The 70663-nt window shown below is 45.2% G+C and overlaps 3 protein-coding genes across 12 annotated transcripts in view; 1 reads left to right on the top strand and 2 right to left on the bottom strand.

Moving 5' to 3' along the window:
* The window catches only part of LOC111142441 (G protein subunit alpha L), a 136716-nt gene extending 126951 nt beyond the window's left edge, over positions 1-9765 (top strand). For both annotated transcript variants that reach the window (XM_022495576.1, XM_022495577.1), the window contains exons 9-12: positions 163-283; positions 2552-2682; positions 4941-5008; positions 8809-9765. In XM_022495576.1, the coding sequence (XP_022351284.1) occupies positions 163-283; positions 2552-2682; positions 4941-5008; positions 8809-8955 (467 nt within the window). In that variant the 3' untranslated portion in view covers positions 8956-9765. The remainder of the gene's footprint in view (positions 1-162; positions 284-2551; positions 2683-4940; positions 5009-8808) is intronic.
* Positions 9766-11135: 1370 nt separating this feature from the next.
* On the bottom strand, positions 11136-16885 carry LOC111142442 (metallophosphoesterase 1-like). 3 transcript variants are annotated; one of them, XM_022495578.1, is made up of 7 exons: positions 16778-16885; positions 15561-15635; positions 14003-14111; positions 13777-13845; positions 13560-13682; positions 12754-12894; positions 11136-11787 (listed from the first exon to the last, which is right to left on the bottom strand). In XM_022495578.1, exons 2-7 carry the CDS (start codon positions 15632-15634, stop codon positions 11605-11607), a joined length of 699 nt encoding a protein of 232 aa, XP_022351286.1. In that variant the 5' UTR covers position 15635; positions 16778-16885; the 3' UTR covers positions 11136-11604. The 3 variants fall into 3 exon arrangements, with proteins under 3 accessions (XP_022351286.1, XP_022351287.1, XP_022351289.1); XM_022495579.1 differs by having other exon boundaries at positions 13777-13842; XM_022495581.1 differs by lacking the exon at positions 12754-12894.
* A 10102-nt stretch (positions 16886-26987) lies between these two features.
* On the bottom strand, positions 26988-46197 carry LOC111142458 (metallophosphoesterase 1). Of its 7 annotated transcripts, none has more exons than XM_022495621.1 (12): positions 45934-46197; positions 44723-44943; positions 43263-43360; positions 39497-39880; positions 36747-36855; positions 32630-32733; positions 31413-31487; positions 29855-29963; positions 29629-29697; positions 29412-29534; positions 28606-28746; positions 26988-27639 (listed from the first exon to the last, which is right to left on the bottom strand). In XM_022495621.1, the coding sequence occupies exons 4-12, from the start codon at positions 39763-39765 to the stop codon at positions 27457-27459; spliced, it is 1182 nt and encodes a 393-aa protein (XP_022351329.1). In that variant the 5' UTR covers positions 39766-39880; positions 43263-43360; positions 44723-44943; positions 45934-46197; the 3' UTR covers positions 26988-27456. The 7 variants fall into 7 exon arrangements, with proteins under 7 accessions (XP_022351329.1, XP_022351330.1, XP_022351331.1 ...); XM_022495622.1 differs by having other exon boundaries at positions 44894-44943; XM_022495623.1 differs by lacking the exons at positions 44723-44943; positions 45934-46197 and adding an exon at positions 43446-44413.
* Positions 46198-70663: the final 24466 nt, after the last annotated feature.

Below are 70663 nucleotides of genomic sequence, written 5' to 3'. Positions count from 1 at the left end.
TGTGTCACGGAAACCACCAGTTGGACACACGGTGCTTCTTTAAGTCTTTCTCATAATCACGGGGTGAAAACGAGGAGCGGTTGGACTCGGGCTTTGTCATGACCACACAGTGGCTCTCTGTCTAACGGAGGCTCTTCCCTTTCTCTCTCTTCTCCCACGAAGACGTCACGGCTATCATTTACGTGGCGGCCTGCAGCAGCTACAACATGGTTATTCGGGAAGATAACAACACCAACAGGCTCCGAGAGTCCCTGGACCTCTTTGAAAGCATCTGGAACAACAGGTGATAAAAATCAGAAATTCAGTTGCGCCTCTGGAAATGGCAAATGTTCCTTTATGAAAAAGATGCCACTCAGCCCACTGTCATTCTTATAACCCAGATATATTCATTCTTTCCGTACTGATAAATCCAGAACTGTTAGCAGGACCTCTTTGTGTCCATCTCAGATATAGACACACTTAATAAGAGGAGTGTTCTTTGAGGACACTCCGATTTGTCAAGAAAATTTTAATATCTGCTTTGAAAGCTCAAGATCATATCTAGAGTTCAAAACTGGTTTTGTTTGGTTTTTGAAGTTTAGAAAGTACCACCCACACATCACTAGATCATCTCTAGAAGATCCCCTACAGTCAGAAGCACAGCATAATCATGTTTGAAACTGCTACTGTTGGAAAGGGTCATTATTTTAGAAGGGAATACCCACCAAATGCATACACACACACAATACACACAAAAATATTAAAAATCAAAGTATCAAAAAAATTTCAAAGTATCTTCTGAACTATTTAAGAAGAAATATCGCCAAGGACGACAGGAAACATTAAGCTGAACTTGCAAAACATTTGGTTTATCAGAGAAGTATTTCTATCAAAAGTGTTCAACAACTGTTCTCAGTGGTATAGTATTAAGACAATGAGAAAGAAAGTGTCAGGAAATACTGGGTATATGGAAGAATACTTTGGAGTCATTAAAAATTTATATATATATCAATATATATGTATATATATAATATATTATATTAATTAAATATATATTTATATATGTCACTTGCTGACATATATAATATATACATATATACATATATAATATATAAATATATAAGTATAATATGTGAATGTAATGTATATGTGAATATATTATATATATTTATATATACATAAATACACACATGAGAAAATGAGCACAATATTGTTAAGTGAAAAAGCAGGTTTTTAAAATACCATGATCTTTTTTTTTTGTTTTTTTGTTTTTTTATTTATTTGACAGACAGAGATGACAAGTAGGCAGAGAGGCAGGAAGAGGGGTGGGGAAGCAGGCTCCCTGCTGAGCAGAGAGCCCGATGTGGGGCTCGATCCCAGGACCCTGGGATCATGACCTGAGCCGAAGGCAGAGGCTTTAACCCACTGAGCCACCCAGGTGCCCCCATGATCTTGTTTTTATAAATATGTCTGAGGGTAGGAAAAAACCTGGAAGTAAAAACATAGCAGTTCTAATAGTTGCCTCTAATAATAATTATGTTTTATTTTTCCCTACATATTAATTTTTCTATAACTAAAAATTCATTTTTACCTGGATTCTTTATAACAAGGAACAGTAAAGCTATTTCCATTTGGAGGAAAAATGGGTTGTGTTTCTACTTCATAATAAGATTCCTGTGCACAAGGAATCAGCTTGATTCCTTGGAAATAATAGAATTTACAAAGGCTTTGCTGATGCACGTACTGAGTTCATCTTGAGCCTGTTCTGTCTGTTTAATAAAAGAGAACCTTCCCATCCTTCACTGTCCCTGTACCTGAGACCCTCCTCCCCTTAGCTCGTCCACTGCCGAGGTCTTGACTGAAGTCTAACGTCCTGCTCCACCTTTGGAGAACCTCAGCCTGCTCAGACTCAGCACAGGAAGAACTGAGCCAGCTACAAATTACATTCTGTGTGATTAGCTAATGACTCATGTATTTCCTTGTTGTTAGTAATGCTCCAACGGCTCATTTTCCCACCCTTTATTAGTAAACTGCACTCTAAAATCGAGGTGTATTTATTCCATAAATAAATCTTAGCTTTGGTAACAGTAAATTTACATTCCCAGTAAAGATGAATTCAAAAATACTGAACTATGGGGCACCTGGGTGGCTCAGTGGATTAAAGCTTCTGCCTTCAGGTCATGGTCTCAGGGTCCTGGGATGGACCCTGCTTCGGGCTCCCTGCTCAGCAGGGAGCCTGCTTCCCCCCACCCCCCCCCGCCTGCCTCTCTGCCTACTTGCAATCTCTCTCTCTCTCTGTCAAATAAATAAATAAAATCTTTAAAAAAAAAAAAGAAAGAAAGTACTGAACTACTACATCAACTATCAGTATTTATTTATAATAAGGTTTACTTATTATAAGAATGTGTTGCTTGCAGCTGGAGTGGGGGTCCATGAGGTTGGTATATCAATTCTAATTCCTATACATATCAGGAAGATGACAATGTGGTTCTTTTCAGCAAGTGACCCCTGTGTTACAGGTACTTTCACATACTAGCGGATGTGGACTTTGTATGTTTATTTCTCTCTTCAGGTGGTTACGGACCATTTCTATCATCTTGTTCTTGAACAAACAGGATATGCTGGCAGAAAAAGTCTTGGCAGGGAAATCAAAAATTGAAGATTATTTCCCAGAGTATGCAAATTATACTGTTCCTGAAGATGGTAAGATTTCAAAACTAGTTTTCCTAAGGAAAAGGATTGATTGATCAGTTGTTGTTGTGTTTTTTTTAATACCCCTATTACTATAGTTCAAACAGTTTCAATGATTTTAGGGAATTTCAGTTAATTTGAATCAATCCTCTGGACTACTGCCTTACCTTAAAGTACTAGTATATTAAAATGTCCCATTTAGGATTCCATGTGTAAAAATGTCAAGGTTTGACTTTCCATTCAAACTGTGCAGTAGGGGGCGCCTGGGTGGCTCAGTGGGTTAAGCCGCTGCCTTCGGCTCAGGTCATGATCTCAGGGTCCTGGGATCGAGTCCCGCATCGGGCTCTCTGCTCAGCGGGGAGCCTGCTTCCCTCTCTCTCTCTCTCTCTCTCTCTCTCTCTCTCTCTCTCTGCCTGCCTCTCTACTTGTGATCTCTCTGTGTTAAATGAAAAAAAAAAAAATCTTAAAAAAAAAAAAAAAACAACTGTGCAGTAGGAAACAGGACGCTTTGGAACGTCTGTCATAGGCTGAATTAAGTTCTGTCTCCTGGTGTTTTGGTTGGGTCTGTCGTGAATTGGGCAGTGTGTCAGCCCTTTACATCGACCTTGACCCTCACTGTAACCCTAGAATAACCCTTTCTGTTATTGGCATGCTTTCCTGTGGAAGTGAGCTAAGAGAGGGTGTCACTTGTTCAAGGTCAGTCAGGTAGAGCCTGCCAGGACAGGCAGCCTCTGAACCTTCATGTCCAAGACCACGCTTTCAGCCACCATGTCTAACTCTCTTGTCCCCAGAGATGACTTTGGCCACCACCACCAGGGCGGTCAACCACCCGCCGCGTTCAGGGACTGGGTGGGAGCCTATCAGTGCTAAATCCCACAAGGCCCTGAACCGGGCAGACCCCTTTCCCACTGCTGCTCCTCAGTTCATTTTGCTGCAAATAAATCCCTCTGGGCCACCTTGTAGGAGGGATTTATTTGTGGCAAAATGATACCACTTCTTAAAAATTTGAAACCCCAACTAGATAAAGCAGAACGAAAGGGACTGTCCTAGAAACTCAGGGAAACTCAGGTAAGATGTGAAGAAGATCCATGGTGATCCTTGCGCTAACCTCGGCCAGCGGGGGGGCCAGTCCCCTAAGAGAAGTCAGCAGAGCTGGGTGGACGTTGCCCTCTCAACCTTGGACTATGGCCTCCAGTGAGCCGGGCCTTCTTTCTTCTCCAGGTAGTGAGGCCCCCATGCCCCACACCCTGGACAGTCAACACTCAGGCATCCACTGTGATGTGTTCTTCCTTCTTTCCCTCCTCTCCATCTTGGTCCTGGCCCTCGTTCGCCTCTTCCCAGCTCTGGATCTGGTCAAGACAATGTCCTGCCTAGGCTCCCTTACACTGCTCACTCAACTTGCCAGAACATTCTCTGAATTTCTGCCAAAATATTTCTGAAACACAACCACAGCCCTACTTCTGATCCCTACCAACATGGATTTAATCTCACCACAAGCTGAGGCCAAACCTGGCCTGGCCAGGAAATATTACAAGCTGGGTTCCCCACCACAACCCTCCATGGCTCCTGTGCTCCTCTCCCTGCCCGCTCCCTCCCCTCAGGGGGGCCCAAGCCCTGACCCAAGGCACCTGCCTGGGCCAAGCATGGCAGGTCTGCAGGTCAAGCCTGATTCCACACCTGTAGCCCTCCCCATCACCTGCTCATGTGAGTAATGATATAATCACAGTAGTTGCAACAGAGAAGAGAGTAATGCAAACATGCAGTGAAGCCTAGATTCTAAGGAAAGTAGATTTCAGGGGTCACAGCAAATATCGAATGATCCCATGAGTTCCAAATCTGCATGGGCGAATCAGGTCACTACAGCTGATTTCGTAGAAGGTAGGAACAGCGAATGGGAGGTCTTCCCTAAAACAAGGCTAAAGAAACAGAATGCAGACCAGATGAGCACAACCACTGCTAAAACCACAGGCTCTGGAACCTTCTTTCTCACCAGAGCTCTGAAGGGAATGACAGCTGTGGCATTGGTCAGTGCCCAGTGGCGTGCTTTCATTTTACTTGAGTGGGAGTCCTCCCCTACCACCAAAAACAAAACTTTTGTCAGAGCTAAAGGAGAGGAATAAAGTTACATTTTAGCTTTTTGCCTTCCTGCAGGCGCCTTTTAGTGCTATGAGTCTGCTGCAGCCCAACTTTGTGGTTCCTCCTCTATTTTCCCTAGAGTTGGATCTTTGTTTCATGCTATTTAAACTGAATTCCACTTGTCATTTTCACAGCAACACCAGATGCAGGAGAAGATCCCAAGGTGACCCGGGCTAAGTTCTTTATCCGAGACCTGTTTTTGGTAAGCTCTTTCGTTCTTTGTCTTCCTACCACCTTATTTATAGTGTTCTTTGCAATTTACATATTACCTACCCTTTCATGATCTCACTTAATCTCCCCCCCAAATTATGAGAGATGAGGGGAGGTGTTGCTTCCTCTCACCACTGAGCATACCGAGGTTCAGAGAGTTTGGACTTCTCACCTCGGGTCACACAGCTTCCAAGCAACAACAGGGAGCACTTCTCCCACTGTGCCCAAGGTCCCAGAGAATGACACGGAGACGAGCCATACTGTGTTCCTTTGCATTTTCTAAAATGAAAGAGACCTTTGACAGACCTCTCCCTTCATTCACCACTAGGAGGCTAATTCAGACATGCAGACAAATTCCAGTATCTCTCTCTTTTTTCAAACTTTTTATTTTGAGATGATTTCAAACTAACCTAAAAGACTTCCCACAGTGGTACCCCGAAACAAACAATACATTATATGTTAATAAAATTAAAAAAAAAAAAAGAAGTAAAAGACTTATACAATTAACCTCTGGATACTCTTCACCCAAAGTGACCAATTGGTAAAATTTTGCTGCATTTGCTTTATTCATCTATCCATCCATCCATCCATCCATCCGTCCATCCATCCACAGTCTCTTGAATAACGTGCAGCATGTAACTGCTGGGAGTTTTTACTAGACTGAAAGTAGTAGATGCCACAACACCAAGGACATTTTCCCAGCAGTGCCCGACAGTACTGGACACAGGGACTACGTGCTTCCAGAGAGGCGGAAGTCCTCCCAGTCTGCAGGGGGTGGGGGTGGGGTGCTCCACATCGGGCCCCGCCTGACCCAGGGGAACCTCTTTCTCTATCCTCTTCCCACCACGGCCCCTTTGGGTGGCCTCCTGCCTCACATACTGAGTGTGAAAGTAAAAAGGAGAAGGAAATCCAGGCCCCAAAGTGAGTTCTGACGCACAGTGTTTCCCCCGGAGGTTAACAGGTAACACCGGGAAGGGTCCTGCGGTGAGGGAGTCGGGGAGATGCCGTGTAAATCAAGTGAGACCGGTCTCTCCATTGTCAGAGCCTTTGCTGTGCCCGTGTGCATGGCGAATCTCTTCAAGAAGGTGAATTTGTTTGTAGGGTATCACAGACTCCCTTTTTGAGGAACATCTTGCAAGACCATAGAATAGAAAAGCACATACAGAGTGTCCCATAAAATGCTGTTCTGATGAGAACTGGAAGGTAACCAAGTGTGCACAATAGCCATGTAAAGATTAGAAACAGGGGTCCCCCCTCCCAAAATGAATGGCCGTGCCACTACCATGGGGAGGTCGCGAAGAAATCTTTTCTTCTCTAACGATGGACGTAGTCTGGCTCGTGTACAGTTTGCAAGCCAGGGAAATAAAAGCCTAGGGGGTTAATGACTTTTTTTTTTTTTTTTTAATGGTGGAATTTGCCTGGGTCAGTGAGTCATCTGAAGAGTTTTGAGTTGGGAGCCCTGACCCCAGACTTTGAAGGAAGCAGGGTGGGCTGCAGACACGGTTGTTGATCTGTATTGAATCTGGACAGAGCAGGTGTAGGCAAAACAGTAACTTTGGCCATAAAACGCCCTGAGATGGGATGGGGAATAAGGGCTGTACATGGAGAGGGAGAGGTAGATGGGGGGACCTGGCCTTGAGGAGGGAAAGGTGGGCTTGGGCAGAGAGGGGAAGGCATGATGAGAAGAGCCCCTCGGTGAGACAGGGCCACACGCTGTCTGAGCAGCCTCCTTACATGTCCTCCCGTGAGTAAGGCGCTGGCCACCAGGAGGCTTGTCCCAGTCAGGGTCACTTCCTCCCACAACGGAAAGGCCCAAATCATCTCCCCGTGGGAGGAACTCAGAATGGAGAGAGCCAGGAGCCAGGAGGGAGGGAGGACTGGGTGGTCAGTCCCCAGTGTTCCCCTTATCATCTTCAGGTGGTCCTGTCCCTCAGACTGGAAACCACCCACAAGCCCACCATGCCCAGACTTGGGCCGGAGGGGCCCTCAGGGCAGGCAGCACCAAACCTTTTAGAGCAGAAGGTTTCAAAGGTAGAGCATGAGGTTGGTATCCTGTACCCTGTGTCTTGATGTTCTGGCATCTGGTAGAAGCCTGTGTGTTTTAACTGGGCTTCTCATCCTGGTATTTTATGAGCTCCCCTCCGTTTTACCTTGAACATCATCTCCCGCCAGTCAGGCAGAGTCTGTAATGGCCCAGCTTTCCTTGACAAGCTCATTTCTGTCATTTAAAATGAAAAAGTTTAGAAATGCTAGGAAACAGTTAGAGATAAGCCGACTGCAGCACGCTCTGGAGTGGCTCTGGCTTACGTTCTGTTGCCCAAGGCAGGGACAAGCCATCCCATTAGTACAGAAGGAAGCCTGTTTCTTACCCACTGCGTGCTTCCTCCCCAGGTGCCCGTCCCTCCCCGAGAGCTGCAGGGCTCCCTCTACCTAACCCACACATTTCAGGGTCCATCGGTCTTGTAAAAGTTGTAATTGCTCAAGAGAAGCCTGACTATTGCTAAAAATAAGTCCTCCCAGAAGGACTTTCATAACCTGAGGAACATCGTTAGACAGCCCAGCTGGGGGTCTCAGCATCTCTCCAACAGCTGATTCCCAAGATGCTTTGCAGGAAGAGGGGTTGGGTTGGTGGGGAGGGACAAGGAGGATGTGCAGGGATCCCTGTGGGCACCTATGAAGAGAGCTCCACATGACCTCTGCGTTCCCCAGATGGGGCGGCCATAACAAAGCACCACAGACTGGGGGCTTACCCAACATTTATTTTCTGACACTTCTGGAGGTTAGAAGTCGAGATCAGAGGGTCAACAGGATTGGTTTCTCCTGAGGCCTCGCTCCTTGGCTTGTAGATGTTCACCTTCTCGTTGTATCTTCACCTGGCGTCTCCACATGGCCTTTCCTCGTGTGTGAGTGTCCCAATCTCCTCTCTTCCTATGAGGATACCCGTTTTATGGGATTAGGGCCCACCCACATGACCACTGTTTAACTTAAATTACTTCTTTAAAAAGAGATCCTGTCTCCAAATAGTCACACTCAGAGGTGCTGGGGGTTAGGATGTCAGCATATGAATTGGTGTGGGGAGGACACAGTTCAGCCCATGACAGGCTCTCTCCACATGTGCCCACTTAGTTTCTCAGTGCACTGGGCATGTCACCCCACGATGTCCTTGTGAATCATGACCAGCCATGCTTTTTCTCCTCTGGGAGAAAAGCCATGAACCTCCCACAGAACCTCCCACTGCTCACTAGGGGACACCGCCAGGAAACACTCAAGTTCTAGGTGAAGGAGGAGGCAGCGTGACCAATGTGCAATCCGCCTGGAACCACTAGTCATATGTGGATATTTAAACTTAATCAAATTTAATGAAAAAATCCATCTCTGTTGCATCAGCTAGTAATAGTGGCTCCCGTACTGACAAGGCGAATAGAGAATATTTCCATTATGCACAAAGTTCTGTTTGATAGCGCTAGTTTAGGACTGACCTTCATTTCTGGAAAATTCTACCCTGATTTCTCTCAGTGGCCATCTTTTGAAGGTGTCTCCTATCCCAACTGAACCCTAAGTTTCTGTAGGCAGAGGTAAGTGTGAGTTTCTTTGAGTTTCCAGCAGTGCCTACAGCTAAATGTTCCTGTGTCAAACACACCACAACCCCAGATCCTCTTAACTTTGGTCAAAGAGTTGCCTAAATCCTTCTCCAAGAACTAATGGGGTGGTGGTGCCAGTGTTCCCACGTACTCCATGGGTGTGGTAGCCAGGGCCCCACCGCACAGACAGCTTTTCTTTCTTTTTTTGCAGAGGATCAGCACAGCCACAGGGGATGGCAAACATTACTGCTACCCACACTTCACCTGCGCCGTGGACACCGAGAACATTCGCAGGGTGTTCAACGACTGCCGTGACATTATCCAGAGAATGCACCTCAAACAGTACGAACTCTTGTGAGGCAGCCCTGGCGGGGAGGAGGGAGGGGGCGCGTCTTCTCGCACCTTCTCTCTGCCCTCCCCGCCTCCCCTGGCCACCCTGCCAGGTGGAGCATTTACTCCAGCACTGTCACCCCCAAGCCGTGGTCAAAAGTAGGCAGTTCCCAGTCTCATCCAGCTGCCGCCTGTCCTGTTCTGTGTTCGCTCCTGTGTGACCACCAAGCCTCTGGCTACCTCTGTTCCCCTCGGGTTTGGTTTGTAGCTTTCCTCTTCACTGAGCACAACCTTCCCCAGCGTCCCCACTTGTACCCATCTGTGTCACTGCAGACCACCGCTGTCACGCAGTGGGGTGCTGCAGTGAAGTCTGTCCGGGCGAGGGCCCCTCTTATTCATCCACTCAGTGCTTTATTGATTCAGTGGGAGCTTTATAAATGGGGGAGCAATGGCCATTTTTCCGAATTATCAAGCAAGGTTTGTAGAAGCAGGGGAACGATGCGGTCAGGTGGATAAGTGGCCTCCCTTTCGGAGCTGAGTCGGCCCAAGAGCGAGGCCAGACCTCAAGTCACAGAGTGGAGGGAAACCCTCTTTTCAGTCCTCTTTGAGTCGCTGCCGACCTCAGGCATTACATTGGACCTACTTGGAGCCTTTTACATTTAGGCAGAAAACCTACCACATCCACCGCTGTCCTGTCTCCAAATGATTCTCTAGACTTTGATTATGCTTGGACAAGAGTCTCCTTCCATACCTTGTTGTTGTTGTTTTATGGCTGGTTTATTATAACTGTACAGACCACCAAATGTAATATTATTTTATATAACTCCTTCAAAAGTCCTTGTAGGTCCTTGTGCCTTGATTACGGCTCTATCTGTAAAGAAACCGTGTTTTTATCGTGAAGAGCTAAATGTCAGCATTACCTGCTGCTTGCTCTAAAAAAGAGAATGGTATCTGTAGGATTTAGACTATTTTATCAGGTTAGTACTTTTAAAAATATCCTTGATTAAATATATACACACACACACACATATAAATTATACACATGAATTAGTCACATCTTACCATTTTGTACCCACATCACAAGCTTCTTACAGAAACCAAGGATTTTTTTTTCCTCCAAACAATGCCTTTTGAATTTTTGCAATTTAAAGACTTTTACAAGCCCTCTGAGTAGAAATAGGCCAAGCATTCCCTTAGTCGAAGCTTTTGAACCACCCACTTGACCACAGTTTCTATTGTAAGCAAATAGCAAGAAGGAAACAGAGGGCGTCAGTGTCTGTGTCCAGTCTGAGAGTCAAAGGATGGCATCTCCATTTGCCCCTTGAAGAAGAAAGATTACGAAACCTTTATTTGAAATGCAGAATCAAAAACCTATGGCTGTTTCTCACACAGGCAAGATTTGCAAATGCAGCCTTATAAGTTATAGTATGGTACAAGATCTAGAAAGCAAGAATTACTAGAGCAGTGATGCTTTACATGTTCTGTCCACAGCCACGCTTGGAGGGCAGTTTTCTTGGGTCCAATATAACCTGCAGAGATGTCCAAAGTTATATTTCAACAATACAGCCTCACTGACGTCACTTCATTTCCTTTTAGTCTTTAATATCTTAAAGTTTACTCTGGAAGGCAGCATTTTATAATCCTTTATAAATGCATCCAGATTTAAATTCGACTTTTCCAAGAAAGAGAGGATGACAACTTTCCAGATGATCGATCAGGGTAATAAACACATAATTTACGTCAGCGTCACTCAATTCTGCACCTCTCATCCTTGTTGCGTAAAACCCTGATCTGAAATGAGACACATAAAGTGGCAATTATTTTCTTTCCATTGCACTTTCAACGTAGAACATGGAAGAACGCCAGAGCCACGCACCCCCCACGTGTGCCCAAAAAGCAAAGTTGTGTGCTCTTACGTACATTATCCCTCAGCAGTACCCCTGGGACTAAGCTTCCTATTCAGAGACAGAGCCAGGCTCACAGAAGACACACAGAAAGAACACATTTTATCTGGTGGAAAATTATCAAAACATATTTATTTTTAAATACCAAAAGCCACTTCCCAGTCCTTTTTTTCAAGTCCCTTTGGATCATGGACGGGCATTACATTCAGATTTTAACAGCCTGGTCTGCTGGAGAGAAAATTAACGTTCTCTAAAAATCCAATTCCATGATTAGCACAGAAGTACAAAAGTCTACAAAAACATATTCCTGCTTGTGACATCTGTACTTTTATTATTTTAAGTGTACAGCTTTATCATATATAATAGGAGTTTGTGGACCACTTCGTAAGGGGACAGAAGCAAACCCAGTGTTTGTGCACACACAACCCCGAGTGTGTTCCCGGGCCGCCGGCTCCATCCTGGGGAAGGTAGGACAGCCTCGTGCATGCAAGTGATGACTTTAATAGCTTTTACATATTGTACAGACACGATCTTTGATGATACATATATTTGATAAAATGAGACAAGACTTGTTGTAGAGTACACGTTCCATTTTTATAGCATGAGAACAGTACCATCAACTATTTATTCTGCAGGAATTTGCATCAGTGATTAACAGTTTCCGTGATGTGTATAAAGACCGCCTCCTTTGACCTCATCTCCCGTGAGCCCTGCCCAAGGTCCAGTTTCTTTGGCTTTGTTACTTATGACGAAATACACAAGTCTCCTGCTCTTTACGTTGTCTTAAATTTCCTGAGCAGGTTCCAGCCCAAAAGAAAAGGTGAGGGTAGAAGTCTGGAGTGGACTAACAGGAGGACCGCCAGGAGCCCAGCTGCTACACAGTATGTGGCCAGAACGGTAGCCTCGTGAGGCAGGTAGCACTTGGCAAGGGCGTACTCTGTGGGCGTCATACTGCCCTGGAAAGGAAATGAGGAGGTTAATGCTGCAGCGAGAGCCCTCCCACATTGCCACACAACAGACTTAGACACAGTTGAGGCAAAGCAGCCATCTTGGTTGAGTCAGGTGAGGCCAGGAAGTAGCTCTCCTCCTGAGAGGAAGGGGCACAGCCTTGGGCCTCCACAAGCCACCACCCACCAACCAGAAGCACTGGTGGAGACATGAAGGCAAGGATCCCAGTGTGCTGAGTAGAGCTGAACCCTCCACTGAAACTAGCCCCTGGCACAGCAGGTCCCCCGCTATAATGCACTGGGCAACATGACAGAGATGCAAGACGCATGGAGATTTTACATCAGTGGGCACTGAGAAACAAGGACTACAAGGCCATTTCTCATGCCACTTCTGCTAAATTAAGCAACCTGTTACCCAGAAATGCATGGGCTGGGGGCACCTCAGTGGGCTTTTCTTTTAAGCGTTTTTGCGGTGTGGACTGACACTGAGGAGTGGTCTCATTCACTTTGAACTTGAAAACATGAGGGTTTCCCCATCTTTTCATGAAGTAAAAGTAGCCACTAATTGAAATGACATGTCAAGTGCACTAGCCAGAGCTATAGCATTCTCCTGACTTAAGACAAGATGATGGCGTCTGGCCAATGAAGACAGGCTCCGGTTTCCTTTGAAAATTAGACACACAGAGCCTCTTATCTGAGGACCATACCAGGTCCATGGGGTTGACGCGTTCTGAAGGATGCCCAGCCCCCACCCCACCCCCTCCAGGGCCATGCAGCGCTCACGTGTCCCCAGAGAGGCACGAGGCACGGGGAAAGGGGTCTGTGAATCAAACCAAGTGCACATGGGGAGGAAGGCAAGTTTGTATTCACAGCGTTTGTACGTTTTTACAGATTGCAGCAATTAAATAGTTGATTACTGTGTTGATTTCAGTACTTCTATGCGAGCGTTCAGATGAAAATAAATGTTCACATTACCATGATGAAGCTGGGGTTGTTTCTGTTCCTCCAACTGAAAGAGGGCACGCTGATCTCGGGGATTCCCGCCCCGTGGAGCACCTCGCAGGCACTGTGCGTGTGGCCACTCAGGATGAGACGTGGCCGCAGCCACCAAAGTAGCTACCACACCCGGTGGGGCAGGGGAACACAGCCAACAGGTGGTCAGTGCCTGCACAGAGTCCCCTCAGGGCCCAGCGACTGGCCACCCACTTATTTCATGAAGCTAAATATAAAATCCCTACTTGGTCGGGGGCTTTATCTTTTCCTTAACATCCTTTGGTTGGCTGAGACCCTATCAAAAAGTAAGCTCAGGCTTTTAGGGAGACTCTGTCCTCCTTCTCTCAGATTTTATATTTTTACAAATATTTTTATAAATTTATTTTATATTTCTATTGTATGATATAGTATGTCATCCACTATACAAATATGTGTTTCTATAATATAAATATAGTTATAAACATATAAGTAAGCTCATCTGAATGAAGTGCCCCAAAATTAGCTCTTAAATTCCATTCACATTTTCAGACACATTTAAGTTGATGAACAAAAACTCGGACTAAAGAATAGCTGAGGATATTATTACTCACTTGCTATTAGGAAACAGAATTACTGGGGGCAGGGGAGGAACCAAAGGAGGACATGAAAACCTGAGCCCGCATCCCTTTAACCCCCCCCTCCCACCCCCCCATGGCCCACCCCCCCCCCCCGCCTCCAAGTGTGCCAATGGCTGTCCATGGCGGTCCGTCAGTCCCGTGGGTGGGTGGGCATCCCACTCCCCCGCAAACCTGCTGAGAGGCCTCCCGGGAAAGCACGTCGTACCGCTCCTTAAAGGGGATGCCCCGCTCTTCCAGAGGCGCAGCGTCCTCCCCAGAACAATTAGCATCGCTCCTCCGGTAAAGCGGGAAATGCTGCCCAGATATTAGAGAGTCAGATGTGAGCAGGGGGGGCCCCGGCCGTTTTGGGCCAGATCCGGGGAGACAGAGCCGCGCGGTCCCCGCTCACCTGCAGGAGCACCGGGGCGGACGCGGGCAGCAGCGGCACATCTCGGCAGGGGCCGGAGCCACGTTCCTGCTGGTGAGAAATTGGTTACCCTGGCAGAGCTGGTGTCCCCGAGCCCCGAGCGGTAAGAAAGGAAGAGGGAGCTGAGCGACGCAGGAAATACCAGGTGCAGCGACCGCCGGGTAGAAGATGCCAGAACAGAAGCCCCTGTGCCTTCGGGTGCTCCTACCTCACGGGAGCAATTCAGTTGGTGAGAAATTTCCAGGAGTTCAGCTTCCGCTTTGGAGCAGATGTGGCAGCCGTCCCCTTCCAGGGCAACGCTGTTGACCATCACGAAACTGAGGAAGAGGGAGCAAGCGGACGGTCAGAGCCCCTGGGCTTCCCGTGTCCGGACTCTGGCAGTTCTGCTCCCATGACACAAAAGGTGAGGGGCCACAGTGTGAAGAAACCCATCCCAGAGCGGCCTGAAGCCTCAACTCGACTAACCTGTTTTAGGTTCGAGTTGATACTAAGAAGGCACCAGAGCGTTATACTGGGAGGGGAGCCTAAGACACAGTCAAAGGAGTTTGAACCTTGAATGCGTGAGAAATCCCTGAACAGTGAAGCACAGGCAATCTTCACTGACATCTGTACACGCAGCAGACAGGGCGAGGCGGGGCAGGGAGGGGTGCCGGCCAGAGCTAACGGGTGCAGATGACCCCAAACCAGGAAGCTGGTAAAGCCAGGGACGGCTGCCCTCTACAGACCACTTTACCTAGATCTGTACAGACTACCGTTAAACAGGCTTTTGTTTCCGACACACATATCAGCTGGGCCTGAAGAAGGCACCTGTCAGTAAACACTGCTTGAAATTTAAAGAATCTTAGCAATGGGGAGCTAACTAAATGATCTGAAATACGATCAGTGGGTTTCAAGTTTCTTAAACTCTATGCCTAAGGAAAAAGAACTGAAACTGTGCCCGGTCTTCATAGGACTCAGGAAAGGAAGCTGCTAGAGACTCAGTACTACAGGTTAAGGAGAGGGAAGGAGTGAGCATTGGTGGAGAACCCTTGACCTGGTTTCCGGGAGTGTCACAGGTCATCTCTTGTGACGGACCCAGTGAGCTGCCATGGCCAAAGCCATGAGCGCTGGACACCCAAAGGGCCATGATCGAAAGAGGAAGAGTCTTCCTCTCCCATCTCTTCTCCCTCCAGTAGGTCTGCAACCAGAACAACATGTTCAGTCTTATCTACCACCCTGGGAATACACACCCAGACATGACAGGGCCCGGGGATGGCATAAGAATGGCCACACAGAGGGGGAGCTCACTGTCTAAGGAAAGGGTGGGGAGGATTTGGTCTACAAATCAAGGCTGATGGGACGGGAGTTGGGGTGGCACACAGCTAAAGGACAGTGAACATACCCACCCCCAAACCCTGGGACAGCATACCCACGAGGGCATCCTTTATAAAGGAAAAGAAGTACATTTTGAACAAATAAAAATAAGATCCTTTACAGAGTGGGTTGATGAATGTTCTAGCACCCAGAGACATGGCAGGCAGGAAGGGAATGCCCTCAGTGGCCAGGCAAAGTCATCAACTGGCCAGTCCACTTGCAGCTTGTTAAGGAACACCAGGTTGGTGACCCCGATGGTGACCATCAGGGAGGGAGGAGGCCTGGGGTGCCTTCATCTGAAATGGTACAGCAGGCCACACAGAGCCCAACTCCAACCCAGGACAATGGCTCCCTTAGAAAAAGAAGTCCAAAGGAAGGAAAGGGCTTCCTAAGAATTCACAAATAATACTCACTTCATTCCCTTCCAAGAAAACAGCCTTTTGGGGTTGAAAACTTTCTCAAATCGTTTTATTTTGTATGTGCTCATCCTAGATTCAATTGTAAAAAAAAACATTTTTCAGAGCAAGCCATTTTAGGACCTCTTAAGAGTTAGCATAAACACAGGAAATAACTCGGGATCTGAGTGTTGGACTAGCCTTGGGAGGTGAGGGCTCCAGCTGGCCCAGGCTGTCAGAGGCAAACCCTCCACCACTGAGTGACCACAAGCACTGGGGCAAGTGACTTAGTCCCCAGAGTCTCAGTTTCCTCACTGGCACAATGGTTAAAATAACAGGACCATCAGAAAGATTAAATGAGTTGATTTATGGAAGTAAAGTGCTTAGCCCTGATGTTTATAGCAAGATTATCCACAACAGCTAGACTACGGAAAGAGTCCATCGACTAACGAATAGATAAGAGGTGGTCTATAGCCATGGAATATTACTCAGCCATCAAAAAATATGAACTCTTGCCATCTGCAATGACGCAGATGAAGCTAGCAAAATAAGAGAAAGACAAATACCATATGATTTTACTCATATGTGGAATTTAGGAAACAAAACAGATGAACATAGAGGAAAGGAGAAAGGAGAGAGAGAGGGACACAAACCCTAAGAGACTCTTCAATAGAGAACAAACTGAGGGTTGCTGGAGGGAGGTGGGAGGGGGGATTGGCTAGATGGAGGATGGGGATTAAGGAAGACCCTTGTGATGATAAGCATTGGCGATATACGTAAGTGATGAATCACTAAATTCTATTCCTGAAACCAGTATTACACCATAGGTTAACTAACTAGAATTTAAATAAAAATTTGGAGGAAAAAATAATACAATACTTAAAACTGACTGACACATTGTAAGCACTATGTAAAATACTATTTACAAAAGTCGAAATGGTCTTGTTTTCTGAGTCCCAAAGAAAATAATTGGTCATTAATTGTAAGCTTCAAGTTCGTCACCCAAGTGCACAGACAAATCATTTATTCAACAGAGATTCATTAAAGGTGTACATTGTGCCAAGACAAAAATCTTCACCCTGTGGAGTTCATGCTCCTAGGGCTTCCATCTTTCAAGAACAACAAATGTCTGCCGCCTCCCCCAGCACAAATAAGGCTCTCACCTGAATGGTGGCAGGTTTAAAGCTCTAGTTAACGAAGCTCTCGGGGGGGCAATGCTTCACTGAACAACTTACTCATAGTGGAAGCCAATGTCATGGTTGCCAGCAACCACCTTCAGCTGCACGTGACGTGGGTGTCTGAATATTTTCCGAAATCGCTGCACATCATCTGCCCAGGCCTATGGGGAAAACAGATCACTGCTGAGACCCAGAGAACCTCTCTTCCCTGTGGCAAAAAAAAAAAAAAATGTTCCCTATTCTGATGATGAGACATTAAATTCCCCCTCCAAATCAGATGCCCAGAGAGTTAATGTAGAACTTAGAATGTCTTTTTTTTTTTAACTTTTTAAAATAGATTTTATTTATTTATTTGAAAGAGAGAATGAGAGAGAGAGACCACAAGATGAGGGAGGACAGTCAGAGGGAGAAGCAGACTCCCTGCTGAGCAGGGAGCCCAACGGGACTCCATCCTGAGTCTCTAGGATTATGACCTGAGGCGAAGGTAGTCACTTAACCAACTGAGACACCCAGATGCCCTAGAACTTAATTTCTAATTCTATGTCACACTGCATTTTCTAAGACTTAATATTTCAATGATTTAATTTGATGCCAGCTTTTAATTAAATGGTATTCCCCCATATTAAAACATTAGATGGCAATTATATACCCATTATTTTAAGATCCCCTAAAAAGATCCCCTGAAGCCCATGCATGGACCCCAGGTTAATAATCACTCCAGACTGGGACACACTGTGAAAACAGGCTTGTAGAAAATGTCCAGTAAATTCACGTGTCTCAACCAAAACAAAGATGAGCACATCCCTCATTTTATCATTTCCCTGTGGCTACCACTGTGGGAATGAGAACAGATAGAATGTAGAGGAAAGAAAGACAAAATCCAACAAATATTTCAACATTATTCGGACATTTACTTTAACTATTAAAGCTTGAGAATTATGTTTGTATCATTCTGGCTCTTATTAAGTCGAAAAACATCAACTGGACAGACACAGGAAAGACAATACGGAGTTGGAGAGTAATCAACTTTATCCTAAGAGTTTTAAGTAAGGCCCAAACCAGAGAAACATGCTGGAGAAAAAGTTCTTCAATACATTTACAAAGACTTCACTTTAACAGATAATATTTAAAGTTAAGATAAGATAAAAGCAGAATAACATAAAATTAGAAAAACAAAAACAGGAGTGCTGGGTGGCTCAGTCAGTTAAGATCTGCCTTCCGCCCAGGTCAGGATCTCAGGCTCCTGGGATTGAGCCCCATGTCAGGCTTCCTGCTCAGTGCAGAGCCTACTTCTCCTTTTCCCTCTGCCCCTCCACCCCAACTTGTGATTTCTCTCTCTCGCTCTCTTTCTCTCTCTCTCTCAAATAAATAAATAAAAACTTAAAAAAAAAGAAAAACATAAAAACATAAAATGCTACCCTCAATTTGTAAAAGCAACATATACATCCAACTTCATTTTATAACTAGTTGCTTGTTACATATACTATTTCCATTATCTCATATTTAATTATGAGACCCTATAAACAGTGGCTTGTCTTTTTTTTTAAGATTTTATTTATTTATCTGACACAGAGGGAGCAGAAGCAGGGGGAGTGGTACGCAGAGGGAAAGAAAGAAACAGGCTCCCGGCTAAGCAGAGAGCCTGGTGAGGCACTCAATCCCAGGACCCTGGGATCATGACCTGCGCTAAAAAAAGACACTTAACTGACTAAGTCACCCAGGCACTCCGAACAGTGGGTTTCTAATCAGATCTGGACCAAGACTTTCTTTGTAAAGCTTTTGGATTATCCTGGGAAATGATAATGGCTTTTTTTTTTTTTAAAGATTTTATTTATTTATTTGACAGAGAGAGATCACAAGTAGACAGAGAGGCAGGCAGAGAGAAGGAGGGAAGCAGGCTCCCTGATGCGGAACTCGATCCCAGGACCCTGAGATCATGACCTGAGCCGAAGGCAGCGGCTTAACCCACTGAGCCACCCAGGCGCCCCTGATAATGGCTTTTTAAAAAATCTCCATCCCCAGTGCAAACTGGTGCAGCCACTCTGGGAAACAGTATGGAGGTTCAGTTAAAAACAGAGCTACCCTACCACCGAGCAACTGCATTACTAGGTATTTACCCAGAGGATACAGACACAGTGATTCGACTCTCTGCTCAGCGGGGAGCCTGCTTCCCTCTCTCTCTCTCTCTCTCTCTCTCTCTCTCTCTCTCTCTCTGCCTGCCTCTCTACTTGTGATCTCTCTGTGTCAAATGAATGAATAAAATCTTAAAAAAAAAAAAAAAAACAACTGTGCAGTAGGAAACAGGACGCTTTGGAACGTCTGTCATAGGCTGAATTAAGTTCTGTCTCCTGGTGTTTTGGTTGGGTCTGTCGTGAATTGGGCAGTGTGTCAGCCCTTTACATCGACCTTGACCCTCACTGTAACCCTAGAATAACCCTTTCTGTTATTGGCATGCTTTCCTGTGGAAGTGAGCTAAGAGAGGGTGTCACTTGTTCAAGGTCAGTCAGGTAGAGCCTGCCAGGACAGGCAGCCTCTGAACCTTCATGTCCAAGACCACGCTTTCAGCCACCATGTCTAACTCTCTTGTCCCCAGAGATGACTTTGGCCACCACCACCAGGGCGGTCAACCACCCGCCGCGTTCAGGGACTGGGTGGGAGCCTATCAGTGCTAAATCCCACAAGGCCCTGAACCGGGCAGACCCCTTTCCCACTGCTGCTCCTCAGTTCATTTTGCTGCAAATAAATCCCTCTGGGCCACCTTGTAGGAGGGATTTATTTGTGGCAAAATGATACCACTTCTTAAAAATTTGAAACCCCAACTAGATAAAGCAGAACGAAAGGGACTGTCCTAGAAACTCAGGGAAACTCAGGTAAGATGTGAAGAAGATCCATGGTGATCCTTGCGCTAACCTCGGCCAGCGGGGGGGCCAGTCCCCTAAGAGAAGTCAGCAGAGCTGGGTGGACGTTGCCCTCTCAACCTTGGACTATGGCCTCCAGTGAGCCGGGCCTTCTTTCTTCTCCAGGTAGTGAGGCCCCCATGCCCCACACCCTGGACAGTCAACACTCAGGCATCCACTGTGATGTGTTCTTCCTTCTTTCCCTCCTCTCCATCTTGGTCCTGGCCCTCGTTCGCCTCTTCCCAGCTCTGGATCTGGTCAAGACAATGTCCTGCCTAGGCTCCCTTACACTGCTCACTCAACTTGCCAGAACATTCTCTGAATTTCTGCCAAAATATTTCTGAAACACAACCACAGCCCTACTTCTGATCCCTACCAACATGGATTTAATCTCACCACAAGCTGAGGCCAAACCTGGCCTGGCCAGGAAATATTACAAGCTGGGTTCCCCACCACAACCCTCCATGGCTCCTGTGCTCCTCTCCCTGCCCGCTCCCTCCCCTCAGGGGGGCCCAAGCCCTGACCCAAGGCACCTGCCTGGGCCAAGCATGGCAGGTCTGCAGGTCAAGCCTGATTCCACACCTGTAGCCCTCCCCATCACCTGCTCATGTGAGTAATGATATAATCACAGTAGTTGCAACAGAGAAGAGAGTAATGCAAACATGCAGTGAAGCCTAGATTCTAAGGAAAGTAGATTTCAGGGGTCACAGCAAATATCGAATGATCCCATGAGTTCCAAATCTGCATGGGCGAATCAGGTCACTACAGCTGATTTCGTAGAAGGTAGGAACAGCGAATGGGAGGTCTTCCCTAAAACAAGGCTAAAGAAACAGAATGCAGACCAGATGAGCACAACCACTGCTAAAACCACAGGCTCTGGAACCTTCTTTCTCACCAGAGCTCTGAAGGGAATGACAGCTGTGGCATTGGTCAGTGCCCAGTGGCGTGCTTTCATTTTACTTGAGTGGGAGTCCTCCCCTACCACCAAAAACAAAACTTTTGTCAGAGCTAAAGGAGAGGAATAAAGTTACATTTTAGCTTTTTGCCTTCCTGCAGGCGCCTTTTAGTGCTATGAGTCTGCTGCAGCCCAACTTTGTGGTTCCTCCTCTATTTTCCCTAGAGTTGGATCTTTGTTTCATGCTATTTAAACTGAATTCCACTTGTCATTTTCACAGCAACACCAGATGCAGGAGAAGATCCCAAGGTGACCCGGGCTAAGTTCTTTATCCGAGACCTGTTTTTGGTAAGCTCTTTCGTTCTTTGTCTTCCTACCACCTTATTTATAGTGTTCTTTGCAATTTACATATTACCTACCCTTTCATGATCTCACTTAATCTCCCCCCCAAATTATGAGAGATGAGGGGAGGTGTTGCTTCCTCTCACCACTGAGCATACCGAGGTTCAGAGAGTTTGGACTTCTCACCTCGGGTCACACAGCTTCCAAGCAACAACAGGGAGCACTTCTCCCACTGTGCCCAAGGTCCCAGAGAATGACACGGAGACGAGCCATACTGTGTTCCTTTGCATTTTCTAAAATGAAAGAGACCTTTGACAGACCTCTCCCTTCATTCACCACTAGGAGGCTAATTCAGACATGCAGACAAATTCCAGTATCTCTCTCTTTTTTCAAACTTTTTATTTTGAGATGATTTCAAACTAACCTAAAAGACTTCCCACAGTGGTACCCCGAAACAAACAATACATTATATGTTAATAAAATTAAAAAAAAAAAAAGAAGTAAAAGACTTATACAATTAACCTCTGGATACTCTTCACCCAAAGTGACCAATTGGTAAAATTTTGCTGCATTTGCTTTATTCATCTATCCATCCATCCATCCATCCATCCGTCCATCCATCCACAGTCTCTTGAATAACGTGCAGCATGTAACTGCTGGGAGTTTTTACTAGACTGAAAGTAGTAGATGCCACAACACCAAGGACATTTTCCCAGCAGTGCCCGACAGTACTGGACACAGGGACTACGTGCTTCCAGAGAGGCGGAAGTCCTCCCAGTCTGCAGGGGGTGGGGGTGGGGTGCTCCACATCGGGCCCCGCCTGACCCAGGGGAACCTCTTTCTCTATCCTCTTCCCACCACGGCCCCTTTGGGTGGCCTCCTGCCTCACATACTGAGTGTGAAAGTAAAAAGGAGAAGGAAATCCAGGCCCCAAAGTGAGTTCTGACGCACAGTGTTTCCCCCGGAGGTTAACAGGTAACACCGGGAAGGGTCCTGCGGTGAGGGAGTCGGGGAGATGCCGTGTAAATCAAGTGAGACCGGTCTCTCCATTGTCAGAGCCTTTGCTGTGCCCGTGTGCATGGCGAATCTCTTCAAGAAGGTGAATTTGTTTGTAGGGTATCACAGACTCCCTTTTTGAGGAACATCTTGCAAGACCATAGAATAGAAAAGCACATACAGAGTGTCCCATAAAATGCTGTTCTGATGAGAACTGGAAGGTAACCAAGTGTGCACAATAGCCATGTAAAGATTAGAAACAGGGGTCCCCCCTCCCAAAATGAATGGCCGTGCCACTACCATGGGGAGGTCGCGAAGAAATCTTTTCTTCTCTAACGATGGACGTAGTCTGGCTCGTGTACAGTTTGCAAGCCAGGGAAATAAAAGCCTAGGGGGTTAATGACTTTTTTTTTTTTTTTTTAATGGTGGAATTTGCCTGGGTCAGTGAGTCATCTGAAGAGTTTTGAGTTGGGAGCCCTGACCCCAGACTTTGAAGGAAGCAGGGTGGGCTGCAGACACGGTTGTTGATCTGTATTGAATCTGGACAGAGCAGGTGTAGGCAAAACAGTAACTTTGGCCATAAAACGCCCTGAGATGGGATGGGGAATAAGGGCTGTACATGGAGAGGGAGAGGTAGATGGGGGGACCTGGCCTTGAGGAGGGAAAGGTGGGCTTGGGCAGAGAGGGGAAGGCATGATGAGAAGAGCCCCTCGGTGAGACAGGGCCACACGCTGTCTGAGCAGCCTCCTTACATGTCCTCCCGTGAGTAAGGCGCTGGCCACCAGGAGGCTTGTCCCAGTCAGGGTCACTTCCTCCCACAACGGAAAGGCCCAAATCATCTCCCCGTGGGAGGAACTCAGAATGGAGAGAGCCAGGAGCCAGGAGGGAGGGAGGACTGGGTGGTCAGTCCCCAGTGTTCCCCTTATCATCTTCAGGTGGTCCTGTCCCTCAGACTGGAAACCACCCACAAGCCCACCATGCCCAGACTTGGGCCGGAGGGGCCCTCAGGGCAGGCAGCACCAAACCTTTTAGAGCAGAAGGTTTCAAAGGTAGAGCATGAGGTTGGTATCCTGTACCCTGTGTCTTGATGTTCTGGCATCTGGTAGAAGCCTGTGTGTTTTAACTGGGCTTCTCATCCTGGTATTTTATGAGCTCCCCTCCGTTTTACCTTGAACATCATCTCCCGCCAGTCAGGCAGAGTCTGTAATGGCCCAGCTTTCCTTGACAAGCTCATTTCTGTCATTTAAAATGAAAAAGTTTAGAAATGCTAGGAAACAGTTAGAGATAAGCCGACTGCAGCACGCTCTGGAGTGGCTCTGGCTTACGTTCTGTTGCCCAAGGCAGGGACAAGCCATCCCATTAGTACAGAAGGAAGCCTGTTTCTTACCCACTGCGTGCTTCCTCCCCAGGTGCCCGTCCCTCCCCGAGAGCTGCAGGGCTCCCTCTACCTAACCCACACATTTCAGGGTCCATCGGTCTTGTAAAAGTTGTAATTGCTCAAGAGAAGCCTGACTATTGCTAAAAATAAGTCCTCCCAGAAGGACTTTCATAACCTGAGGAACATCGTTAGACAGCCCAGCTGGGGGTCTCAGCATCTCTCCAACAGCTGATTCCCAAGATGCTTTGCAGGAAGAGGGGTTGGGTTGGTGGGGAGGGACAAGGAGGATGTGCAGGGATCCCTGTGGGCACCTATGAAGAGAGCTCCACATGACCTCTGCGTTCCCCAGATGGGGCGGCCATAACAAAGCACCACAGACTGGGGGCTTACCCAACATTTATTTTCTGACACTTCTGGAGGTTAGAAGTCGAGATCAGAGGGTCAACAGGATTGGTTTCTCCTGAGGCCTCGCTCCTTGGCTTGTAGATGTTCACCTTCTCGTTGTATCTTCACCTGGCGTCTCCACATGGCCTTTCCTCGTGTGTGAGTGTCCCAATCTCCTCTCTTCCTATGAGGATACCCGTTTTATGGGATTAGGGCCCACCCACATGACCACTGTTTAACTTAAATTACTTCTTTAAAAAGAGATCCTGTCTCCAAATAGTCACACTCAGAGGTGCTGGGGGTTAGGATGTCAGCATATGAATTGGTGTGGGGAGGACACAGTTCAGCCCATGACAGGCTCTCTCCACATGTGCCCACTTAGTTTCTCAGTGCACTGGGCATGTCACCCCACGATGTCCTTGTGAATCATGACCAGCCATGCTTTTTCTCCTCTGGGAGAAAAGCCATGAACCTCCCACAGAACCTCCCACTGCTCACTAGGGGACACCGCCAGGAAACACTCAAGTTCTAGGTGAAGGAGGAGGCAGCGTGACCAATGTGCAATCCGCCTGGAACCACTAGTCATATGTGGATATTTAAACTTAATCAAATTTAATGAAAAAATCCATCTCTGTTGCATCAGCTAGTAATAGTGGCTCCCGTACTGACAAGGCGAATAGAGAATATTTCCATTATGCACAAAGTTCTGTTTGATAGCGCTAGTTTAGGACTGACCTTCATTTCTGGAAAATTCTACCCTGATTTCTCTCAGTGGCCATCTTTTGAAGGTGTCTCCTATCCCAACTGAACCCTAAGTTTCTGTAGGCAGAGGTAAGTGTGAGTTTCTTTGAGTTTCCAGCAGTGCCTACAGCTAAATGTTCCTGTGTCAAACACACCACAACCCCAGATCCTCTTAACTTTGGTCAAAGAGTTGCCTAAATCCTTCTCCAAGAACTAATGGGGTGGTGGTGCCAGTGTTCCCACGTACTCCATGGGTGTGGTAGCCAGGGCCCCACCGCACAGACAGCTTTTCTTTCTTTTTTTGCAGAGGATCAGCACAGCCACAGGGGATGGCAAACATTACTGCTACCCACACTTCACCTGCGCCGTGGACACCGAGAACATTCGCAGGGTGTTCAACGACTGCCGTGACATTATCCAGAGAATGCACCTCAAACAGTACGAACTCTTGTGAGGCAGCCCTGGCGGGGAGGAGGGAGGGGGCGCGTCTTCTCGCACCTTCTCTCTGCCCTCCCCGCCTCCCCTGGCCACCCTGCCAGGTGGAGCATTTACTCCAGCACTGTCACCCCCAAGCCGTGGTCAAAAGTAGGCAGTTCCCAGTCTCATCCAGCTGCCGCCTGTCCTGTTCTGTGTTCGCTCCTGTGTGACCACCAAGCCTCTGGCTACCTCTGTTCCCCTCGGGTTTGGTTTGTAGCTTTCCTCTTCACTGAGCACAACCTTCCCCAGCGTCCCCACTTGTACCCATCTGTGTCACTGCAGACCACCGCTGTCACGCAGTGGGGTGCTGCAGTGAAGTCTGTCCGGGCGAGGGCCCCTCTTATTCATCCACTCAGTGCTTTATTGATTCAGTGGGAGCTTTATAAATGGGGGAGCAATGGCCATTTTTCCGAATTATCAAGCAAGGTTTGTAGAAGCAGGGGAACGATGCGGTCAGGTGGATAAGTGGCCTCCCTTTCGGAGCTGAGTCGGCCCAAGAGCGAGGCCAGACCTCAAGTCACAGAGTGGAGGGAAACCCTCTTTTCAGTCCTCTTTGAGTCGCTGCCGACCTCAGGCATTACATTGGACCTACTTGGAGCCTTTTACATTTAGGCAGAAAACCTACCACATCCACCGCTGTCCTGTCTCCAAATGATTCTCTAGACTTTGATTATGCTTGGACAAGAGTCTCCTTCCATACCTTGTTGTTGTTGTTTTATGGCTGGTTTATTATAACTGTACAGACCACCAAATGTAATATTATTTTATATAACTCCTTCAAAAGTCCTTGTAGGTCCTTGTGCCTTGATTACGGCTCTATCTGTAAAGAAACCGTGTTTTTATCGTGAAGAGCTAAATGTCAGCATTACCTGCTGCTTGCTCTAAAAAAGAGAATGGTATCTGTAGGATTTAGACTATTTTATCAGGTTAGTACTTTTAAAAATATCCTTGATTAAATATATACACACACACACACATATAAATTATACACATGAATTAGTCACATCTTACCATTTTGTACCCACATCACAAGCTTCTTACAGAAACCAAGGATTTTTTTTTCCTCCAAACAATGCCTTTTGAATTTTTGCAATTTAAAGACTTTTACAAGCCCTCTGAGTAGAAATAGGCCAAGCATTCCCTTAGTCGAAGCTTTTGAACCACCCACTTGACCACAGTTTCTATTGTAAGCAAATAGCAAGAAGGAAACAGAGGGCGTCAGTGTCTGTGTCCAGTCTGAGAGTCAAAGGATGGCATCTCCATTTGCCCCTTGAAGAAGAAAGATTACGAAACCTTTATTTGAAATGCAGAATCAAAAACCTATGGCTGTTTCTCACACAGGCAAGATTTGCAAATGCAGCCTTATAAGTTATAGTATGGTACAAGATCTAGAAAGCAAGAATTACTAGAGCAGTGATGCTTTACATGTTCTGTCCACAGCCACGCTTGGAGGGCAGTTTTCTTGGGTCCAATATAACCTGCAGAGATGTCCAAAGTTATATTTCAACAATACAGCCTCACTGACGTCACTTCATTTCCTTTTAGTCTTTAATATCTTAAAGTTTACTCTGGAAGGCAGCATTTTATAATCCTTTATAAATGCATCCAGATTTAAATTCGACTTTTCCAAGAAAGAGAGGATGACAACTTTCCAGATGATCGATCAGGGTAATAAACACATAATTTACGTCAGCGTCACTCAATTCTGCACCTCTCATCCTTGTTGCGTAAAACCCTGATCTGAAATGAGACACATAAAGTGGCAATTATTTTCTTTCCATTGCACTTTCAACGTAGAACATGGAAGAACGCCAGAGCCACGCACCCCCCACGTGTGCCCAAAAAGCAAAGTTGTGTGCTCTTACGTACATTATCCCTCAGCAGTACCCCTGGGACTAAGCTTCCTATTCAGAGACAGAGCCAGGCTCACAGAAGACACACAGAAAGAACACATTTTATCTGGTGGAAAATTATCAAAACATATTTATTTTTAAATACCAAAAGCCACTTCCCAGTCCTTTTTTTCAAGTCCCTTTGGATCATGGACGGGCATTACATTCAGATTTTAACAGCCTGGTCTGCTGGAGAGAAAATTAACGTTCTCTAAAAATCCAATTCCATGATTAGCACAGAAGTACAAAAGTCTACAAAAACATATTCCTGCTTGTGACATCTGTACTTTTATTATTTTAAGTGTACAGCTTTATCATATATAATAGGAGTTTGTGGACCACTTCGTAAGGGGACAGAAGCAAACCCAGTGTTTGTGCACACACAACCCCGAGTGTGTTCCCGGGCCGCCGGCTCCATCCTGGGGAAGGTAGGACAGCCTCGTGCATGCAAGTGATGACTTTAATAGCTTTTACATATTGTACAGACACGATCTTTGATGATACATATATTTGATAAAATGAGACAAGACTTGTTGTAGAGTACACGTTCCATTTTTATAGCATGAGAACAGTACCATCAACTATTTATTCTGCAGGAATTTGCATCAGTGATTAACAGTTTCCGTGATGTGTATAAAGACCGCCTCCTTTGACCTCATCTCCCGTGAGCCCTGCCCAAGGTCCAGTTTCTTTGGCTTTGTTACTTATGACGAAATACACAAGTCTCCTGCTCTTTACGTTGTCTTAAATTTCCTGAGCAGGTTCCAGCCCAAAAGAAAAGGTGAGGGTAGAAGTCTGGAGTGGACTAACAGGAGGACCGCCAGGAGCCCAGCTGCTACACAGTATGTGGCCAGAACGGTAGCCTCGTGAGGCAGGTAGCACTTGGCAAGGGCGTACTCTGTGGGCGTCATACTGCCCTGGAAAGGAAATGAGGAGGTTAATGCTGCAGCGAGAGCCCTCCCACATTGCCACACAACAGACTTAGACACAGTTGAGGCAAAGCAGCCATCTTGGTTGAGTCAGGTGAGGCCAGGAAGTAGCTCTCCTCCTGAGAGGAAGGGGCACAGCCTTGGGCCTCCACAAGCCACCACCCACCAACCAGAAGCACTGGTGGAGACATGAAGGCAAGGATCCCAGTGTGCTGAGTAGAGCTGAACCCTCCACTGAAACTAGCCCCTGGCACAGCAGGTCCCCCGCTATAATGCACTGGGCAACATGACAGAGATGCAAGACGCATGGAGATTTTACATCAGTGGGCACTGAGAAACAAGGACTACAAGGCCATTTCTCATGCCACTTCTGCTAAATTAAGCAACCTGTTACCCAGAAATGCATGGGCTGGGGGCACCTCAGTGGGCTTTTCTTTTAAGCGTTTTTGCGGTGTGGACTGACACTGAGGAGTGGTCTCATTCACTTTGAACTTGAAAACATGAGGGTTTCCCCATCTTTTCATGAAGTAAAAGTAGCCACTAATTGAAATGACATGTCAAGTGCACTAGCCAGAGCTATAGCATTCTCCTGACTTAAGACAAGATGATGGCGTCTGGCCAATGAAGACAGGCTCCGGTTTCCTTTGAAAATTAGACACACAGAGCCTCTTATCTGAGGACCATACCAGGTCCATGGGGTTGACGCGTTCTGAAGGATGCCCAGCCCCCACCCCACCCCCTCCAGGGCCATGCAGCGCTCACGTGTCCCCAGAGAGGCACGAGGCACGGGGAAAGGGGTCTGTGAATCAAACCAAGTGCACATGGGGAGGAAGGCAAGTTTGTATTCACAGCGTTTGTACGTTTTTACAGATTGCAGCAATTAAATAGTTGATTACTGTGTTGATTTCAGTACTTCTATGCGAGCGTTCAGATGAAAATAAATGTTCACATTACCATGATGAAGCTGGGGTTGTTTCTGTTCCTCCAACTGAAAGAGGGCACGCTGATCTCGGGGATTCCCGCCCCGTGGAGCACCTCGCAGGCACTGTGCGTGTGGCCACTCAGGATGAGACGTGGCCGCAGCCACCAAAGTAGCTACCACACCCGGTGGGGCAGGGGAACACAGCCAACAGGTGGTCAGTGCCTGCACAGAGTCCCCTCAGGGCCCAGCGACTGGCCACCCACTTATTTCATGAAGCTAAATATAAAATCCCTACTTGGTCGGGGGCTTTATCTTTTCCTTAACATCCTTTGGTTGGCTGAGACCCTATCAAAAAGTAAGCTCAGGCTTTTAGGGAGACTCTGTCCTCCTTCTCTCAGATTTTATATTTTTACAAATATTTTTATAAATTTATTTTATATTTCTATTGTATGATATAGTATGTCATCCACTATACAAATATGTGTTTCTATAATATAAATATAGTTATAAACATATAAGTAAGCTCATCTGAATGAAGTGCCCCAAAATTAGCTCTTAAATTCCATTCACATTTTCAGACACATTTAAGTTGATGAACAAAAACTCGGACTAAAGAATAGCTGAGGATATTATTACTCACTTGCTATTAGGAAACAGAATTACTGGGGGCAGGGGAGGAACCAAAGGAGGACATGAAAACCTGAGCCCGCATCCCTTTAACCCCCCACTCCCACCCCCCAATGCCCCACTCCCCCACCCCGCCTCCAAGTGTGCCAATGGCTGTCCATGGCGGTCCGTCAGTCCCGTGGGTGGGTGGGCATCCCACTCCCCCGCAAACCTGCTGAGAGGCCTCCCGGGAAAGCACGTCGTACCGCTCCTTAAAGGGGATGCCCCGCTCTTCCAGAGGCGCAGCGTCCTCCCCAGAACAATTAGCATCGCTCCTCCGGTAAAGCGGGAAATGCTGCCCAGATATTAGAGAGTCAGATGTGAGCAGGGGGGGCCCCGGCCGTTTTGGGCCAGATCCGGGGAGACAGAGCCGCGCGGTCCCCGCTCACCTGCAGGAGCACCGGGGCGGACGCGGGCAGCAGCGGCACATCTCGGCAGGGGCCGGAGCCACGTTCCTGCTGGTGAGAAATTGGTTACCCTGGCAGAGCTGGTGTCCCCGAGCCCCGAGCGGTAAGAAAGGAAGAGGGAGCTGAGCGACGCAGGAAATACCAGGTGCAGCGACCGCCGGGTAGAAGATGCCAGAACAGAAGCCCCTGTGCCTTCGGGTGCTCCTACCTCACGGGAGCAATTCAGTTGGTGAGAAATTTCCAGGAGTTCAGCTTCCGCTTTGGAGCAGATGTGGCAGCCGTCCCCTTCCAGGGCAACGCTGTTGACCATCACGAAACTGAGGAAGAGGGAGCAAGCGGACGGTCAGAGCCCCTGGGCTTCCCGTGTCCGGACTCTGGCAGTTCTGCTCCCATGACACAAAAGGTGAGGGGCCACAGTGTGAAGAAACCCATCCCAGAGCGGCCTGAAGCCTCAACTCGACTAACCTGTTTTAGGTTCGAGTTGATACTAAGAAGGCACCAGAGCGTTATACTGGGAGGGGAGCCTAAGACACAGTCAAAGGAGTTTGAACCTTGAATGCGTGAGAAATCCCTGAACAGTGAAGCACAGGCAATCTTCACTGACATCTGTACACGCAGCAGACAGGGCGAGGCGGGGCAGGGAGGGGTGCCGGCCAGAGCTAACGGGTGCAGATGACCCCAAACCAGGAAGCTGGTAAAGCCAGGGACGGCTGCCCTCTACAGACCACTTTACCTAGATCTGTACAGACTACCGTTAAACAGGCTTTTGTTTCCGACACACATATCAGCTGGGCCTGAAGAAGGCACCTGTCAGTAAACACTGCTTGAAATTTAAAGAATCTTAGCAATGGGGAGCTAACTAAATGATCTGAAATACGATCAGTGGGTTTCAAGTTTCTTAAACTCTATGCCTAAGGAAAAAGAACTGAAACTGTGCCCGGTCTTCATAGGACTCAGGAAAGGAAGCTGCTAGAGACTCAGTACTACAGGTTAAGGAGAGGGAAGGAGTGAGCATTGGTGGAGAACCCTTGACCTGGTTTCCGGGAGTGTCACAGGTCATCTCTTGTGACGGACCCAGTGAGCTGCCATGGCCAAAGCCATGAGCGCTGGACACCCAAAGGGCCATGATCGAAAGAGGAAGAGTCTTCCTCTCCCATCTCTTCTCCCTCCAGTAGGTCTGCAACCAGAACAACATGTTCAGTCTTATCTACCACCCTGGGAATACACACCCAGACATGACAGGGCCCGGGGATGGCATAAGAATGGCCACACAGAGGGGGAGCTCACTGTCTAAGGAAAGGGTGGGGAGGATTTGGTCTACAAATCAAGGCTGATGGGACGGGAGTTGGGGTGGCACACAGCTAAAGGACAGTGAACATACCCACCCCCAAACCCTGGGACAGCATACCCACGAGGGCATCCTTTATAAAGGAAAAGAAGTACATTTTGAACAAATAAAAATAAGATCCTTTACAGAGTGGGTTGATGAATGTTCTAGCACCCAGAGACATGGCAGGCAGGAAGGGAATGCCCTCAGTGGCCAGGCAAAGTCATCAACTGGCCAGTCCACTTGCAGCTTGTTAAGGAACACCAGGTTGGTGACCCCGATGGTGACCATCAGGGAGGGAGGAGGCCTGGGGTGCCTTCATCTGAAATGGTACAGCAGGCCACACAGAGCCCAACTCCAACCCAGGACAATGGCTCCCTTAGAAAAAGAAGTCCAAAGGAAGGAAAGGGCTTCCTAAGAATTCACAAATAATACTCACTTCGTTCCCTTCCAAGAAAACAGCCTTTTGGGGTTGAAAACTTTCTCAAATCGTTTTATTTTGTATGTGCTCATCCTAGATTCAATTGTAAAAAAAAACATTTTTCAGAGCAAGCCATTTTAGGACCTCTTAAGAGTTAGCATAAACACGGGAAATAACTCGGGATCTGAGTGTTGGACTAGCCTTGGGAGGTGAGGGCTCCAGCTGGCCCAGGCTGTCAGAGGCAAACCCTCCACCACTGAGTGACCACAAGCACTGGGGCAAGTGACTTAGTCCCCAGAGTCTCAGTTTCCTCACTGGCACAATGGTTAAAATAACAGGACCATCAGAAAGATTAAATGAGTTGATTTATGGAAGTAAAGTGCTTAGCCCTGATGTTTATAGCAAGATTATCCACAACAGCTAGACTACGGAAAGAGTCCATCGACTAACGAATAGATAAGAGGTGGTCTATAGCCATGGAATATTACTCAGCCATCAAAAAATATGAACTCTTGCCATCTGCAATGACGCAGATGAAGCTAGCAAAATAAGAGAAAGACAAATACCATATGATTTTACTCATATGTGGAATTTAGGAAACAAAACAGATGAACATAGAGGAAAGGAGAAAGGAGAGAGAGAGGGACACAAACCCTAAGAGACTCTTCAATAGAGAACAAACTGAGGGTTGCTGGAGGGAGGTGGGAGGGGGGATTGGCTAGATGGAGGATGGGGATTAAGGAAGACCCTTGTGATGATAAGCATTGGCGATATACGTAAGTGATGAATCACTAAATTCTATTCCTGAAACCAGTATTACACCATAGGTTAACTAACTAGAATTTAAATAAAAATTTGGAGGAAAAAATAATACAATACTTAAAACTGACTGACACATTGTAAGCACTATGTAAAATACTATTTACAAAAGTCGAAATGGTCTTGTTTTCTGAGTCCCAAAGAAAATAATTGGTCATTAATTGTAAGCTTCAAGTTCGTCACCCAAGTGCACAGACAAATCATTTATTCAACAGAGATTCATTAAAGGTGTACATTGTGCCAAGACAAAAATCTTCACCCTGTGGAGTTCATGCTCCTAGGGCTTCCATCTTTCAAGAACAACAAATGTCTGCCGCCTCCCCCAGCACAAATAAGGCTCTCACCTGAATGGTGGCAGGTTTAAAGCTCTAGTTAACGAAGCTCTCGGGGGGGCAATGCTTCACTGAACAACTTACTCATAGTGGAAGCCAATGTCATGGTTGCCAGCAACCACCTTCAGCTGCACGTGACGTGGGTGTCTGAATATTTTCCGAAATCGCTGCACATCATCTGCCCAGGCCTATGGGGAAAACAGATCACTGCTGAGACCCAGAGAACCTCTCTTCCCTGTGGCAAAAAAAAAAAAAAATGTTCCCTATTCTGATGATGAGACATTAAATTCCCCCTCCAAATCAGATGCCCAGAGAGTTAATGTAGAACTTAGAATGTCTTTTTTTTTTTAACTTTTTAAAATAGATTTTATTTATTTATTTGAAAGAGAGAATGAGAGAGAGAGACCACAAGATGAGGGAGGACAGTCAGAGGGAGAAGCAGACTCCCTGCTGAGCAGGGAGCCCAACGGGACTCCATCCTGAGTCTCTAGGATTATGACCTGAGGCGAAGGTAGTCACTTAACCAACTGAGACACCCAGATGCCCTAGAACTTAATTTCTAATTCTATGTCACACTGCATTTTCTAAGACTTAATATTTCAATGATTTAATTTGATGCCAGCTTTTAATTAAATGGTATTCCCCCATATTAAAACATTAGATGGCAATTATATACCCATTATTTTAAGATCCCCTAAAAAGATCCCCTGAAGCCCATGCATGGACCCCAGGTTAATAATCACTCCAGACTGGGACACACTGTGAAAACAGGCTTGTAGAAAATGTCCAGTAAATTCACGTGTCTCAACCAAAACAAAGATGAGCACATCCCTCATTTTATCATTTCCCTGTGGCTACCACTGTGGGAATGAGAACAGATAGAATGTAGAGGAAAGAAAGACAAAATCCAACAAATATTTCAACATTATTCGGACATTTACTTTAACTATTAAAGCTTGAGAATTATGTTTGTATCATTCTGGCTCTTATTAAGTCGAAAAACATCAACTGGACAGACACAGGAAAGACAATACGGAGTTGGAGAGTAATCAACTTTATCCTAAGAGTTTTAAGTAAGGCCCAAACCAGAGAAACATGCTGGAGAAAAAGTTCTTCAATACATTTACAAAGACTTCACTTTAACAGATAATATTTAAAGTTAAGATAAGATAAAAGCAGAATAACATAAAATTAGAAAAACAAAAACAGGAGTGCTGGGTGGCTCAGTCAGTTAAGATCTGCCTTCCGCCCAGGTCAGGATCTCAGGCTCCTGGGATTGAGCCCCATGTCAGGCTTCCTGCTCAGTGCAGAGCCTACTTCTCCTTTTCCCTCTGCCCCTCCACCCCAACTTGTGATTTCTCTCTCTCGCTCTCTTTCTCTCTCTCTCTCAAATAAATAAATAAAAACTTAAAAAAAAAGAAAAACATAAAAACATAAAATGCTACCCTCAATTTGTAAAAGCAACATATACATCCAACTTCATTTTATAACTAGTTGCTTGTTACATATACTATTTCCATTATCTCATATTTAATTATGAGACCCTATAAACAGTGGCTTGTCTTTTTTTTTAAGATTTTATTTATTTATCTGACACAGAGGGAGCAGAAGCAGGGGGAGTGGTACGCAGAGGGAAAGAAAGAAACAGGCTCCCGGCTAAGCAGAGAGCCTGGTGAGGCACTCAATCCCAGGACCCTGGGATCATGACCTGCGCTAAAAAAAGACACTTAACTGACTAAGTCACCCAGGCACTCCGAACAGTGGGTTTCTAATCAGATCTGGACCAAGACTTTCTTTGTAAAGCTTTTGGATTATCCTGGGAAATGATAATGGCTTTTTTTTTTTTTAAAGATTTTATTTATTTATTTGACAGAGAGAGATCACAAGTAGACAGAGAGGCAGGCAGAGAGAAGGAGGGAAGCAGGCTCCCTGATGCGGAACTCGATCCCAGGACCCTGAGATCATGACCTGAGCCGAAGGCAGCGGCTTAACCCACTGAGCCACCCAGGCGCCCCTGATAATGGCTTTTTAAAAAATCTCCATCCCCAGTGCAAACTGGTGCAGCCACTCTGGGAAACAGTATGGAGGTTCAGTTAAAAACAGAGCTACCCTACCACCGAGCAACTGCATTACTAGGTATTTACCCAGAGGATACAGACACAGTGATTCGAAGGGGCACCTGCACCCCAATGTTTATAGCAGCAATGTCCACATATAGTAGCCAAACTATGGAAAAACCCCAGATGTCCAATGACAGGGGCACCTGCACCCCAATGTTTATAGCAGCAATGTCCACATATAGTAGCCAAACTATGGAAAAAGCCCAGATGTCCAATGACAGGGGAATGGATAAAGATGGGGTACATACACATATAAACACAATGGAATAGTCCTCCATCATCAGAAAGAATGAAATCTTGCCATTCGCAACAATATGGATGAACTAGAGGGTATTATGCTGAGCAAAATAAGTCAGTCAGAGAAAGACAAATAACCACATGACTTCACTCATATGCGAATTTAAGAAATAAAACAGGATCATAACAGAAGGGAAGGAAAAATAAGATGAAAACAGAGAAGGAAACAAACCATAAGAAAACTCTTAACTCTAGGAAACAAACTGAGGGCTGCTGGACGGGACGGGGGGTGGAGGGCATGGGGTAACTGGGTGATGGACATTAAGGATGGCATGTGATGCAACGAGCACGGGGTGTTACATGCAACTGATGAATCACTGACCTCTACTGATGAAACTAGTAATATACTCTATGTTAATTACATTGAGTTTAAGTTAAAAAAAAATTTTTTTAAATATCCCACCCCACAAAAATACCTTCTAAAACCATTTATGACCAAACATTTTCATAAGCAGCAAAACAGCTTTTTTCTATTTTCCATTAATTCCAGGAATACAGTAAGTAAAATACTGGACAGCTAAGGTGAGAACAGCCCTTCTCTTTAGTTATAGAAAGGCTTACACCTCAACACCCAGATGGAGGCCCCTGAAGGCACAAGAACCTCACACCAGGTCCCTGAGACTCCTTCTGCTCAGAGGAGGGGCGCCTGGGTGGTACAGTCGGTTAAACATACAAATCTTGATTTCAGCTTAGGTCATGATCTCAGAGTTGTGAGATAGAGCCCCACGTTGGGCTCTGCACTCTGCACAGTCTGCTTGAGTTCCTCTCTCCCTCTCCATCCGTTCCTCCCCGAACTCACTCTCTAATAAATTTAAATTTTTTTGAAAAAATTTAAGAAAAGGAGGGTAGCAGTCACATTTATAGCACAATTCTCATAATTTCATGGCTAAGTAATCCAGTGTAAAGTGAAATTACATTTCAATATGTATTTTATAATTTTGGTGACAAGCGGAGTTACGCACCTTGCCTCTTTTTCCCTTTCCCAAGAGGCTCATGGGAATGTGCATTCCAGCAAAGCGAGTTCTGACTAATCTACCTGTTTCCTACGTAAACAGATACAGTTGACAGTCAAACAAGTTTGAACTGCGTATGTCAGGTTATACATGGACTTGTTTTTTTATAAAGACAGTACAGTACTGTAAACGTATTTTCTCTTCCTTAAGATTTTCTTAGCAACATTTTCTTTTCTCTAGCTGACTTTATCCTAAGATTACAGAATAGAATACACATAACATGTAACATACATGCTGACTGTGTTATCAGCAAGGCTTCCAGTCCACAGTGGGCTACTGGTAGTTAAGTTTTGGGAGAATCCAAAGGTATACACAGATTTTTGACTGCATAAGGTTGGCGTCCCTAACCCGGCATGTTGCAAGCGTCAACTATCTATGGTTAGCCAGCCTAACTCAAGACTGGCAGGAGATACGGATCCTAACAATCATCAAGATAGACTACACGTGGGGCACCTGGGTGGCTCAGTAGGTTAAAGCCTCTGCCTTCAGCTCGGGTCCTGGGATCGAGCCCCACATCGGGCTCTCTGCTCAGCGGAAGCCTGCTTCTCCCTTTCTCTCTCTCCCTACTTGTGATCTCTGTCAAATAAATAAATAAAATCTTAGAAAAAAAAAAGAATAAAATTAAAAAAAAAAAAAAGATAGACTACACGTGTTTAATGTTGGTGCTGAGCAAAACCCCCAACCCTCCCAGATACTGCTTCATGGATTTTCTGGGCTCCCTGCCCTAGACCCTCAAAGGAGGATTAGGGTGGCTGGATCACGGGGTCCTACCTGGGGGGAACTCCACTTCCCTTCATCAAAGACGTCCCCTAGAATGAAGACAACTTCGGGCTGCAACAACCACAGAGCCGTCTGGAAAGCTCTCTCCATTTGCCATTCCCTAAGGTCAACAGAGAAAAGCACAGCATCAGTCTCTTTCTTATGTGGAGCCCAGATCTGTCTTACGGGCCATTTAAAAAGTCAACCAAATGGTCCCATTCTCCTTCTACAGCCTCACCCCTGCATTCCCTTTCCACGCTAGCAAGGGTCAGAGTCCACGTGTAATTCAGTGTGGGAAATAAAGGGTCTGAGGGAGAGTCGGGCTGCCCCACCCACGCATCTTAAAAGCTGACTTCCCCCCATGTGGCACCCACAGATCAGACACCACACTGCACCCCAGAAGCCATCCCTCAGTCATAACAAGCCCCAAAGATCAGGGAGAGCTCAACGCAGCTTCCAAAGACACTCAGTGTAGACTAAGTTGATGCACCCCAGAGAGGAGAGGATAGCATCTGCCTCAACTTCCACTTCTTGAAGGACCTCAACTTCCTGTCTGCCTTCAGAACTGGGGGAAGATAATGGGAGAATCAGACTAGCCAATACCAAGACTGTAAACCCTGCAGACTTCAGATATCCAAGACATCACCCCATAGGTAAGACAAGTGAATGAAAAGAGGCTGGGGGGAGCTTGGGTGGCTCAGTTGGTTAAGCATCTGCCTTTGGCTCAGGTCATGATCCCAGGGTCCTGGGATCGAGCCCCACATTCGGCTCCCTAGTTCAGTGGGGAGTCTCCTTCTCCCTCTGCCCCACCTTCCCCCCTCAGCTCGTGCTCTCTCTCACTCACTCTTTCTCTCAGATAAATAAAATCTTAATTTAAAAAAAAAAAAGCCTGTGCTCTTGAACCTAACAGGCAATGGCTTAACCCCCCAGCTCCACCCATAACCCCCTATACGGCCTTGAGAACGTCACCCACTCCCTCTGATTCCTATTCTTCATTGGTGAGCAGGAATTGTAAAACCTTCTCTCACAGGGCAGTTAGTGGGAGCTCAAACGTGCACGCTTTCTCGAACCACCCTCCCCTCTCCCTGACCGACTCTGACCCGTGTCATTCTCCTAAGGATCCCAACTCTTCCCTCCTTTTTAAGGCATCATCCCGGCTGTTTCTCCCCTACCAAAGGGGACTGTGACATCCCAGGGCACAAATAGGAAAAGGTAATTTGAGGTCAGCGAGGACCATGCAGGCCCCGTGTAAAGTGCTTGCTGCATGTGCACACCTGCACTCAAGATATCCCCAAAATTCAGTGCTGTTTTTCTTGATGAATGTAATTCACCCTGGAGAAGAAAGATCTAGAAACAGCAGCAACAACGGGCGGGGAAGAAAGCTCAACTGCTAAGGCCCAAATGGAAGCAAAGGAAGTCTCACCCTGGCCCTTATTTCATGCCTCCTGTGGTTTACAACTCTTGAGTACAGAAGGACGGCAGCCCCTCCGGCTTTCCTTTTTCTGTCTTGCCTTCTCCTCTCACCCCTGGGGACATTTCACCTCTTCCTCCTCCCACTCAGCATAAGGTTCATCCAAATCCAGACTATTCCAAGGATATTCCTGCTCGCAAGGATAAAGACCTGTTTAGAGATGATGAGGAAAAGGGGTCAAGGAGGGGAGTCTGAGGGGCAAGAAGAGAGCTCTGCTGCCACGATGGCTGAAAGCCCCATCAGTCACCTTCTGGTGGCCATAACTCGTAATAGCCAAAAGGTAGACGTATCCATCCACAGAGGAACAGAGAAACAAAACATGGTCTAAATACACAACATAATTATCCCTCCGCCTTAAAAAGGAAGGAAATGCTGCCACATGCCCCAACACAGATGGACCTAGAGGACATTCTGCTCAATGAAATAAACCAGACACAAGAGGACAAATACTGTATGACTCCACTTGTATGAGGTCCCAGAGGAGTCAGATCTATGGAGACAGAACAGCATGGCGGGCGCAGGGGCTGGGAGAACGGGGAAAGGGGAGTCAGTATTTAGCAAGGACCAAGTTCCAGTTTGGGAAGAAGAAAATGTTCTAGAGCTGGCTGGTGGGGACGGCTGCCCAACACTGTGAATGTATGTGATGCCACTGAAATATACACTTAAAACTGTTGACCATGGTAACTTTCACGTTATGTGTATTTTACCACAATTAAATTTTTTAAAAAGCGTTCTGATGGGAAAGCAGGTGGACTCTGCTTGGGCCGGTCTAAGTTGGACAAATAGGACCTGATCCTCTCTCCAGAGTGACAGCCACAGACCTGCTTGGCTGGGGCTGCCCAGAGTGCACAAAAACCAAGTGGGCTCCAAACAACACCCCACTGACTGTGAGAGGGGACCACCACCAACCCAGTTATGTTTCCTCCGCTGCCCAGGGAAAGGGGAAGCCAACCTTGGCCCACCACACCCATGTGCCAGACCTTGTTGGGGGAATTTTCCTCACACAGCCTGCAAAGTCTCTGGTATTGAACAGTTACAAACAAGGAGGCAGAGACAGGTTTGGAGAAGCCCGAGGAACTTGTCCAAAGTCACAAGACTCTAATCCAGACGTGCCTTCCAAGTCCTGGGTCCTTAAAATAAGAGAGGCTCTGCAAACACTATGTTCAAGGAAAAGTCAAAGGCCCCATATGTCTCTCTTTGAGAGGAAAATAACTAACGACAAGCCTGACCTAGAAGGAGAGGGATCCGCCTTTGGTAAAATTTCAGAAAGATTCCTGATTGTAGCCCCTACCTTCGTAATTTGTCTAGCCAATGGCCTCGTACTTCCCCAAGCAAGTGAGTATCAGCCAAAAACATGGCTTTCAGAGTCTTTTGTCCACTGTCATGAGCGGGAGTTTTCACCTCAGGCCAATCACACCAAAAGATCACCAAATAATAGATTAAAAATTCACAAAATAGAAGCGTGGCAAAGACAACAGCTGTGAGTTTCAACAGCAGGAAACTCCTTCTCTTGAGCAGACACAGATCCTGGTTTCCAAACCCCGGCCTGATTGGAGCCATGTCTCCTGCCCAGGAGTCGCCAGCATCCAGGAGTGAAATCCATCAAGAACTGACCACAAGAGAAGTGTGGAATCTTGGGTAAGGCGCAACCGGTGTCCAGGGCTTAGCCATGGACCTGTGGAGAAAACAGAAAGGATCAGATTACGTTTCTTAACACTGTCATAAACTCTCCTTCTAGTAAGAACTAATAAGTTACAGAATCCCACCGATATTCCCGAATAAATGAAGTGTCCAGTACTTGTACGAGGCTAATAGGTCAGATTACACTGTAAGAATGATCCTCCCACTAACACGATAAAGTTTGACTACCACTTTGGAAGTCATTAAATAAGAATCTACCCAAAGGATGTTAAAGTAGGACACATAATGGAACAGTCGAAAAATATTTTTTTTTTAAGATTTTATTTATTTATTTGACAGACAGAGATCACAAGTAGGCAGAGAGGCAGGCAGAGAAAGAGAGAGAGGAGGAAGCAGGCTCCCTGCAGAGCAGAGAGCCCGATGTGGGGCTCGATCCCAGGACCCTGGGATCATGACCAGAGCCGAAGGCAGAGGCTTTAACCCACTGAGCCACCCAGGCGCCCCTCAGTCGAAAAATATTAATAAGTGTAACGTGACTCCCAAAACTTGACTCCCACCCGTCCCTGACCTTACAAATCAACAGGCCAAGAAGCCCCCTGTATCGTGTTGCCTCTGGTGTGAATTCCTCACTTTTCCATATCGTTTTCCACAAAAGAACTGAATATTCACAATGTGCTTTAGGGATGCAGGGAATACATGCCACTCTGGGCTCAGAGGCCGGGTCTCCCAGAGCCCCCCATCTGTCAACATGGCAGCTGGGTTATATGTTTCCATGAACGTGGGTTTTCATCTGCATATGAGCCTTAAAATTCGGGATGGCCTTCGGTTAGAAGACATCTGTGGGTAGTGGTTTCTCAATGGGAAACTTAAGGTGGTTATGGATTCTTCTGAATCATAAATGAGGTTTGTTTCCTATTTAAAAAGAAAAAAAAGCAGCCACTTTTGACACATCTGAAGAGCAAGGCTGGCATGAGGATGACCTGAAATGGACTTTGGGAAGTGACATGCTGGGGGCGCCTGGGTAGCTCAGTGGGTTAAGTCTCTGCCTTCAGCTCAGGTCATGATCTCAGGGTCCTGGGATCGAGCACCGCATCAGGCCTTCTGCTTGGCAGGGAGACTGCTTCCCCTCTCTCTCCGCCTCTCTGCCTACTTGTGATCTCTGTCTGTCAAATAAATAAATAAAATCTTTAAAAAAAAAAAAATGTTACTGAAGTTCCTCATCTTAGGCTCCAGACAAGGATCTTAAAGGGCAGTGACCTGAAAGCTGCAGAGAACTCATTTGGGAGAAGCTCCAGAAGTCTCTGAGTGGAGGCGTGGAGGACCACTGACCACAGATCTTCACTGAGCCCATAAATATAGAAAATCCCTTTCTGGGAGGGATGCTTTTCTAAGATGAATCCAGGAAACCTCATATGGTTGATTGACAGGCAAGGAGTCAAGAGCACACTTCTCCTGTAGGGTCCAAAATAATCTCCGCAAAATTCAGTTTCCAGAACTTTCCACATTTGCACATAAGCCTGAGTCCCTATAAGAGTCCCTAGCTTATGGCACGGTGGCATTCTATATAACAACCAACTATCAAGATACGGAAAATTTTTTAACTCTTACCTAAAGAAAAATAAATGGAGGCAAACATGTATTTTGAGCCTTTAACAGAAGTTTAAAACATAACCTCAGAATTGAAAGTGATAAATGATGGATGCCTTCCCGCTCCCCCCAATGGAGCACTGACAGCTGTCGGCCCTAGCACTGGGTCCTCACCTGGTCTGTGGCTTTTTGGAAAAGAAGAAATGTCAGGATCATAGGGCAGGAATGGCTCCAGGCCCAAGTGATCACCCCCCCTCTGCCTGTTCTCCAATGGTGGTGTTTACAGTAAATACTTGATTGAAGAGGCAACAGGACACGAATGCCAGATTGTAACTGTGTCCTTTCAGATCAAGAGGTCAAAGGCAGCGGTGCATGTAATCTGGGATCCAACGCTCTTCCTGCAGTTCTACTCCAAACATCCACACTACCTTCATCAAGTGGGTCTGACCACCAGTGACCACATGCCACACCCTGTCCTCGTCCCTAGAACCTCCTCACCACCTCGGTTTCTCAAAGGATGGACATCGCATGCCCCATAACTGGAATCACTGGACACTTTATCTTCCCACTGGGGACATCTTGGAGAGGGAAAGTGGCATTAAAGATAAAAAATGGGGCAGTGGTGCAAACCATGACAGCCCCAGGTCACTCGGGGAGCACGGTCCCCCCTGTGCTTGATTCCACTCCATGAGGCTAGCGCTTAACTGAATGCCAGTGGGGAGAAAGTAATGCATTTCCTGCTATCACCCATCTATCAGCAATCAAAGTCCAGAATGTGGTATAAATGCCCCTAGTAACCATTCACTGGGGAGACCAAGGACAGGGATCCTCTCTTAAAAGAGAGAGACCCTCAAAGGACTCATGAATATATTTCTTGATACCATCTCATTTCCTTTGGTTTGATTCAATCAAATGTATCAGAAGCAACCATTTGGTTTTACTATCTTTCTTTCAAAAGGCCCAAGAGTGTTCTGAAATCCTAACCACAGCAGCTGAAACTTCCCCCAAACCCTCCTGTTTCCTCAAGCTTTAGAGGGTGAGGGGAGAGGAAGGAGCCCAGCCTTCTGGGGCCCGCCCTACAATTCTCTTAACACGCACACCTTTGCTCTTTAGAGGCTCTGAGCTCCCTGAGCTGAAAACCAGAATGATGACTTCGTAATTGCTCCTCTACACCCACTTCCTTTAATCTAAGAAGCCGGTGTCAGCAGTGGTAACTAAGATCCAGAACGCGGAACACGACCAGGGGAGAGGAGTAGCCTGGAACCAGGCAGGCCCAGGCTGCAGTCCAAGTGTAGCACACAATGGGGGTCAGGGGTTAAGGGGACTCAAAACTGCAGTCCCCCAGCTTCCCTGGACCCTTGGGAGCAGGACGGGACCCACAGAGACAAGCCAGGGCTTTGCACTCACGGTCGCTCCGCCGAGCTCTCCCCCAACATGGCTTCCCTGTACCTTTGATCCCACTGAGGCTGGGCCTGGCCTCTGCCACCGGGCGGACAGCTTAGATAAGGAGGGCAAACAAACAAAAGGTTGGAGAAGTCCCTGCCCTTCCCTCCAGCATCTGTGTTCTTTTTTCCATAAAGATATTAAAAAAAAAAAAAAATACCCTACACAAAGCCCTTCAGCCAGAGGACTAAGAATAAAGAAAGGGAAGGAAGAAGGAAGGTAGGATGGAAGGAGGGAGTGGAGAAGGAGGGAAAGAGGGAGGGGAGGGAAAGAGGGAGGGGAGGGAGGGAGGGACGAGGAAGGCAGGGAATCCATTCTCTCCCCAGAAATGGCACAGCCAGGCCAGCGTGCCAGGCACACACTAGGTAATGAGACATCGCTCCTACCTTAGGGTGGCTTCCAGATGGGTATCAAGGGACCTTCTCTTTGTGCTCAGGCTGACCTCAGGGACAGCACCGCTCCCTCATTTTCTGACGCAGCTGACCTGTGGAAAGAGCACGCTGACTGCTAGGAATTGGGAGCAACGGACATTTCCAGCACAGGGACAGTCACGGCACAACAGAGCCTACCTCTCTTGGCAGGAAAGAGGAAAACCTCAGAGCTCTCTAGAGAACCAGCCACTTCCCCTTCTTCAGTATTTTATCCTAGGTTACGATACCCACCAGCAGAAAAGAGCTATGCTGAACCAGAAAAAGCCCAACCTACAGCTTTGCTCTGTGACCTTGGGCAAGCCACTTACCCTTTCTGAGCCTCATAATTGGGGTCACAGTACCTGCCTCCTATGATGTCATGGGATTGCTAGAAATGACGCTCACCAATTTTTTAAGCAAAGCTCTTTCCAGGAGGCAAGTATGTCAGGATTAGATTAGAGAGCAAGCCTTCCAGTCTGGTGAGTTCAGAAGCAATGGGACTTGATTCAAATAGCCACAGGAGGAGAGAGGAGGGAGAATGAAGCCCAGCGGAGAAGAAAGGCCAGAAATGGGAGAGAATCTAGAAGCTGTGGCTATTTGAGTTGGACTAATACTGAGTTGGACTAATACTTGACATCCCAAGTCCCTAGACCCTCTGCTCACTAAATGTAAACCTGAACTTTTATCTCAACCATAATAAGCAGGTCAAGGACTTAAAATCCCCATAGCCACACAGCCCGAATAACTAAAATGCTACTCTGTCTTCCACGTCTAGGCTCTTACAGGCCAAAAGAGAGAAACTAGGTTCTTTCCAAAAATGATAGGAGGGTCCGGTCCTTCATCGGAGCACTGTGGAGCACTCTACCCAGGCCGGAATATGGAGAGCTCTTCTGCCAGCTCTTCCTGCCTACTCAATGAATACATGGGGGAAAAAAATGTGTTTATCCATCTTTTATCACTAGATGTAAAACTAGGCCATGAGTGGTTTCAATAAAGACAATATTCTCTGTGTGTTGCCTTCTTGTGGTTAAGTGATTAAGAATTCTGTCCATATTAGACACTTCTCTTTGCATTAGCAAGTTTGGGTTTAAAAAGCAAAATTACTAAAACATTACTGTTTTCACACACACACACACACACACACACACACACACACACACACACACCCGCCCTGAGGTGAATCTGTCAATTTTATTGAGCTCATCAAATGATATACCAGCAGGAAAACTATACAGGCCTCCCAACACTGTGTGTCCTGGTCATGACAGAAAACATTATTTCTTACTGCACTAGTCTGTAAGTTCTCTAAGTTAGGGACCCTACCTGGTCCATCCTCACATCCCCCCTCTGCTCACGCCCAGGATCCTGCCTGCAAACAAATGATTAATAAACATCTGTGGAGCGAACAGCCTATATTTATTCTTACTGTCCCAAACCTTTTAGAGTTACAAACATATATTAACACTCCTTTGGTCTTTAAATGCTTCACAGTCTCCAGCCATAGAAGCAGGAGGAACAAATGGAGAAGATGTTCTGTTCCCCTTGGTCAGTGGGCCAGACAGGAATTTAAAGACAGGCAAACAGGGTCACAGAACACATTTTCTCACAAGCCCCTCCGTGGAAGTCTTCCAAAGGAAAACCTTTTATGGCTGCTGCCCTGGGGAAAACAGAGAAGGAAACTGATCAGTGTTTAAAGTAAAAAACAAACAAACAAACAAAAAACCAGCTAAAGAAAAATAACTGACATGTTATTGTTCAAGAATAGCTCTTTTAAATTATAGCATAAAATATTAATATATAATACATGCACACCACATTGTTCTATATTGCCTAACACATAAAAATAGCAGTTGCAATTCCTAACTAGGAACAAAATATTTTATCCAGTGACTGAGTTTTAACTTCAAAGCCACCATTAAATACCTAAATTCCCTCCACCCAAAAACAGCATTAAAAAATGTTTAATATGCCCCGACCTATAGTTTGGCCTCTTACTTGTCCATTATCTTCAATATACTCCCACAGTGTCAACCATGGCTATTCGAATGTTAAATGTTCCACCTTAAATAAGACGGATTTTTTTTTGGGGGGTCAATCTACATCAGTAAATCAGAAAATGAGAGGCGCCTACGATTTAATATCCGGGTCTTAAGTAATCGTCACTCTCCAGCCAATAAATGACTAATTCCCAGAACCCCGTGTTTTTCAATCAGCTCTCAATCCTAAAAAGGCAAGGGGGTTCCAGTTTGCAGTAACAAGAAATAGCAATGAACCTAGAAGCCTAAATATTACAGCACGGTCGTTAGAATCCTCGGAGAATTCTGCTTGCAGTGGGCGGCCAGGCACCCAGCGAGGGAGATCGGAAAGTAAAGCCTCCCGGGGGAGCCTGGCCCCCATCATCTCACGGGTCCTCCGGCCCGCGGGGCATCCCCGCCACTTCCGGTTTCCGTGCACGTGGCACAGCGGGTTTCGCCCCACCCCCCCCCCCCCGCTATCATCCCTGGCACCTTGGGCGGGCGGGAGACACTGAGTGGCCGCGAAGATCTCGGCCCCGCCCCAGGCCCCGCCCCCGCCCGGGCCTAGGCGGAGACCCCCGATGGCCGCCGCGGGCGTCTCGTACAGTGGCTGCAAGAAAGCAAAATCTTACCCTCGGCCGCATCTTCCTCAACGATTCGGCTGTTCGTGCCATCCTTACTGTCTTCTAGACTTTCTTCTCCGCTCAAGGCCTTAGCGCCACGGCTCCCTGCAACCCCCCGCCGAGCAACGTCCGAGAAGGCGAGGGGCGCGCGGAAGCCGCGAAGCTGTTGGCGCCTGGCAGGGCGCACGCCGGCCGGTGCGGATCGGGGCGGCCCCGGCGCCCCGCTCGTGGACAGGGCGGCCCCGAGTTCGCTTCCCGAGTGCACGGCCGCGGCTCGAGGCGGGCTCCGCGAGCCTTCGGAGCGCCCGGGCCCCGCGTCCCAGGCGATGGGGGCGGGGCGGCAGGAAGCCGAGTCGCGGGGCGCCCGCGCGGCGCGGACGGGTGGCGCTGTGTGACGGCTCGCTCCTGCCTCCCTCCCTGAGTGCCGCGCGGCTCTGCCTCACCTTGCTTGGTCTTCTCCAGGGCGGGACAAAGTGCCTTCGGGGAGTGTGTGATGAGTTTATTGGGGCCTTTCTTTCTCTTTTTCTTTTTCTTTTTTTTTTTTTTAACCAATGTTACTTAGTATAATATGACCTGGTCTAATTTCCAAAGAGCTTTCACATCCATTATTTAAAATAATCCTCAAAATAACCGTGTAAATCAAGAGCAAGAAACTCATTACCCCGCGTTACGAGAAGTAAACTGAAGCCCGAAGCAATAACACAAAGGGGCTTCCAACCAACCCGTTCTAGCATATTTTTGCACATCTATGAGTATAGTTGATATACGGAGATATACTAGAAATCGTATAGAAAGCAAACAGCAAAATGCCGGGTATCTAGGAAGCAAGCAGTAAATGGTGGTATTATTAATAATTAAGAATATTGTAATATTTTCAAATATGTCCAGATGAACAATTTTACCATCACGAAAATTAGGACAGCGTATGTGTACCAACACGATGCAATAGGAAGTATGCAGCATTGACTGAAGTATTCTTGTTGACTAGAAAAGCAAAAGAAAAAACAAATGTGAATCCTGGTAAAGCCTATAACTAACTCCAAGCTTAAGGAACTATAGGGACCAGTGAACAGGTTAAATCACATCACCAAGAAAACAACCAGCTGGATCCAGAATGTGCAAGTTCTACAGACCAAATGACCTAACTTCTTAATTCAAATAAATAGCATCAGAAAAAAAGGAGAGAGGAGGAGAGGGAGATTTGTTATAAAGCAGGCCTGAGAGACACATTAGGCAAATGCAAGTTTGTGAGCCTTGTTCGGGTCATAAGACAAAACTACCTTTAAAAAAAAAAAAACACCTAAAGATTGGGGAATGCCTGGGTCACTCAGTTGTTAAGCGTCTGCCTTCAGTTCAGGTCCTGATCCCAGAGTCCTGGGATGGAGTCCTACATCAGGATCCCTGCTCAGAAGGAAGCCTGTTTCTCCTTTAGCTGGGACCCTGCTTCTCCCTCTCACACCACTCCCCACCCCAGTGTTCCCTCTCTCGCTGTATCTCTCTCTGTCAAATTAATTTTTAAAAATAATAAATAAATAAATAAGGATCAGGAAACCTGGATATGGAATGGATGTTAGATGCCACTAAAGAATTATTGGAGGGGCGCATGGGTGGCTCAGTGGGTTAAAGCCTCTGCCTTCGGCTCAGGTTGTGATTCTGCGGCCCTGGGATCAAGCCCTGCATCAGGCTCTCTGCTCAGCGGGGAGCCTGCTTCCTCCTCTCTCCCCGCCTACCTCTCTGCCTACTTGTGATCTCTGCCTGTCAAATAAAATCTTAAAAAAAAAAAATTTAAAAAAAAGAATTATTGGAGATTTTGCTATGATAATGCTATTGCGGTTGTTTGTTTTTTTTTTTTTTTTTTAAGATTAGAGAAACTATTTACAGCCAGATTATATGGTTTCTGGAATTTGCTTTAATATTCCAGAAAATTAAAAAACAAGAAAGTAGGAGAAAAAACAATATTGGCAAAATGTTGATAATGTTGAAGCAGGAGATAGGTGTGTGGCATAGTAGTTGGAAGAAACAATGCCCCCCCCCCCCCCGTAGAGACATCCACATCCCACTCCCTGGACCTGTGAATATGCTACTTTACATGGCAAATGGGACCTTGCAGGTGTGATTAAGGATAAGGACTTTGAGGTAGGAGTTTCTCCTGGGTTATCCTACTGAATCCAATCTAATCACTGGGGCCTTACGTGTGGAGAACCTTTCCCCACTGTATGAGAGTCAGAGGGGATAACACAGGAGTGGGTCTGTCCGTTCAGGCTGCTATAACAAAACAGTACCCACTGGGTGGCTTCTAAACAACACAAATGTATTTCTCCAGCTCTTGGAGGCTGGAAGTACAAGATCAAGGTACCAGCATGACTGCGGAGACCGTGGTGAGAGCCGCCTTCCTAGTTCATCACCAACACCTTCTCACAGGGTCCTCACATGGGGGAAGGGGTGAGGGAGCCCCAGGAAGTCTCTTTCATAAGAACACTAATCCCATTCATGAAGGCTCCGCCCTCATGACCCAACACCTCCCGAAAGCCTCACCTCCAAGTACCATCACATCTGTCATTAGGATTTCAACATGAGAATTTTGAAGGGACACGAACATTCAGTCCAGAGCAGAGGGCCAGAGAGATGCAGCCCGACAAGGATTCTACCTGCTGTTAATGACGTTAAAGATGGAGGAAGGGGACACAAGCCGAGGAATGTAGGAGCTGGAAAAGGCAAGGAAATGGATTCTTTCATAGAAGCACCTTGATTTTAGCCCAGTGGGACTTCAGTTGGAAGAACAATAACAAATTTGTGTTGTCTTACATCACTAAATTGGTGGTGATTTGTTGCAGCAGCAATGGAAAACCAATATAAGCAATCGTTGTATGGCTAAAGTTTTTTGTTAGGTTTGTTAAGTCCACAAAACACAGACCTAACTGAGAAATACATTTTAGAAGTATTTCATTTATACCTGAAGCATAACTGAATCTGACCTAACAAAATTATTATGATGCATTTTAATTTGAAAAAGAACTATATGGGGGGCGCCTGGGTGGCTCAATGGATTAAACCTCTGCCTTTGGCTCAGGTCATGATCTCAGGGCTCTGGGATTGAGCCCCGCATCGGGCTCTCTGCTCAGCAGGGAGCCTGCTTCCTCCTCTCTCTCTCTGCCTGCCTCTCTGCCTACTTGTGATCTCTCTCTCTCTGTCAAATAAATAAAAATCTTTAAAAAAAAAAAAGAAGAAAAGAAAAAGAACTATATGATATAATGCCCTTTTAAAAGTATCATTGAGAGTCTAACTGTAAATGAAGGGATGGAGAAACATTTATCATGCAAGTATAAGTGACAAGAAACCTGGGATACTAACACTTATATTGGACAAAATAGACTTTAAGACAAAAACTGTACTAAGAGACAAAGAAAGACACTAACAATCCAACAAGAAGGTCGAACAACTATAGAGATTTAATATGCACCCAACAGGGGACCACCCACATACATAAAGCTGCCACTAGCAAACATAAAGTAATTGATAGTAATACAATAATAGTAGGGGACTTTAACACCCCACTTACATCAATGGATAGATTATCCAAACACAAAATCAAGAAGAAAATCGTGGCTTTGAATGGCACAATGGACCAGGTGGATCTAACATACACTCAGAACATCCCCTCCTAAGACAGCACAATACATGTTCTTTTCAAGTGCACATGAAACATTCTCCAGAATAGATCACATGTTAAGCCACGAAACAAGCCTTAACAAATTCGAAAAGGTTAGAGTCACATCATGTATCTTTTCCAACCACAATGCTATGAAACTAGAAATCAACTACAAGAAAAAAATGTGGAAAGAGCACAAATACATGGAGGTTAAATACCATGCTCCCAAACAATGAGTGGGTCAACTGAGAAATCAAAGAGGAAATCAAACAATATATGGAGACAAATGAAAATGAAAACACAATGGCCCAAAATCTTTGGGATGCAGCAAAAACTGTTTAAAGAGGGAAATTTACAGCAATATAGACCTACCTCAAGAAGTAAGAAAAATCTCAAAGAAACAACCTAATCTTACACCTGGCATGGCTAGAAAAAAGAAAAACGAAAAAAAAAAAAAGTAGAAGGGAGGAAATAAGAAAGATTAGAGCAGAGGGGCACCTGGGTGGCTCAAACAAAGGTTTGCCCTAGGCTCAGGTCATGATCCCAGAGTCCTGGGGTGGAGCCCCACATCAGCTCCCTGCTCAGTGGGAAGCCTGCTTCTCCCTCTCCCACTCCCCTTGCTTGTGTTCCCTCTCTCACTGTGTCTCTCTCTGTCAAATAAATAAATAAAATATTTTTTTTAAATCAAAGCAGAAATAAATGAAATAGAAACTCAAAAAACAATAGCCCAGATGAATGAAAGCAGGAGCTTGTTCTTTGAAAAGATTAACAAAACTGATAAAACTTTAAGAAGACTCATCCAAAAAAAAAGGGGGGGGACTCAAATAAACAAAACTAGAAAAGAAAGAGATATAACAACCAACACCCCAGAAATACAAAGGATTATAAAAAGATATTATGATAAACCAAATGCCAACAAATTGGACGACCTAGAAGAGTCAAATAAATTCCTAGAAACATATAGTGTCCCAAAACTGAATCAGGAAGAAATAGAAATTCCGAACAGATCAATTACCAGCAATTAAATTGAATCAATAATCAAAAAACTCCCAATAAGCAAAAGTCCAGGACCAGATGGCCTCAGAGACAAAGTTGAGCCATCATTTGCAATTTAACCATAATTTCCCTATAGAAAAATATTTACCTGCATCCTATCCATGGACACACTGGAGAAAAGTGAAACACATGAACAGAATACTCCAGGGTATTCAGATGTTAGCATTTTTTACTTCATTCACTTATGCAGCAGATACCCACAGAGTCTTTGGTCCTAGGTACTAAGTTTTCAAAGATCATTCCAGGGCTTGTGCTGTGAGATAGAGATGAAGCAGGGGGAAGAGAGAGTAGGAATCCTGACATTCAGGAGGACCTTTGTGAAGACAACATTTTAGCTTTCTATGCTGGGTCACAAATTACCACAAACCTAGTGATTTACAGCATTCTGCTCTGAGTCCCCTTCTAGCTCATGGTTGTTGGCAGAATTCAGCTGTGTGGTTATAGGACTAAGACCCCAGCTCCCAAGGCCTCCTGCTTGTGCCCTGCCACGTGTGTGGCCCTCGCCACAACATGGCAGTCGCTTCTTCAAGGTCAACCAGAGAACATCTGCCACTGTTGGGTCAGATTTACCTGACCGCTTCTGTTTCCTCTATAGACCTTACGGAATTCCTGTGACAATGCAGGCCTTAAAATAGTCTCTCTTTTTTTAATTAATGTCAACTTGTTAGATTCAATACCTTTACAATGTCCCTTCACTTTTGCCATATACTATACCCTACTCACCAGAGTGCTATCCTGCCATATTCATCGGTCCCACCTTCACTCTCAGGGAGCACTCAACATGGTGGGTACACTGGGAGACATCTTAGGGGACAACGTACTGTTCTATCTAGCTCATGTGGCATTATACCCTCATTTCAGGAGAAAGGCCAAAGTCCAGAGGGCCCCCAGCTCTCTGACAGAGTGGACTCCTGACTCAACCGTACACGTAACTGAACTCTATAAACAATCACGAGAAAATCCAACAAGACACCAAAACCGGGGCGCCTGGGTGGCTCAGTGGGTTAAAGCCTCTGCCTTCTGCTCAGGTCATGATCCCAGGGTCCTGGGATCAAGCCCCGCATTGGGCTCTCTGCTCCGCAGGGAGCCTGCTTCCCCCTCTCTCCCTGCCTGCCTCTCTGCCTACTTGTGATCTCTGTCAAATAAATAAATAAAATCTTTAAAAAAAAAAAAAGACACCAAAACCAAGCTGGGCGGGGGGAGGCTTACTAAGAGCTCGCTAACAATTTTATAAATGAGAGAATTGTTTTAATGTAAATTACTAGTCTCAATTTATCTGGCTTATAAACCTTGATTAAACACATTGAGTTCTTTCTTAAGATGCGTAAAAGAATGAGATCCTAAAGGAGCCGTTTCCTACCTCAGTTACGCATTTGCAACTTAGATTTGGTTCTTTGACCGTTGCAGTGTTTTTCCTTTTTTCTTAAGGTGAACATCCTCACTACTGAGGAGACGGAAACAGTTTCCCTTCCTCTATCATAGGTTCTTTAGTTAGTCTAACTAAATTGATAAAAACAGATTAACAGGTAACATCGAACAAATTTCAGGGTATCTGGCTGGCTCGGGTAGAGCATGCAACTCTTGATCTCAGGGTCATGAGTTCAGCCCTGCATTGGGCACAGAGCCTACTCTAAAAAAGAAAAGAAATTCATACTGGTAAATGACAAAAATTCAACTGAGTAAATTTTAAAGATTATTAATCACTACATGGATCATCAGCATCCCATCTAGCAAAGAGAGGGGAGCTCCAAAGGGCTAGAGAAAGGAAAAGTTTTTAAAGGCAAGACAAGAAAGTCATGAACAGGAAAAAAAAAAAAAGTATTTCAAGTGAAGTCACCTTCATTTGGGGACAAAAGTGTCTTATTAAGTGGAGTTCCTCATCTTCCTTTGGGGGACAGAGGGGGCCTATGTGACAGATTACCTTCTTGGTGCTGACCAGAAAACTCCTGACTGCTCGGTTAAGGCTACCTTTCTGGGGAAGTTTGCAGCCACAATTAGGTTAGGTATTAAACCCTGGTTTGCTGACATGGTCTAGCACAAGTGACTCCATTGCGGGCTTGTGGTTTTCTTTTTAACAGTATGTCCAAGAGGCCCATAAAAATACAAGATCCAAACAATAGCCAGGTTACTGAGGGTTACAGAGCATCCTGAGCTAAAGAAAAGAGTAGGGTCTGGGGTTGCCAAGGGCAGGAAAGCCATGCACAGGAAGGCAAGAGGAGATTGGAACACAAAGGTTGCCCCGTTCTACAGGTAAGTTTCTTCAGTAAAAAATTATCTCAGGTACTAACTCTCCGGTACAGGCCCCCTTTCCCATGTTAACTTAGGCAACTGAGGAGGGAGTAAAGAGCTTCTCCTGAATCTGATAGGTCTGAATTGCCTTTAGCTCCAAAGAGACATCTTGCAGTAGCAAAATCTGCTCCCATTTGGTGTCCTGTTTGACATGATGTCTAAAGTACAAAAAAAAAAAAAAAAAAAAAAAAAAGCTGGGGAGCCTGAATGGCTCAGTGGGTTAAGCATCTGCCTTCAGCTCAGGTCACGATCTCAGGGCCCCGGGATCAGAGCCCCACATCAGGCTCCCTGCTCAGTGGGGAAGCCTGCTTCTCCCTCTTCCTCTGCCTGTCCCTACGCCTGCTTGTGCTCTCTCCCTCTCTCTCTATCTCTGTCTAATTAATTGATTTAAAAAATAGAATACACAACACATAATCAATTTCCAGTAAAAATATAGCAGGGCCCCCCTTATCTATGGAGGATACATTTCAACACCCCCAAGGGATGACTGAAATGAAGGAGAGTCCTGAACCCCTACATACACTGTTTTTCCCTCTGCCCGCATACCTGTGATAAAGTTTAATTTATAAGTTAGGCCCAGGAAGAGTTTAACAGCAATAACTGATAATAAAATAGAACAATTAAAAATAGTTACTGCAATAATAGTTATGTGACTGTGGTCTCTCTCTCTCTCTCTCTCTCTCTCCAAATATCTAATTATCTAATTGTACTGTACTCATCTTTCTTCTTTTTGCAATGACACAAGTTGATAAAATGCCCGTGTGATGAGAGGAAGTGAGGAGAGTCACTTAAGCATTGTAATGTAACATTAGACCACTACTGACCTTCCGATCTGATCACACACCAGAAGGACAATTGTCTGCTTCCCAACCATGGTTGACCACAAGTAACTGAGACCATGGAAAGCAAAATTTAGATAAGAGGGGTGTGGGGGGACTACTGTATATTGGATAAATTGAAAACTTTAAGACATGTGAAGTTATTGTCTGAGATTCTATTTTAGGGAACTTTAATTACTTTTAAGGACAATAGCTTTTAAGCACCTTGGCTAGGGCTCTCCTGGGAGGGTCACTCTGATTTGTTCTGCATTCACATGTTTATTTCAAGTCAGAGTCCAGAGGGCAAATTATTAAGAGTGATTCATTAAAAGTTTTCCTCTCTTTCTTTTTAACATGGATCAGGGGACCATTTATCTATTAGCTGCTATGGACTGAGTAGATAGCAAAACTGAAACCCATGGACAATGCTTGGGACAAAACTAGCTGACGAGGTGTCCCCACATACCCCAAAAATGTAAAGGTAGTAAGGACCAACCACAGATAGCTGCTAGCCCCAGCGCTATCAACTTATGTGCAGGTAGAAACAGGGGAACGATGGGGAAACAGCCCAGAGTTTCCCCAGAAATGAAGAAGAGAACATCAGTAGAAAATAAGGTCACCCATCCAACAGCACCAAGTGCCAGGAGCCCATGGATAGACTTGCGGAAGGACTGCAATCCCTCCTTCCCTACCAGGTTAAGGATAAGACCCTGCACGGAGGGGAAGACACCTGGGATGGAATAAGAATTTTGCAGGACATGGACAAGAGAGATGTGGGAAAGAGAAAGTACAGATAAAAGTTGGAAAGGAGAGGACAAGATGGTGCCTGGTGGCTCAGTTGGTTGAGCGTTTGCCTTTGGCTCAGGTCATGATCTAGGGTCCTGGGATCAAGTCCCACATCAGGCTCTCTGTTCAGCAGGGAGCCTGTTTCTCCCTCTGTCTGCAGCTCCTCCTGCTTGTGCTCACTCTCCCTATCTCTCTGTTTCTTTGACAAACAAATAAAATCTTTCTTTTAAAAAAGGGGAAAGGAGAAATTTCAGAAAGCAAAATTGTATATTTTAGCACACTCATGAGCAGCAGAGGGCATTGCTAAGTGAACTTTGCTCCTGAACTCTGCGCCTTTGGGATGCTCAAGAGAAGGAAATGCACATAAGAGTAAACATTAGAGAAGAATTACATTTGAAAGCTATCAAAGTTATTGTCAGGAAAAAAATAGAAAAAGTAGTGTAACATTCCCACAGGCAATGAAATTAGCCAGGAATGTTATGCCACAAAGTCATGCCCACCAAACAGACCCAGGCTGGAGCCCATTATTTCAAAACAAACTAAAGACATGAAGAGAATGAAGGAAGATAAAATCAGAATTAGAGGAACTCAGAAATGAAGAGACAACTTGGGAAAAAAATAGAAATAGAAGAAAAAAATTTAAGAAATAGAAACTATATTGAAATGACTATGAGAGGAAATTACACAACCCATGGCACCTTAAAACCAATGAGAAATGAAGAAAGAGAAAATTAGTTTAGAAGTATATGACAGGGGGCACCTGGGTGGCTCAGTGGGTTAAAGCCTCTGCCTTCAGCTCAGGTCATAATCCCAGGGTCCTGGGATAGGGCCCCGCATCGGGATCTCTGCTCAGCAGGGAACCTGCTTCCCTCTTGCACTCTTTGCCTGCCTCTCTTCCTCCTTGTGATCTCTCTGTCAAATAAATAAATAAAATCTTAAAAAAAAAAAGTATATGACAAATGTGGATGATAGGGAAGAATATTGTACAGATAATAGGAATCCCCAGAGGATGAAAAGTAATATGAGAGAACAATTCTAAAACCTGTCATTCAAGAAAACTTTTCTGAAATAAAAAAAATGCACATATTTGAAAAATATTGAAAGCACACTCTACATACCTGAGACTCTCAATTCAGAATGCTGAACATCAGGACAGAGTCCAGTGAAATGATGAGACTTTCAAGAAAAATGTAAAGAAAATGTGTTTGGGCATCTAGGCAAAAAGAGTAAGAAGTGATTTATGAGGGAATAGAATTGAGATTGTAGGGGTCAAGGTCAGACTGCCCCAAGACAGGCCACTTAGGCATAAAGATGATTTTGATTAAAAAAAAAAAAAAATCAACACCCCCCGCCAAATCAAAACCGAGCAGATGCAGGAAAAGCTCTTTATCTCCCCCACAGCTGCCTAAAAAGAATTCAGATAGAGAATCCGTTCTGGGAAGGGAGCTCTCACCATGAATTCCTACGTTATACTACGAGCTGTGGCAGACAGGCAGGAACCCAGCAAGGCCTGTGTGACCCAAGCCCTCTATGTCCCATGATTTTTGAGTAGCCCAGAAAACATTCATTTACCCTTTTTCGTTATTCCCGAGGACTGTATTCCTTCTGTTTGAAGCCCCAGACCACTCCCCACTTCTCCTGACACGTGTCAGGAGACACGTGTACCCCATTCCATCTGTCTTTGGGACTTCCATGTCTGTGTGGATTCCCCCTAAGTACCCTATTGAGTTTGATTCTCTCCTGTTACTCTGTCTCATGTCAACATGGTCCTTAGTCCAGCTAAAAAAGACCCTAAAGGGGACAGGAATTCTTGCTCCCTGACAAGATTATCATCAGACTTTGACTGTACGCTTTATGCCCGAAGAAAACAGAGTATACATACTTAACATTTCATGAGGAAAGAAAACGTAACTGAAGAATTCTATACACAGCAAAAGTGAATTTCAAAGGTCAGGGTCCCAGACGATTGTAATCAACACGCGGGAATTCAGTGAATTGAGTTCCCATGATTTCTTCCAGAAAACAAGCTTCGGACAGTCAAAATGGCGAGGGAGAGACATGGACATAAAGGCCAGCGGTGAACATCGGAGATACAGTTTCTTTTGAACTCAGACCAAGTTTGCGTTCAACGAGAGTGTGGTGTGTAATAGCTGTCCACCCCAGACAGAACAGATGGAGTACAACTTCGTCTTGTTCTTAATGGGGGAAGAATGGAGAGCACAATACAAAAACAAATTTCTGATTTCAGTAAGCCTACTGGTAGCAACATTCTCGGCAGTGTTATTCTAAGACTTTTGCACATATAACAGGGCGAAAGCGACTTCATGACTATGGGGTATCCTAATCTCCCAGTTCCTGTGCACCTGACCCCAGAACTCTCGGTGTGGAAGAAAGGAGGTACATACAGTGCTGTGCTGAAGCCAGTTGTGTGCACCTCTTCCCAAACCGACAAGCAGTCCCATCCCACTGGACACATCCTTTGAAATCGGCCGTTCTAGGGGTGTGTGCACTGTTGTCAGGGAGCAAGAACAGTCCGCCCCCTTCAAGGTCTCTCTAGCTGGACTGAGAATCAAACTGACATGAGAAGAAAATCCAATTTCATGTCGTACGTTTGGGGAATCCACACAGTCATGGACGTTCCAAAGTCGGTCAGGCAAGATGAGGTCTATGTGTCATCTCGAGGTAAGAAGAAGGTCATGGGATCTGGGACTTCAGATAGAAAGAACGCAGTTCACAGGGCAAGAAGAAGAGTGAATATTCATTAATGAGATGTTGGCCCCACCATCCTGATGGGTCACCCAGATAAAAATCTATTTCTGGTTATAATTCTTATTCTTGGAAAGACCCTCCAATGGAGAATCTTCTATGTAGTTAAGGGAGGAAAAGTTTCTCTGGGGCCCACAGTCCTTCAGCTCAAGATAGTCTACTTGCCAAAGGGGTACGTTTTGGGGGGACCTGTCCCAAACCTCTTCACTATGGAAACTTGGGAAGGGGACCAGAATGTGTCACGTTGGCATAATGATTATTTTGATCTGAAGGCACTGAGAGACAACAAACAGGGCAAGAGCTCTCTGAACCCCCAACCCCCATCTGACTAGAAGCAGAAAATACATTTCATTACCATTTGTAATAGGAATTTCCATTTGTAAAGATGTCCTTCTCTCCTGTACTGGGAAGAGAACTAAGGAGACAAGTCTTATATCACCTGAGACTACATAAGAAACCTTACTAAATAACCTGTTTCTCATACATTTCCTATGCCTTCCCACAATTTACCAAATCCCCAGTTTCCTTTGTCTCGTTTCTTCTCTGGACTCACCATCATTTTTTAAAATGACACATAAGGGGCGCCTGGGTGACTCAGTTGATTAAGCATCTGCCTTTAGCTCAGGTCATGATCCCAAAGTCCTGGGTTCAAACCCTGAGTCAGGCTCCCTACTCAATGGAGAGTCTGCTTCTTCCTCTCCCTCTGCCCCTCCTCCCTGCTCATGTGTGCTCTCTCTCTCTCAAATAAATAAATAAAAATAATAAAATAAAATGCCATGTAAGCCCCAGGCCTAACGGCTTCTCTGAGTTTTTACTTCTTTTCTGAGAAGGCTCCGTATGCATGCAAAATAAACCTTTTCTCCTGTTAATCTGCCTCTTGTGGCTTTAATTCACAGGCCCCAGGTATGGAACCTCAGAGAGTAGAGGAAAAGATGTGGTGTTTTTACTCCCCTAGAGTTCTGACTACCACAAAAGGACAGGCGGGACACCGCGACCATTTAGGTTGTAGGTGAGAACTCAGGATGACTGACAAAACCGGCAACTTCTCAGATTTCTGATCCGATGATCTAAATGTAGATGAGCAGGAGGAGACACTCGGAAGAACTAGTTGTTTGGGTATTACTCCTGGGGGACTCTCGGTTTGGAGTACTTAATGGTTATTGATTCTTGCTATCCCAGGGACAGTCACTGCTTTTTTTTTTTTTGTCTCGTTTTATGTCAGGATGTCAGACCTGCTTCTGCAGGCAGCCAGCCTTCAGGTTGGGGAGCCCCAAGAAATTATAGCTGACCAGACAGAGACGTGGGCTGCACCCCACTGATGCTGACATTCCCTGGACCCCTGCCGTCCTCGGTTCACTTAGGTCTTTCTTTTGTCTGTCTTTGGCAGTGGCTCTGGAGGGTGGTGGCTGCATCTTTTGTGCCCTCTTTGGAAATGCCTCTTGTGTCCCTGGTAAAGCTATAAAAAGGCTTATTGATTTTTGTTTCGAGTCACCTTGGTAATGGGTATCCTTTTGGAAAGAAAAAAAGTGGGAGGCTCAACACTGCCAGGAAAATTCACTGTTTGTCTTTGCCAAACCTGATAATAATACATTTGAAAAGATTTTTGAAAACATTTTATTTACTTCAGACAGAGAGAGAGAGAGAGAGAACGAGCATGAATGGGGGAAAGGGCAGAGGCAGAGGGAGAAGCAGGCTCCCTGCTCAGCAGGGAGTCTTACATGGGGCTAGATCCCAGGACCCTGGGCTTGATCCCAGGACCCCAGGATCATGACCTGAGCCAAAGACAGAGGCTTAACTGACTGAGTCATCCAGATGCCCCTTGAAAGGACTTTTTTAAAAGAGCACTATGGTCAGAAGTTGCCCACTTGGAAGTCAGTATTTAGCCCCTGACAGGATCTATTTTTAGGACCCTCACCTATAAATAACTGAGCTAAAATGGAACGATGTGCTCAGAGGGAAAGAAAACAAACTCAAGCCTTTGTGGAATGATTTATATTAAAAAAATATCCCAAAGGCACATTCCTAAATCCAGAATTTAGGAATCCTTGGATTTTCATCTTAGTTAGAAATCTTCCTGAAAGAAACCAACACAATGTAGTTGGACATGCACGTCAGCCCCTTGATATTATCACTGAGGTGACTGAATTCTTTGGGGTTAAAAGGAAGAACAACTGTCCTATATTACTAACTGAATCTTTACAAAGACAGAAACTGAGGCCCTAGAAGTAATTCAAAACCCAACCACCATTCTTACCTGTTCCCACAACCCCCTTGTTCATCGGATAAGACTTACGGATACTGTAAAAGGTCAGGACCTGGGAAATTGGAACTGTTCTGCACTTAAGAAAAAAAAAGGGAATTTTAAATAGTAATTGCCCCAAACCTCTGATAATAGGAACTGTCCCTTTAAGAACCTGAGAGCCCTTTCTTTGAAAAATAAACTTCCATGGAGGTAGCAAATGGTTTCCTGACTGACAGCCATCTTACTCCAACTTCTTGAAAATGAACTGGATATTTTTTCCACTTAGATAAGCTTTTAAAATCCTCCAAACACCTATTGGTGTTTCCAAAAGGTCTCTTGTCCAAAATTCAATCCATACCCCTATAACATTACATATCAGGGCAAACGAAAAATCTTAAAAGTCTTCTCCACAAATATTGGTAAAATTGAGCAGGTTACCTAAACCCATTCCATCTGCCAGGAACACAATTTAGATCCAACTATTTTACATAAACTCGTGGGGTTTGAATTCTATGTTTGCCTCACTTGTGGCTAAAATTTTAGGATGAAAGTTTTAAGATTCTTGCTGGATCTGCCCGCATATTTGTATGTCTGTGTTTGTAGGATATGTATATGTGGTGTTTCATTCTTCCAGATGGTATTGCCAGAATTAATCCATAAATTTCCATATAAGAAATCTGTTTGGAGATGCCTGGGTGGCTCAGTCGGTTAAGCGTCAGACTCTTGATTTTGGCTGAGGTCGTGATCTCAAGGTCGTGGGATCCAGCCCCGTGTGCACTCTGCACCCAGCACGGAGTCTTCTTGTCCTTCTTCCTCTGCTTCTGTCCCTTGCTTCTATCTCTATCTCTAAAATAAAATAAAATCTTTAAAATCTGCCCCTTAAAAAAAAGAGAGATCTCTTCCAATCGGCTTAGAAAAACATAAGCGCATATATAAAATAGATATGCCTAAAACTTTCAGAAAAATAGGAATTAATCCAAGTAGCTCTCAAGTTCACATGAACTGGCATAATTTTTGGTAAATAAGGCTAATTTCATATTGTTGGTTTAATTAAAACAGATATATCGTCAAAGTTGTCAGCATTTAGAATAATGCAGACATGCCATTTTTATTCTCCCTAGGTTATGTTATTTCTTTTTTTTTTTTAAGATTTTATTTATTTATTTGACAGAGAGAAAGATCACAAGTAGGCAGAGAGGCAGGCAGAGAGAGAAAGGGGGAAGCAGGTTCCCTGCTGAGCAGAAAGCCTGATGTGGGGCTCGATCCCAGGACCCTGAGATCATGACCTGAGCCGAAGGCAGAGGCTTAACACACTGAGCCACCCAGGCAAGGTGCCCCTACAAAATTCTGTTTTATAATACAACTGTCCAAGAATAACTCTCAAGGGGCACCTGGGTGACTTAGTCGGTTAAGCATCTGCCTTCCACTCAGGTCATGACCCCAGAGTCCTGAAATGGAGTCTGAGTTGGACCACTGCTCAGCAGGGAACCTGCTTCTCCCTCTCCTGCTGCCCCCTCCCCCTGCCATATGCACATGTGTATGAGCTTGTGCGCTCTCTCTCTCGCTCTCGCTCTGGCTCTCGCTCTCGCTCTCTCTCAAATAAATAAATAAAATATTTAAAAATTATAATAATTTCCAAAATCTTTTTGGTAACTTAAAACTTTAAAGTTATACTAGGTTAACTTAGATGATAGATATTTGTAATCATTTCTAAATAAGATAAAATATAGAAATTAACTACTAGACATAAGATTAATTTTATGTACTTTTGGCTTCTTATTCTTACAGAGAAACTAAGATATTTGGGTCTGTCAATAAACATGTTCTTTTGCCTCATTGAAATTTGTACTTTGAAGAAACATATACGCTTCTAAAAATCATAAAATGGTGGGACACCCGGATGGTACAGTCAGTTGAATATCCATTCTTGGTTTCAGCTCAGGTCATGATCTCAGGGTTGTGGGTTCAAGCCCCACATGGGACTCCCTGCTCAGCTCTAAATCTGCTTAAGATTCCCTGGCTTCCTCTCCCTCTGCCCCCTACCATGCTCCCATTAAAAAAAAAAAAAAAAATAGATCTTAAAAAATTAAACATAAATTATAAAATGGTGTGTTTTGGGCTGATTTCAGCATGGCCATAGTGATGCTTTTGGTTACAATGCCTGTGGGAACTCACCTGGGCCCATCCCGTTTGTGGCAGCCCCCATAGACCTACTGCCTTTCAGAGCCAGTGTTGTAGCTGGACCCGTTGTTGTGCTTGTTAACATGAGTGCCAGATTCCCCACAGCAACAACCATTAGAGAACTTAGAGAAAACAAGGTTTATTACTCCTAAGTCATGAAAAGTACACAGCATGCCTGGGGCCACACAGCAGGATTGGAGTAAGGATAGTAGGAGAGAGAGAGAGAAGAAGAAACTGGGGGTTTTCCTTTGTGCAGGTTGGGGCACTTCATCTTAAAAATTGAAAAGAGTTTTCCAAAACTTTAGCAGAGAAGCTGATAAGCTTATGAGACTATTAACCCAGTAGTAGCAAAATAAGAATTAATTACAAGGAACTGAATGAACTTAAAAAAATTATTATGATTTCTTTCATGGTTTTGCTCAGGATATTACTGGGTCTTTAATGTTTTATTTTCCAGATTCAAGGAAACATCTTCTCTTAAGCTATCTATATAACTTTCAGCAACTTGGTAGATTATGTTTTTTAAAACAGAAACATTTATTTTTCTCCCTACCTACCTGATATCTCTAGAATTCAGAAAGTCTTATGGGATATTCTGATTTTGTGGCAATATAGTTACTTGTAGAAGTTCAATAAATCTGTCTTCTAACAGGACACAAGTGGAAAGTCCGATTATATTACAAAGGCTTTGAATGTCATATTTGGGAAAGGTGTGCATAGAATCAGATAGTCCAGACCGTCTTAAGGAACTAAGGTTGACATTATGGAACCATTGTTTAAAAAGATCCTTGAAAAACCAGCCTGGAACCTGGTTTGTAGGGTTCCTTGTCTTATGGGTGAGTAAGGAAGGTCACTTCCAGGAAATTCAGGATTTGGGGGGGACTTCAAGAAAAGGGATTCGCCCAAATCTATAGGTATTGCCAGAAAGTCTGTTAGGAGTTCTTTACATGGCTTCTTAGTCTCCAGATCCTTTTAAAAGTCTAATCTGAGATTCCTTATAAAAGTTCCAGTGGGGGGGCGCCTGGGTGGCTCACTGGGTTAAGCCGCTGCCTTCGGCTCAGGTCATGATCTCAGGGTCCTGGGATCGAGTCCCGCATCGGGCTCTCTGCTTAGCGGGGAGCTTGTTTCCCTCTCTCTCTCTCTCTCTCTGCCTGCCTCTCTGTCTACTTGTGATCTCTCTCTGTCAGATAAATAAATAAAATCTTAAAAAAAAAAAAGTTCCAATGGGGCGGAGTGGGGGGAGGGGGGCACGCCTGGGTGGCTCAGTGGGTTAAGCCTCTGCCTTCAGCTCATGTCATGATCTCAGAGTCCTGGGATTGGGCTCCACATCGGGCTCTCTCTGCTCAGCGGGGATCCTGCTTCCCCCACCCACCCGCCTGCCTCTCTGCCTACTTGTGATCTCTGTCAAATAAATAAATAAAATCTTTAAAAAAAAAAAAAAGTTCCAGCAGGGCTGCCTGGATGGCTCAGTCAGTTGAGCATCTGCCTTCAGCTCAGGTCATGATCCCAGGGTCCTTGGATCGAGACCCTCATTGGGCTCCCTGTTCAGCGGGAAGCCTGCTTCCCCCTCTCCCTCTGCCTGCTGCTCCCCCTACTTGCGCTGGCTCCCTCTCTCTGTGTCAAATAAATACATAAATCTTAAAAAAAAAAAAAAGTTTCAGCAAGGGGCACCTGGGTTACTCAGTGGGTTTGTTGGGTCCCCAATGTTGGGTGCCCCATAATGGGTCTGTGATTAAAGGAGTGAGACTGATACAAAGCGAAGGTTAAGCAAAGCTTTATTTTGCACCAAGCATCAAGAATCAAACGGAGCATTCGAGGCCGCGCCTCTTACAGAGAGGGCAACCCCTCTCTGTTTCACAGACTAGCTTTTATAGAGCAAAGGCCACGTGGTTGGGCCTGGCCACGCACAGGTCACCAATGAGATTGTAACACACAGAGAAAGCTGCACAGTCATGCTAAGTGACCGATTGAATTACAATTTACCCTAGTAGACATTTGAACCAGCCTATCACCTTGGTCAGAATTGGCGCCCAATGGGGCGCCTGGGTGGCTCAGTGGGTTAAAGCCTCTGCCTTTGGCTCAGGTCATGACCTCAGGGTCCTGGGATCTAGTCCCGAGTCGGGCTCTCTGCTCAGCAGGGAGCCTGCTTCCCTATCTCTCTCTCTCTCTGCCTGCCTCTCTGCCTACTTGTAATCTCTGTCTGTCAAATAAATAAATAAAATCTTTGAAAAAAAAAAAAAAAAGAATTGGTGCCCAAAAGGTGCCCAAAGGGCGGGGCCCATACTCCTTGGTAGCTAGGAAACAGTATGCGCCCCCACTGATTGAATACCTCCACCTGGCCTGACCCACCCTTGTATTTGGACTTTGTTACCTGGGACTTGTTTTTAAGTAAGTTCCCCCGGGGCGGGGGGTTGGGGGGGGCGCAGGGCAGGGGGCAGGGTCAATTTAAGTATTACTGCATAAACAACAAAATGGCAGTTCAACTGGGGTGGAGCCACTCTGCCTAAATAGGCCCTTACACGTTGATCATTTGACTCTTGATTTTTGGCTCAGGTCATGATCTCAGGGTCATGAGATCAAACTCCTTGCTCAGTGTGGAGTCAGCTTGAGATTCTTTCTCTCTCTCTGCCTCTCCCTCTACCCCTGCCCCAGCTCTCGCTCTCTAAGTAAGTAAGTAAAATAAATCTTAAAAAAAATTTCCAGCAAAACAAACTTCAAAAAATCTGAGGTCCGTTACTATTCTTGCTGCACTATCATGAATAATCAAGCTACATTTGATGAGACTAGGCTTATTTTGCAACTAAAACACTCCTGCTTTGATCATCTTTGCTAGAAATGGGGGGTAATTTTCATGAGAAAGTTCATGTTTCAGTGAAAAACTAGAACCTACCCTTGTGAGTGTTCATTGTCACTAAGCTATTTTGATTTCTTTGTAAGCTGGATGCGGCCATTTTACGGATTCTCTCAGGGATCAGTGTTTCCGTGTTTTCTCTCACCCTCCTGCCCTGGTGCCTCCGGGAAGTCACACCTGACTCCCCATGTCCTACCAACTAAACAAAGCAGCTCTGCAGGCTGATGCTGAATGGGTCCGTGCTCCGCCGGAGAAATAACGGTGCTCTGACATTGAGGTCTGCGCCATCACCAAAGACATTCAGACTGCAAACCAGGAAAGTCAGCCTCCCCTGCCGGCCCTCCTCCCCCAGCTAAAGATGCTTTGAGTCCCACATCTGAAGACCTTCTCCAGAGAGCCCTCCAAACTCAGAAATTGTGTGTGTGTCTGCTCTAATCATTGTTTCTTGTTTGTCTTTTCTTTTTTTTTTTAAGATTTTTTTTAAATTTATTTTTGCAAGAGAGAGAAAGAGAAAGAGTGAGAGAGCACCAGCTGGGGAGAAAGAAGCAGAGGGAGAAGCGGACTCTCCACGGAGCAGGGAGCCCCATATGGGGCTCCATCCCAGGACCCTGGAATCATGACCTGAGCTGAAGGCAGATGCTTAACCAACTGAGCCACCCAGGCACCCCACCAATTCACCTTTAATATGTGAAACTTCCTTAAAGTTTCAGATGTGGAAAAGGAAGGGAATCAGCATATGTCACCCCAAAATATGCCTCTATTTTAGGCAGATGGGTGGGGCTAGAAAGCTCTTCCTGTGTTTATTGTTTCTTTTTTGACTTCAGATCAAGAAATCCTTATGCCAAAGTGGCAAGAAAGTCATCAGATTGCCACTGCAGTCCTCACTCTACCAGTTAAAGCTGCTTCAAGCCCAAAATCTAGAGCCCTTCTCCACTGACAGCCCTCTGAACTGGCATATAGTCTACTCGAACCATTACTTTTTGGTTTTATATTGATTCCTTAGCAATGACCATCATTAAATGCCTGATTGCTCACACCCTACGCAAGCCTAACTTAGGTGGCCTTCCATTTGTTAAGGAAATTTCCACTTGCAAAGGTGTCCCCCTCTCCTGTACCCAGAATAGAACTACAGAGACAATCTCCTCACATGGGATGACATGAGACTGCGTAACAAACAATCCCGAACCAACCCTGTTTACCATACGTTTCCTACTCACCCGTCCCACAACTTACTACATTCGCCTTTTCCTTTGCCTAGTCTCTTCTCCACAATTTATGATCCTTTTTAAATGGCATATAAACCCTCAGGCCAACTGCTTCTCTAAGGTTTCATTTCTTTTCTAAAAGTCTCTGTACACACACAAAATAAACATCTTCTCTTGTTAATCCATCCTTTGTGACTTTAATTCACATGCCCCCTTTACTGAACATAAGAGAGTAAGGTTTTTTTCCTCTCCTAAATTTGCAAGAGCTAAAAATCAGGGCTTTGGGTATTAAGCTGTCAAGGATTCACCAACACAAAACTGCATATACATGTGACATTAAAAAGGTTAGATTAAAAGCCCTGGAATACTCACTCAGAAGTATCTCTATCAGATCATGAGGTATTTTGTTGTGTGCACCTGTATGCCTGTGTGTGTGTGTGTGTGTGTGTGCCCGTGTGTGTGTGTGTGTGTGTGCCCGTGTGTGTGTGTGTGCTGTTCATTTCCTAACTCTGTCACTGGAAAGGCCTATCCAAGATTACTAGGCTGATGTCTAAAGGAATTAAAGGAAGCTTGAAAAGGCTCAGGTCAAAGACCAGGATATTTGGACCTCAATAAAGATAATTACAATTAATTAAAACCCATAAGTGGGGCGCCTAGCTGATTTAGTCGACTGGGCATCTGCCTGTGGCTCAGGTCATGATCCCAACCAGGATCCTGGGGTTGGGCCCTGCATCGGGATCCCTGTTCGGTAGGAAGTCTGCTTCTCTTTCTTCCTCTGCCCCTCCTCCCCTTATACTCTCTCTCTCTTGCAAATAAATAAATAAAAATCTTAAAAAAAAAAAACCCAAGATATGTTGAAATCCATGAGTTCACATTAATACTGTTTTTAAAAACTAACTTTCAAACTGTACCATGAGGAGATAATCAACTAAGAAAAAAAGGAATTAAAATGTATCCTGTCTTTCCTATGTGAACTGTACACTGGGTTAGTGAGGTGTGGATTATGAAATGCTTTAGGGAAGTATTCCGAGCAAATAGATGAAAAAGACTGCATAGAATTACACTACAGCTGCTTTGTAACTCCTGTTGAATTCATGGTCCAGGCACTGAACAGCGATGACTCCCACCATCCCACATCAGGCGTGAGGTCCCTGCTGCCTGAAGAAAGAACAGACCATCTCCTAGAGCCTTGCCAAAGGGAAGAATCCAATCAAACTTCTGATCAAGGTGAAAATTTGCATGACAAACAGAGGAGAGTGGACCATGTTAAAACGTGCATGAGTACGCTGTCGGTAAATCCAGACTGTGGGGAATTCTGCAGGACAAACTCTACAGTCCGCCCACAGATAGGTTGTAAGGCAAGAAGAGGATGGAAATGGAGCTTTTCAGTTAAAAGAAACTATGATGAACACCAAGGGTTGTATGGCAGTCTCGAATCACTAAGCTGTACACCTGAAACTAATATTAGAGTGTTAAGTAACTGGAATTTAAATAAAAACCAAAAAAAAAAAATAATTATTAAAAGAAACTTAAAAGTCCTGGGGCACCTGGGTGGCTCAGTCTATTAAGTGTCTGCCTTTGGCTCAGGTCATGATCTCAGGGTCCTGGGATGGAGGCCCGCACTGGGCTCCCTGCTTAGCAAGGAGTCTGCTTCTCCCTTTCCCTCTGCTCCTCCAACCCCCTCTCTCTATCTCATGCTCTCTCAAATAAATAAATAAAATCTTAAAAAAAAAAAAAAAAAGGAAACTCAAAAGACATATAAAAAAGTGGACAAGACCAAACTGTATTGTCTACTTGGGTAATAAAACTACAAAGAAACATAGGGAAGTGGGTATTATGAAAGACAGGGTAATGATTACTTTTGGGGGCTGCATGATGTGACTGGGATAGGCACGTGGTTAAGGTGTTCTGGGGTGCTTGGCAAAGTTGTGCTTCTTGACTTCACTGGTGGTTTCAAGAGCGTTAGCCTCATAATAATTCATTAACCCATACATTTGTTCTGTGTGGTTTTCTGTGTCTGTGTTTTATTTTACAATAATTTTTTTTTAATTCCAAAACCCAAAAGGAAAACTGTGAAACTGGAGTTAATATGTTTCACTAACACTATCAAATGTATCAAATTTCTTCATTGTAAAAGTGAGTATCCATAAAAATATTACAACATTTGAAAATATTTTTTCTCACTTTGATCAAACCCCTGAGTGTGCCCAATGATTGTCAAGAAATCAAACATAAACTGAATATTATTCAAAATTAAATAATTTCAAGAACAAAATTACTCTTTTTGAAATCCTTCTGAATGTTTCACAACAAAAATACAAATACATATATAGTTTTTAATATGGATGTGGGTGCATTTTAATGTTTAATATAATGTCCAATGGGACTTAATTTGAAACAAGCCTGGAGCTTACAAAGTTTTTGAAATGGCCTGGAACAGGTGCCATGTGACAGCTTGGAAATGGATATAACTGGGTATGTGGCTAGGACTCTAGGTAACCTTCTGCTTAGTGCAGTAGTCAGGCATTCCAACTGGGGGCTAACTTCCTGGATCAAAATACATACTCTACCACTCATTAACTGTGTGGTCTTGGACAAGTTCCCTAATCCCTTGCTCTGCATCTGTAAAGTGGGAATGAGCAGTAAGTATTTCACAATATTGCTGTGAGGACTGTGCACTCCACTAGATACAAAATGTTAGAATAGTACCTGGCACATGGTAAGTCCTCAGTTGGCTTTAACCATTGGATGACCATAAACTGGGGTGGGTGTTCCACACTGTGCAAACAATGACATGGGCGTCTATCCTGTCTGCTTGTGCCTCTACTACCCAGAGCTAGAGAGCAAACTTCCATGGCGGGACAAGGGGTCAGGGTAGGCAGGGAGAAGGCAGACTGTAGATGACCGTGACTGTGGCCCTGGGCCCTCCACACCCATCACCCCACTCGGCTTCCAGCAAATGCTAAGCACAAGTGTCTCCCCAGTGCCCATGTTCAATGGACACACACACATACACACCCCAATGGATATATTCTTTAAAACAGCCATCAGCCTTTACTCTATTCTCTAACACATCCCAACATTCTGTTCTGAGGCTGGGAACTTAAACAAAATAGAGCACAATATGTGTATCAGAGTTACAAGTGCTAAACACACTCCCAAGACAGTAAAGTTCCCACACATTTTGCCCAATCCTGCCATCTAGTACCATGATCCCTACTTTGTTTTCACTTAAGTTTGAAAATTTTATGACTATTTTGGATTGCTCTCTTAGTAATCCTGTGAATTTGAATACATTACAAATACATACTTTTTTCTGCGAGGAACTTTTAACATGACTTACATTTCTTTTTTTTTTTTTTTGAAGAAGATTTATGTGTTTATTAAATGTGTTATCTTTTTATGGCAATTGATAAAGGATTGCCACTTATGGTAACAATGTAACATCTCCATTTATTTATTTATTTTTAAAATAGGCTCCATGTCCAGTGTAGGGCTTAAACAAATGACCTTGAGCTCGAGAGTCTCATGCCCACCAACAGAGCCAGCCAGATGCTCCTTAAGTTTCTTTTTTTTCAAACTAGGATTTTCTATAACTGTATCAATACCCCAGCCATACACCTGCTGTCAGGACTTCTCCCAGGGCTCTAGGAAAATGTCTATTAAATCATGAAACCCAAAATTACATTCTCTCAGTATCCTGGGTCCAAGAATCACTGTCATCTTGATCACTTTCATGCATCCACCTCACTGTAAATGTCAAAGTCTTAGAATAAACCAGTGGCCTTCGTTAATGAGTACTTCATTGTACTCCGGGACCCATCAGCTTAACGACGATCACACAGAGATGCTCTACTTCTCTTGGAATTCACATTCTTCCTCTTCTCTTTAATGTTCACCCCAAAGTGAAGACCCCGTGAAGATTACCCCTGACAAGCTGGTCTAAATTTGTGAGCACAGAGTCTAAAGAATTATTTCCGCATCAAAACTAAACTTGTAAAAATAAAAGAAACAAAACTAATCCATACTAGATCTGTAGTGTGAGACTTAGAGAGTGTCTAAGGAGTGGAAACCCTGTGCTGGAGTCCCAGTTCACTAACCTGACGCAGAGCCTGTTTCTTCTTCTTTAAAAAGGCAGGGGAGGGCCACGTGTGGCACCTGAGTGGCTCAGTAGGTTAAGTGCCAGACTCTTGGTTTGGGCTCAGGTCATGATTTCAAGGTCATGAGATCAAGTCCAGCTTTGGATTCCACACTCAGGAGTCTGCTTGTGATTTTCTCCTTCTCCCTCTACCCTTTCCCCTGTTTGCACTCTCCCTTCCCTCTCTCTCTAAAATAAATAAATAAAATCTTTATAAAAATAATATAAAATAAAATAAAGGAAGAAAATCAAATAAATAAGGGCATGTACCATATGACCATTAAGTCCCTTGTAGCTCCTTGATAATCCCCTTTCCAAGTATTTGCTCTTAGTTCCTCTGGTTTGTAGATGACTTTACACACAATTTCTCCACTGGGCTTTTCCATTTAAATCTTGGGTTTTATACTAAAGAGACCTCAAGGGGCCCCTACATTGGGCTCCCTGCGGGGAGTCTGCTTCTCTCTCTTCCCCTCACCCCACTCATGCTCTCTCTCTCTCTTACTCTCTCTGCCTCTCTCTCAAATAAATAAATAAAACCTTAAAAAATAAGAGAGAGAGACCTCAGATTACATTATGACACATAAACTAGCCTTTGAGATTGTGTTAATCATTGTCAGCCCCTGTGGCAGTTAGACTAAATGTATCAGAAGAAAAAGTTATTACTAATTCCAGTATTGTAATTACTTTTTTTAATTTTTTTTAATTTTAGCTTCCTATTCTGTTTGCTCTTCCTGTCATTTTTCTCTGCTTTTTCCCCT

The sequence above is a fragment of the Enhydra lutris genome, unplaced genomic scaffold (assembly GCF_002288905.1).
Source record: "Enhydra lutris kenyoni isolate GAN:26980312 unplaced genomic scaffold, ASM228890v2 scaffoldscaffold8, whole genome shotgun sequence".
NCBI lineage: Eukaryota > Metazoa > Chordata > Mammalia > Carnivora > Mustelidae > Enhydra > Enhydra lutris.
This window is presented reverse-complemented; position numbering and strand designations above follow the sequence as displayed.

Bases quoted from the DNA above. Each gene is read 5' to 3' on its own strand.
- LOC111142442 (XM_022495578.1), bottom strand. From the start codon at position 15,634: ATGAGCACATACAAAATAAAACGATTTGAGAAAGTTTTCAACCCCAAA. The intron at 13,846-14,002 runs GTAGGAGCACCC...ATTTCTCACCAG, and splicing joins AACTGAATTGCTCCCGTGAG to CAGGAACGTGGCTCCGGCCC. The intron at 12,895-13,559 runs GTTTGCGGGGGA...CGGGTGTGGTAG, and splicing joins CCCGGGAGGCCTCTCAGCAG to CTACTTTGGTGGCTGCGGCC.
- LOC111142458 (XM_022495621.1), bottom strand. From the start codon at position 39,765: ATGGCTCCAATCAGGCCGGGGTTTGGAAACCAGGATCTGTGTCTGCTC. The intron at 29,964-31,412 runs GTGAGTATTATT...CCTCTTCCTCAG, and splicing joins TTTTCTTGGAAGGGAACGAA to TTTCGTGATGGTCAACAGCG. The intron at 29,535-29,628 runs GTGAGCGGGGAC...ATATCTGGGCAG, and splicing joins CCGCCCCGGTGCTCCTGCAG to CATTTCCCGCTTTACCGGAG.